Here is a 61021-nt window from a genome sequence, read left to right as displayed (position 1 = left end):
TGCAGGATGAGTTGGTTGAGCAATAGAAAATCGGGGTGTTACATAGGCAAGATGAGTTGGTTGTGCAACAGACTCAAGGAACATTTGTTGGCCAAGGTAGGGAGACATTCTAGCAACGACCATTGGAAAGCCCGAGCACCCAAGACGTGTACGTGGAGTTGGTGCGACGATTGGTATTTGTGACTACTTTGAGCACTTAATCCATTAATAAGGAGGCATTGAAGAAGATGGATATTTAGTGGGAGGAAAGGCTCAACCAATGCATGAGATCTATGGAGCAATGATTCATAAAGCAGCTACAAGAACAAAAAGAAATCCAAAGAGCGTTTGAAGAGAAACTGCATTCCATGACCCAAGGCATCATGGGGTTGCCCACTGAAGCTCCAACAGCACCTCGGGTAAGCACAAGAGGATCATGCTCTGCTGTAGACCCTACTGAGTATAGTAGTTTGTATGAGTTATTGTTTAATGGGGATCCCACGCATTGTGGCTGTCAGACGAGTACTTGAGGGAGGGCAGACTATTCATGGTGCTCCCTTATTATCCCACCACATGCATGTGACGATTGACGAAGTTCGGGATCTCCAAGCTCAGGTGCCTATACCCACTTCAGAAATTCATTTTGTGGGAGAGGCCATAGAAACATTTATAGATTGGCCTAAAGCATTGATCATGTCACACATTGCTACACCACAGGTATAATATTTCTATTATTAGTTTTTATATGTTAAACTTATAAATATTGATTGATAATTTTGAAAAATTTAATTTAAGTTCATACGTCCTCAGAAGCAACTGATGCATGAGTAGGGATGGCAAAAAAATCCGTGCCCGCGGATATCCACGGATAAAATCCGCGACGGATAGTTGATACCCGCGGATATTTACTACCCGCAACCCGCGGGTAGCGGATATTTTAATACCCGCTTATAAACGGGTCGGGTGCGGGTATTATACTATCCGTACCCGCGAATACCCGCTACCCGCAAAAAATAAAAAAAAATTTAATTTATATTTTATTAAGTTAAATTTAATTAAAATTAACATTAATTTATATTTTAAAATATTCAATTTAATTAAAATTAAATTTAAATTTATATTTAATTTAATTTATATTATATTTTATATATTTTTTTGTAATTCTATTTAAATTTTATTTTAATAATTTATTAAAATATATTTTTTTTAATATTTGCGGGTCCGCGGATATCCACGGGTATCCGCGGGTTTTAAAATGTCCGCGGATATTTTTTAAACGGGTATCCGTGCGGGTAACGGGTGGATTTTTTTTTGTCGGGTCGGGTTGCGGGTAGGCACTATCCGTGCCCGACCCGACCCGTTGCCATCCCTATGCATGAGTAAGTCATAGATGAAGATGATGACATGGCTGAAGCGGAGGATGATCCTTTAACAAAGTTCATGACAAAATTACCCAAGTTGTCCAAAGGACCAATATAATTGTACTGGGATATGAGAGTATTTGGCCTCTAGTGTCATGTTCCAGTATATATCACATTAAATGATGCACTAGAGGTCATTGAGGGATACATGATGTTGAATATTTTCATCCTTCAACTATAGTGCATGTAAGATAGTCAATTTTATCTTCCATATTAGTTATATTTAGATTCTTAGTTTCTAACAACTTAACTTTGTTGTTTTAGGTACATGGACACAGCCATTGTGGACCAAGGTCAGTCTTCCATGTACAAATTTGTTGAATCTCAAACCATTCAACCTTCTGGTAACACAATTGAGACCAAACAAAATTATTTGCAAACATGGATGGCTAAGTCAAATAGTGCACTGACAGACGTCAGATGGCTTCTAGTGACCACTCTAGGGTTTTTCGCGCTCAGTGCGAGCCAGAGGCACTCATTGCCCGTAGACGTTTGATCCCTTATATCTGACGTCTCATATGCGTTTGATGTGCGCAGATCCGATGTCTAATATGACGTCTGTGGGGTAACGTCTGACGTCTATTGATGTCCCTTGCAGGAACCGACGTCCCATTAACGTCACCCAATATAACATCGGGAAGGGATCGAACGCCAAAAACTCAAAATAACATACGTTAAAAGCCCAACATATTAGATAAACCTCAATGTTCTAAGAAATGTTATGTTTATGATATCACCTATTAATAAATCCAGTTAGTTTTTCTTAAACTTATACACCAAATTGTCTAATCCGGTAAGTACACCCTTAAAAAACATTAACCAGCAAGTGGTTTAGATAACTCCCAAATTAGGTAATCTAGTTTTTGCTCCAAGAAGTGAGGCTACATACCGAAGTGCCCATTCCGGTGCACAAATCATTTACATGGATTACGTAATACGACTCCTCTACCAAAATTCCAACACTAGTGCAGAAAGGGCTTTAGACGTTTGTTATTTTGGCCTTTTGACGTCCGACATGCACCCGACGTCTTTGTGGGTGACGTTAACCAGACGTTTGTTGTGCCAGGTCGGACGTCTATATAGACGTCTGTTATGGCACAAACAGACGTTTATATAGACGTCCGTTCCGACACAACAGACGTCTATATAGACGTCCATTAGACGTCTATATGGCTGAACGGGTTATTTAGGGATATGAGGTTTGGACGTCTATTTGTGCACTGTCAAAAGTCTAAGGGTCACTCAATGAAAATTATAATAACACGTCAAAAACATGCATACATAAAACCCTATCAAAAAATTATTAATGAAGAAACTAACCTTAAGAGCAGATTCGAAATGAAAATGGAGGGAAATGGAGGAGTGCACGACCTAAAACGTAGGCCAAAAAACGTCGTCCAAGAACACGCAACAAACTACACCAAAACGCACCGAAAACGATTTTTAATCGGTCCAAATGAAAGATATTTCATCACTGAACAATTTAATCGGAATAAAAGTAAGATTAAATGGTCCAAAACAGATAAAAACCAACCTGGAAATGCAAGGCGCAGAGGGAACTCTCATGGGTTCGCGTAACTCCTCGTGGGTTCGCGTTTTGGTATATATGTCCTTCTTTTAAACGTCTTTTAAACGTAGTTTAAACGTCCGTTCTGGAGGGGGCCGGACATGTATAATATTATAGATGTCCAGCCCCCTCCAGAATGGACGTTCAAAAGGCTGAAGCAATCAACTCTTCAACTCCCCTTGTCAGCCTTTTGAACGTCCGTTCTGGAGGGGGCCGAACGTCTACAATATTATAGACGTCCGACCCCTCCAGAACGGATGTTCAAAAGGCTGACGCAATCAACTCTTCAACTCCCCCGTCAGCCTTTTGAACGTCCGTTAGAGGGGGTGGGACGTCTATAATATTGTAGATGTCCGGCTCCCTCCAGAACGAACGTTCAAAAGGCTGAAGCAATGACCGACATCTATTGGGTGACGTTAAAGGCCAATTCTGCACTAGTGCAAAAAGACTTCCGGATTGGTGGTCTTTTTGAAATATAAAAAATGCGCACACCCATCTCCATCCAAAACCACCACATCAAAAAACCTACATGACTATTGTTTTCTGCTTACAAAAAAATATTATCTCGATTTAGTCAATGAAATTAATTATAAGTGTTTGTTGAAGTAATCCACAAGCAAAACAACTGAGAATGACAATAATTATATGCTTGATTTTCTAATATGAAAGCAAAGAAGGTTTTGAGTGTATGAAGAACGGTTTGGGTCGGAAGAAAGAAGATGAAAGTTATATTCAATTATTTAATATATAATTAAGAGGGCAAAAATGGAAAGAAATGAAAAGTTTAGAACTATAGAAAGAAAATAATGGGATGCAGGAATAAACCTATGAATTTAGAAAGATGATTATAGAAGGTGTATACAGTGGAAAAAAGTATGTGGTTTTAAAAGTATGGTTGATGGACGTAATTCCATTGATCTCAAAGGGAGGTTACATGGTGGTGCCCTATATTATTGGACATAATTCCATGATCTTCAAGGAGAAGATTCATCGTGGTGCCCTTAGTGTTTAGAATGATTTGCATGGTAGCTCAATCTTGAGGGTTATCTTGAAACTACAATAGTCAATCATTCTCAAGTAGAGAGGATTGAATCATGTCGTGAGTAGTAGCAAGAGGTCATAGTCTTGGGTGCTTCCAGTATGGCCCAAGGTGAGTGATAACAGACTAACCCCGTGAGTGTGGTAGGGTGAAACTCATTGGCAATGGCTTTGCAAAGTAGTAGAGGCCACCACGAGTGCATGACCCGTCATAGCTCAACAATCATTCTAAGTCTAGACGAGTCAAGTTTAAAGTGTAACAAGTCATGTTTGTGTAGTGTAGTGTATCTGTCCTTACTTGCATGTTGCCTGTGATTGTTATAACATGATTTTTGTATATCTAACTCACCCTTACTTTTGTGGTTGTCATTTGTTTGTGTTGTATTTCCTGTTGCAATGATCATCCACTTGGATGTGAGCAGAGATGGATGAGGTACCCCTAGAGCAGGTCCTGGATGGTGATGATGTTGCAGCTTAGTTTGTTTAGGAGTCTTTTAATTAAGTTCTATTGTTTTGAAATACTCTGTTAAGTAGGAAGTTTTTAAATTATGACTTATTTTGGGATGACTGTAACTTTAATACTTTACTTAGAGTCTACTTCTAACTGTTCTCTTATATTAAAATGTGGACTTACTATATTATATGTTTCTATATATGATCATAGTAGTTTGTAAATAAATTGAATGAAAAGTATAAAAGTATATATAAAACTTTCCAAAATTACTACTATTATTATTTATCATATAATTTCTTAAAAATAATTTAAAACATAAAGTAAAAAATAAAAAATGAGAAGAAATATAAAATAAAATCATAAAATTTATATTAAATAAAAACATTTAAACATTTGTAAGTATTTCCTATGACAAACTCACTTTAATCATTTTAATTTTACATTTTAAATTTTCAATTTTAAACCAAGAATTATTATTAATCATTTTTTATCGTAAAATTTATAATATAAAATATACTTTTAATTATCATTTCAAATAATCTTACTTTTCCAATATGACATTAAACGTGCTTAAAGAAATCTTTTAGGCTTTGTTCTTTTGGGTGTATTTGGGAGAGATGATTTGAATGGATTTGAGTGGATTTGAGGGTAATTTTTTAGTTGTTTTTTTGAGTGGATTTGTGGGTAATTGAGAGTGGATTTGAAAGTAAAGTTTGTGAGAATTAGTGTAGGATTTTATTGATGTGATAGATTTTAAAAATTAGTTTAATTGGTAGAAATTAAAGATTACCAAAATGCCCCTAGTCATGCAGCTGTAACCGGTTACACCACTCTTGTAACCGATTACTCCTCTACTTTATATTTGTTCATGTAGCTATAACTGGTTACACCAATCTTGTAACCGATTACTCCTCTACTTTATATTTGTTTATGCAGTTGTAACCGGTTACAGCACTCTTGTAACAGATTACGGCTTCTCCAGATCAATTGTGGGTGTATTCAATTGTAATAAAATTATTAGAACATGAGCAATTCAGACTATTTCATCATCATCCCTCCAAATCTCTTCATATGTGCGGGTGAATGAACAATGGATGAATCTCGCAAATCACTTCATTTTCATCCGAGCTAATCAACTGAAGCGAACACAAAATTTTTTTTTATCCATCGCTCGCAAATTGGCTCAAACAGTGTAATCCACGGAAACGAACACAGCCTTAAACTTTTTTAACATTCAAACATTTTATTATTATCACAACATAAAAATAGTTTTTTAAATTAATAAATACTTTTTACAAAATCCAAAATAATATTTATTTAATTTAAACCATTATTTTTTTCTTAATGGAAAAGTCCAAAATTAAAATTATATTTTTTATTATAATATTTTTATTTTCCAATATACCAATAATAACAAATTTACTTTCAAATTATATTGCAAAACTAAAATTTATTCATTCTTAAATTATTTCTTATTTTATTTCTTCTCTTAAAAAAATTAAATCTTAAACCTAGGAAGGAATTATTTCTTATTTTAAATTTAGTTTTCCATAAATTTCTTTTAATTTCTTTTTTTCTTATTTAAAAAAATCAGAAAACTTATGAAGGAATATTGCTACCAAATATTAAAAAATTAATTGAAAATTTTGATTTTCCATAAGTTTAATTTTGAACTACTATAGTAAAAAGGTTAATGTAGAAAAATAATGTTCTAATAAGTATATTTGGAAAAAAAAAGTTTAAAAGTATATTATTTTATGAAAAAAAAATGGACATTTACATTTGAAAATTTCATTGGAATTGATAAATAATAATTTAACACAATTCGAATTATAAAAGTTAGATGTGACAACAGTGGATTATTGCTTCTCTACAAATCAAGTAGCAACGTGGATTATTGCTTCTCTACAAATCAAGTAACAATAATGGAGGATAACATTCCACTCTTACTTTTCTTCCACCTTCCTCCTTATAAAATACTTTTTCTTTTTCTTTTTCATCTACTAAAGCAACCACGACCCAACATCATTTTCTAGAAGCTCAAATACATGCCACCCTCAGGTTAAGGTAGGACACAATCCCTTATAAAAGATATGTATCCGTGGGATTTTTACAAAAATTATTGATATTACCAATGGATTTTTACTGATAGATATATATCCGTCGATATATTTTAATTTTTGACAAATTTATCAACGACTTTTTTATTTTTATCAATTATTAAAAGTTTTCGGTGAATCCGTCAGTAAGTGATATGTAGATTATTGACGAATTTGTCGAAGTCATTTGACCGTCGTTAATAAAAGTGAGAATTTTTGCGTCCATTATTTCACTTAACGACGTTAGCGACAAATTTACCGAAGGCTATTGTCCTTCGGTAAAAAGAACGGAAATATTCCCGCCAATTATTTCACTTAACGGCGTTACCGATAGATTTACCGAATGCTCCGTCGGTAAAAAAAACGGGAATTTTCCAGCCCGAATTTCGTCTCCAGTGCCAATATATGTAGCAAACATCACGCTCATTTCTCCTTCTCATTTCTCTCCATCTCAATGTACAACTTCTTCTCACCGATAGTGCCACCTTCCAATGTTTGGTCACCGAAACTTCTTACCACCACTACTTATTTCTCCTTCTAATTTTTCCTTACCGTCTCATAGTCTCATCACCGTTGCTCTCCACCGTCACGGGCTCGCCACTGTTGCAACCCATCATTGTCCACTTTTCAGCCTTTCCGACAAACTCTTCTGGCGAGCTCAACTTTTCCGGCGAGCCATTGCAAAGTTGATCTGTGCGATTAGGAACATCATGGTCCTAATAACATCTTCTTTCTCTTACAAATCTGAGAATTGCAGAGAAACTCTCCATGATTCCCTATGATTTTAACTATTAAAAATAAATTGGTTGTTTGATTGTTTGGAAATGACACAGAGGGAGGAAGGAAGACGAAGAAGATGAACTAGATCGCTGTAATTACCGACGGATTTATCGAAGGCCAAAAGCCTTCGGTAAAGGTTACCGACAACGTTTTTACCGATGACATTTTGACAGTTGGTAAGCCGTCAGTAATATTAATTATACATTACCGATGAGTTATGTTAAATGACAATTACCAACGAATTTTGTACATTACCGACGAGTAACGGCCGTCGGTAATATTAATTATGCATGTAGCACTTAAACCAAATAAGGTATTTTTGTCCCACAAATAAACAACAACCTTAATTTCTTATGACAACAAGATGCAATATCCCAGCTGAAAGAAGGCACTAATTTCATTGATTATAGCTTGTTCCTATATTAAAAGGACAAAATTATATTTATTTTTTGTATTTTATACAGTGAATATAAAATTTATTTTACATTCTCATCATGAAATATATCCAAATATTTTTTATTACGCTTTTAATATTAAAATCGCGTACATTCAGAAATTTTTACAACAATATTAGGTGTATGCCAAGCACGACTTAAGAAATAGTAAAACACCATTATTTAATATCTCAACATGTTGCTAATACTATAAACACCAACAAAGATAACACCACGCAGCAATCACATAAAAGAGAATAGTCTAAACTCTGGAAATTTTCAAATCAAACAATTTTCCGAACAAATCTTATTAAAATACAAACAATTTTCCTAACAAATCTTATTAAAATAAATAAAAATAAAACCAGAAATATGAAACCTTTAACTTTTTTGTTTATTTCTAGAAATTCTATACAATAATAATCTATAATGTCAAAAAAAAATTCTCTCTATTTTCTTATAAAAAGATAGATTGTTCACTAATAATTACAAAAGAAAGAACGAGGACCAAGTGTGACATCCCAAAATATCATATACACATATAATATAATAGGATTCAACTATTATAATATGTAAAAGCAGTTGAGAGATAGAGATAATAGTATTTAAATATGTATACAGTCATCCAAAAGATAGAGAGAATTAAAACGAAATCAAACTTGAGTACAAGTTTCCAAAGTTCTCCAAAATACAAGGCTATTGAAATTTTAAAGAGACCTAAAAAGTTTTCCAAAAGTGTCGAACTATATAAAATAAAAGCTAAGAGTTTTTTAAAATAATAAGCTAATCAACTAAGAGCTAGTAGAAGGCCTAAGTACTAGGGACTGGGTTTCCTTCAACCTCCAAAGTTTGCTCCAATGGTACATCATCACCTACTGCTCACATCCAAAGGATTGGATGATCATCGCAAGGGAGAAGACAAACACATGCAACACATACAATGCAAGGGTGAGCTAGGTCTCAAACAAACATACAGATAATTTCAATTCAATCTAGCATTTCCAAGAACGTCCCTACACACATAAACATGTAAGTCATCATAAACATAAATATTTATTTCACAAAACTCATTAAAGCAAACATCCTATCATGTTAAGACTCCTAGACACGTCCGAACATAGAATGTATGTAGAGCTGGGGCGGGTTATGCACTTGTGATGGCCCCTACTGCTTTGCAAAGCCCTTGCCGAGGGGTTCCACCCGACCATACACAAGGCTAGTCCGTTACCGCAGAATAGACCTTCAGTGATAGCGCCTACCCTATGACCTCCCACTACTCCCACCACACGCGTCAATCCTCTCTAAGTGAGAATGAAAGACCGTTGGACTGTTAGGGATAACCCCCCATATGGAAGCCTCTCACATTCATTCAATACACTAATTGATCCCACCGAGAGATCTTAATTTCATATTCAATCCGACCACTTTAAATCACATGATATTCCTCTTGGATCAATAATGTACCTCATAAACCACTTTGATTCATCAAACATAAAATTTCATAGTCATTAAAGTGCATTCTTACTATATTGTCTCATACCAAACCCATACACCATAATACAACATCAACCATGTCATAAAACAACTCATACATTACATACTTTCACAAAACCATCACTTATCAACATGAATTTCTTTAGGACTTTTAATTACCAATACTTAAGTAATTCAAACAGCTTGGAGACCCTCACCAATGGCTCCGGAAGGGTCAAAAACCCCCAGAACGAACTAAAGAACGTCCGAAACGGACGTCCGGAACTCCCAAAACATCAAAAACACTGAAAACACTCAATCTGCCACGCATAATTCGCTCAGCGCACTCCCCTCCTGTGCGCTATGCGAATTTTGCTGCAGAGGAAGCTAAATTCTGCAGATTTTTCTGCATAATTGAGCAACTCTAACTCCCTTTTACCAATTCTAATCATTTTGGTGAACTTCTACCACTCATAAATCAACTTTCATGCTAAATTAAACTTACCTAAACAATTCTAATCCTTTCTAACATTATTATAAAGTGTTTATGCATTGATTTAGGTTCTACAACTTCAATTTTATCAACCTAGAGGTCTAAATTCAATTCTACAACTTGGAGTTGGTTTTTAACCATTTAAACATGCCTACTAAGTCACACATGACCTACTTAAGTTACCTAAACTGACTAGGATCACCAAGAATGCCTAACTTTAAATTTGACCACCACACTTCCTTTCTAACTCTAAAACACCGATTTTTCCCAACTTAGAGACCCAAAACCCGATCTTACCTCTTTTCACTAATTTTGACCAATTTAGTGACTCAAACAAGTCACAATACAGTGGATAAAACTGTCCCAACAGTCCAATAACGCTGCAGACCTCATTTGCTCAAAATCACTATCTCACTTCCTCTAAAATGGCCTAAAATTGACCCTAAAGACACTTGATTTCCTTTCTAACAGCATTACCGCAAAATTTTCATGGCAAAACAGTTCCAACATACACAATTTCATCATTTTAAGTCATTCCAAACAGTTTATAACCATCAATCACCAAATTCACATAACACACACTTCCATACATGTATTTTAAGTTTAACTAGAACCAAGTTCATGCTTCCACAACATACCACTACAAATTTTATCATGCATTCACTCCACACAGTAAAATCAAGAGTAGAATTAGCTCCCCTTACCTTGGTAGTTATAAGCACAACACTTTAGAAGAAGCCCCAAAACAGTAACCCTCGCACAGAAACAAGTTCAACAGGACCTACAAACCACCAAATTGGGTAGAGTACAACTCTTAGAGCTAGAATGAACAAGGAACTAAAGGGAAAAGCTACCAGCTGCATGCAACCAGTAAAGTGGCATGCCCTAGATTCAAAGACAGTGGAGGAGAAGGGGCAAAATGACTTACCAGTAGGAATGAAGAAAACGTTCGGTTCAAAATGGAGCTCCCGACTATAGGAACGCAGGGACGACACCTAAATGACAATGTAATGACTAGTGCAGTATGGAGATTAGAGAGAAGGTAGAGGAAGAAGAAGAAGCTTTCTAGAGAGAGGAAAACTTTTAAGAAAATGAGTTCAGCTTCTTTTTCTAAAAGTTTAGCAGAAACTATAAAACTGTTTTCTTTTTAATAAAAAGCCCCTCCCCTTTTTCTTAATAATGTTTTCACCCCATCCTCTTTTAATATATACATATATATTTTTAGGTTCTTACACCAAGCACGAAGCGCAAATGAAAACCATAATCTCATATATGCGCAGTTACTAGGGTTTCAATAAAACGCAAACCATCAAATTTTGGAGCGAACTTCTCCGTTAGAGTGGATTTCTACGACGAAGCGTTCTCACGGATTCTCGTCCCATCCTTCAATAAACAAAACAACAAAACTCAGAAAATTACATTTATTCACAAAATAATTGTTTTCATTTTGAGCATTGAAAGTGCTAAAACATTTCCGAAACCTGGTGAGAGGAGAGGAAGGGCAGCGGCGGCGGTGAAGAGGTTGGGCTTCTTCATGGAGAGTTTTGGCTGTGGACTGTGGAAGGGAGAAGAAGGAAAGAAATTTTGGAGTTTTTTTGGTTTCTCAAGAGGATTTAACGACATCTATATGTATATAATGGTTGCAGTAGTCTAATTACAGTTTAACAGCCTCTTTGTTCTTCACTTTCCTTAGACAATGTCAATAGGGTCCCTATTTTTAAAAGTATTTGGAATATGTCCATAGTTAGTAAAATATACGTCAAATTTGTCCCTTCTGACCAAACAGAGTTAATGCATTGATGATATGGCACCAGTTATTGACAATGTGTCAATATATCAGTTTGTGCATGTTGACGTGTTAATTTTTAAGTTAGGATATTTAAATTTGGGGTTTTATTAAGATTAAGATAGGGTTTTTAATTTGGGGAAAATATGATTTAGGGCTGATTTATGCGAGATTAGGGCAATTAGAATTGTGCGAGAGAAGATAGAATCGTTGTCGCACTTCACCTACATTGCGAACACACAGATCTTGTCGCACTTCTACGTTGGATTTGGATGCACATTTCCAAAAATCGTGTTCATGGGTATTACAGTGCGTTTATGGTAGCTTTGATATGTGTTTGATTCAAAAAGCGTGTTTTGTGTTTGGTTGTTGTCGCTGTGGTACCCCCGTTAGTTTTGATTTGTTGTTGCTTTGTCTATTTATTGTCCCCCATTATTTGTGTGCATGTGCTTTGAATAATGTTGCGCCATTATGGTTGTGGTCCCTTCCTGATGGTTCGTGGACAACATTTTTTTATTCTCATAATTGTGCTTTTGCTTTGTTTTACTTATTTTTTAGGTAGATAACATTTGGGTTAAGCATAAATTAACTATGAACAATTTTTATATTAGTTTAGATGGACAACTCAAACGTTGAAATTGTGTTTCACCATGCGGGGAAATTTGAGAATAATGGGACATTTAGATACCACTATGGTCAAACCACAACTTTGAAAATTGATCCAGATCGATGGTGTTATTTTGAAAATTGATTCAGGTAGAGGGAGTGACTAAGGTAGAGGGTGAGGTAGAGGGTAATGGTACGGAGGGACAGGGTCAGGCTAATGTACAAGTTGATGAGTATGATGTTAGAAGTTAGGATGGGTCTAAAGAGGGTGTCTTCATTGACGATGGGGATGAAGTGAAATGTGATATATTTGAAGCTACTAACCAAGTAGAAATTGGTGGACCTAGGGGTTTATCAGAAAGTGATTGAGAATTTGAGAGATTGAACAATGTTGTTGAAAGTGACAACACAGATGATGATAGAGATGGGTATGGGGATTTTGGGATTTTTTCAATGCCCTAAAGTGTGGAACAATATAAATGGGAAGTGGGCACGTATTTCCTTTGTTCTGGGGCAAAAGGAAAATGTCCATGGTATCCATATTGTGCATATAAGGCAGCTGAAGATACATGTCAGCTAAGGAAGATTATAGACAAGCACACATGAAGTAGGGAATTTAACATCCGTTTAATGACTTCAAAATGGTTGAGTGGGAGGTTAGAGAAGAGCATAAAGAAGAATCCCAATATTAATCTGTATAACTGTTAAGATTTTGGCAAGTGTACCAAATCGTTTCAAGTAATAAACCGGTAAGACCAGATATTGTTTCCTAAGAGACTCGTGTCACCAAACAATCATGTAATTTCCAACTAACTTAGACTAAAAAATGATTCCATAATTTGGGGTTTTTGTGCAATTAAAGTAAACATGCAACATAAATGATAAAAGTGATCTTAGATACTCAAACACTTGGAAATGGAAAAATTAGAAATTATATGGAATGATATCGTTGGGGGTAGAGCTGTCAAATGAGCCCCTTTAATAAGATTTGGCCCTAGTCCATGTGGGTTGGGGCCAAAAAAGCCCACAGGGCCAAAAAAACTCTTTATTAAAAAAGTCCACAGGGCTAAAAACCCCTAAAGCCCTATAGGCCAGGGCCAGCCCATGGGCTTTCCTTTTTACAAAATTTAACGTCTAGAAACATAATATCATCATACAAGTAATCACAAATCATATGTATTTTTTATCCAGCTTTCATTTTATCTTTGTTAGTAATAACTTATAACCATAATTGATTCATGTATAATTATATTTTTTTACCAATAAAATTAATTTCCTACTTCATAATTGTTTCTATATTAATTAGTTTAATAATAATGCTTTTATACAATTATTTCTTAATTTTCAAATTTTGTTTTGATAATTTTTTCATCTTAATTTTGGTTTCTTAATTTTGGTTTGTAAATTTGACGGTTCAGAGATATCTACATAAAATAGGTTTAAAAGTTAAAAAATTTAATTTAATATGTAAAATTTTGATGGACTAACGAATTTATTTATAGATGGTAATCTATTTTGTCACTAGTTTAAATCAATATCATTCGATTAAGATTTGTGATCAAAATTACATTATTTTTAATTGGTGTGAACATGTTAAAATTTTTACTTAATAACTTTTTAACTTTTTTAATTTTCCAAATTTAATAAAATTAATATTTATTATTTACAAAGTTATATAATTCTTTTAAAAAAAATTTATGAAACATATTATTTAGTCATTTACATCAATTTATATATTTTTATGTCTTTTTCATATATTTTATATTATATTCATTTGTCTTTTTTATTAGTTTCTTATTAAGAGACATTGATGCAATTTATTTATTATTATAATTATTATAATTTTTATTTATTTTATATGTTAATAATTAAATACAATAATAATTTTAATTTTAGTATTATAAATTATAACATTATATTTATTTAAAAATATTGTATCTATTATTTAATTATTTTTTATTACAATCGGCTCAATTATGATAAATAATTCAATAAAAACGATCTTTGTTGGGTAAAGATAAGTATGATTTTAAAATATTAATTTAATCTAAAAGGTTAGAAAAAAATATGATTTTATAACACTATGATTACATCTAGATCTTGTATACTAACATATATGATATTTATAAGAATTTTGCCTAACAAGGATTTTCACTAAAAAGTTAGTTCTTTTATTACGTGAAATTAATTTTAAACTTTACAAAGTTTGTGGTTTAATTTTTTAATGTATATATATCTATACAAAACATTCAACAAAATAATTTTATATGACAAACTATAAAAAATAAAAATTTTACACCGATATTAAAAATTTATCCAATCAGTAGATTTGAATTTAAAATCTATCCATAATTAATATTTCAAATATTTATATAGATATCAGAATTCGATTATTGAAAAATCGAATTTTCAACTGTGTTACTTTTATAGTTTATTTTTTGAAATTTTTTTCATTTTCTTTTAAATAAAAATAATAATAAAAATTTTCTTTTTTAACTTTCCAAAATAATAAAATTATATATTTAAAATATACTTATAATTAAAAAATTATTTTAAATAAGTTTTTATAAAATTAATATTTATACATTTATATTCAATTAAAAAGATATTAAATATCATGTAAATTTTGAAAATTATTGAACTTGTAAAGTAAATAAAAGAAATAACTAAAAAACATTAAAAGTAAATTAATTTAGTTTGGGGGCTAGCCCCATCCTAACCCTACCCCAGCCCACTTTATGTGGAGCTTTAGGGGTTGGGGCTTTTAAAAAGCCCCCTATTAAGGGGGCTAGAAAATTGGGGCTTGATTTTAGAAGGGGTTAGGGTCAACCCATGGGCCAGGGGCTGAAATGACACCTCTAGTTGGGGGTATGATTTCACCTACTTCACTCTTATGTATGGTAAATCACTTCCTCTTCATTAATATGTTAATGTCAATCTACTAATTTACTCAAACTCAATCCATTGGTAGAGAGCCTAGACTTCCTTATTAGGCTACAATCCCTTGGAAAACTTAACAATTATTTCCGCATTAAGAATTGAGATTTAAGACAACCAAAGGTCCTACTTCTATCCCTAGATACTATTTCCTCTAGGTGTTTAATCCATTTCCAGATTTACCCAACATTTCCCAATATCAAGCAAACCCTAAAATCATGCCATAGGTAGCAACTTCACAGCAAGCATTAAGAGAAGGTATTAAACACTAACAATCAATGAAAGAAGCATATATTCATTCTAAACACAGTAGTTTACATAAGAGTTCAGTGACTACATCAATCCCCCAACAACAATGAAACTAGCTCTCCATGAATGGAGAGCTTGAGCTTACAAAAATGGTGGAAATGGAAGAAGGAAGAGAACCCAAGGAAGAAGGGTTGTTCCCACAACTCCTAGCTCGCCTCTAGACGCTCTAGCAAGAGGAATCGCGTTTGTATGCCAAAAGATGCCAAGCCCTTCGCGTTTGAGATCTAAATACATCATATTTGCCACATCAGCGTCGTTACCGCTCAAGCAGTATCCCAGCGCTAGCATTACAAAGAGCAAATCGCTCAAGCGGTAGCCCAGCGGCAGATCAACGACAACGTTTCAGAATTCTCCCTTTTTGCTATTTTTCTTGCTTTCCTTGGGTTCTAATGCCTTCATTTGATGCATAGACTTCTTCCACCTACTTTGGGCACATAAAAGCAGGAATTAATGATCAAATTATCTCATTAAAGCTTAAGATGCAACCACTTAAGAAACTACAAGAAAACTAGGATTTACAAGGCAAAAAGCTAAGAAAGAGTTAACATTTTCTCTCAAATTAATAGTGAGATCATAATAAAATATGTCATTATCAATAACCTCCAAAACAAAGTTTCTAAGAAGTGGAACATTGGTGTTTCTTAGTCTACAACGTGTAGGCAAAAGCAATGGCTTTTAAACAAATAGAAGGTGATTTTAAAGAACAATATAAAAGACTCTATGACTATGCAAATGAGTTGATGCGGTCTAATCTAGTTCAACTGTTAAAGTTAAGGTTGAATCTAATGAGGATAATCCAATATTCAAGAGAATGTATGTGTGTTTCAAGGCCTGTAAGGACAAATTAGTGTCTTGTAGGCCTATTATAGGTTTAAATGGTTCTTTCTTAAAAGGAAAATATGGAGGTGAGTTGTTAACTACAGTTGCAAGAGATGGAATGAGCAAATGTGTCCTTTGGCATATGTTGTTGTTGAGGTGGAGAATAAGGACAGTTGGCTTTGATTTTTACAATTACTCATTGATGATCTTGGTGGTGTGGAGCTTTCTTAAACAATCACATATATGTCAGATCAATAAAAAGTGAGTAACATAGCCCATTGCTATTTTTTATCTTTGAAACCTTCATGTCTTGTATTATAATTTGTATAGCTTCATGTTTTTACTTTGATAGGGACTTTTTCCAGCATTACAAGAACTTCTATCTGGTGTTGAGTAAAGATTTTGTGTGCGTCACATTTATGCTAATTTTAGGAAGAGATTTCCTGGCCAAATTCTAAAATGTCTATTACGGAAGGCAGCATCATCAACACACCCTCTAGCATGGGAGGCAGTGATGATGAGAAATTAAATATGTCAGTCCATATGCCTTCAAATACTTGCTAGCAATTCCACCTAGGTATGTCATATTTAAATCCATTCTTCATATTTACTTTGTTTGTTTTCCTACCTGATATATTTCACTTGTTTTTGTTTAATTAGATTTTGGTCACGTTCAAGGTTTACAGGTAAAGCTGTTTGTGACACCTTAGTCAATAATATGTCTGAAGCTTTCAACAGTGTCATATTACATGCAAGAGGTAAGCCCATCATCACAATGATGGAAGACATTCGTATGTACCTCATGAAGAGATGGACAAAAAATAGACAGAAAATAACTACATTTGAAGGTTGTATTTGCCCAAAGATTAAAAGAAGATTTGAAAAGGAATTGCACATGACTAAATTTTGGATACCTAGGTATGTGCACATCACTACATCAGAATCTGGACTTCATTATGATGTTTTAAATTTTTTTAATTTTAAATATTGATTTTAATTGCTTATCCTTGTAGTTCGTCAAGACAAAAAATTTTTGAGGTGAGACACACTTCAATGATTGGAGAGAAGTATGTTGTTGACATAGATAAAGTCGAATGCAGTTGCAGAAAGTGGACTTTAATAGGAATCCCATGTTGTCATGCACTAGCTGCCATGAATTTTTTGAACATCAATGGAGAAGACTATGTCCCAAATTGGTTTAGAAGGTCAACATACCAAGAAACATATATTCCAATGATATACCCTGTCAATGGTCATCACCTATGGGAAATGACTTCTCAGCCTGATGTCTTGCCTCCACCTAAAAGGATGTTACTTGGTAAACCAAAAAAAGAAGAGAAGGCTAGAGGCTTGAGAGCTAAAGAAGGATGACACACAACTAAAGCAAAATGAAACTCGTAAGAGATGTTCCATACGTAGACAACTTGGTCATAAAAGAAATACTTACCCACAACGTCCTCCAACAAACCAATCTCAATCAAGTTAGCAACCTGAAATCGAGCCAACTATCGGACCAAGTCAACAACCTGAAACCCAGCCAACTATAGGACCAACTCAGCAACCTGAAACTCAGGCAACTACAGGACCAAGCCAACTTACTCAATGCGGATTTGAACAAACACAACCATCTACAACAGGACTTTAGAAGTTATTTAGAACATTCACATGTATTTTGAACATTGACATCACAATATTGACAAGTTTAGATTAAGCATGTTACAACCCATTATTGGCTTCTTTGTAAACATAGTCATGTAGTTTGAACTTCATTTTTAATTGGGTATTTTGTAAGTTGTGATATGTATTTGGATAATTATACTGTGATTATAATTCAACGACAGTTTGTCTTTTGGATGTGCATTTGATTTTCCATTTGTTGATTATAATGTCATTATCATTGATGCACATTCCATGTGCATGTCCAATATAAATTAGTTGTAATGTATATTGTGATGACATGAATATGCTTCTTTGTTGTGATATATACTCATGTTACAGGTACTCATCTTTGACAGTCCAGGGGACACTTACATCATGTGACTACAATAATCTTATGTGGTCAAAATGTATAAATGCAATTCTTACAAATTTACTACACATAATTTACCTCTCTGCTTTTCAAATCTCATTTCAGTTACAATAATTATGCTTAAACCACTTGCTCAATTTTTTTTGTCAATTACAATGAGAATGACACACCACTTTCTCATTTTATTATCATTTCAATCTAAAGTTCAATTAGCTTATGTTGTATAAATCAGACAAAATGTATATTCAAACAACAATACCAGATACACAAATTCACATTTCTCATTGATTTCAAAACACCATATTACAATAAGGCCAAAGTGCTTTTCACAACAACTAACTACTAGAACATATCATGGACTTTTAAACAAAATACAAAGAAGGATGATGTTAATCAACCCCATAAACGATAGCGTCCAAATGGACATTTTCTCCCTTTTCTGAAAATCCATAACAGATTTCTCCAAGCTATTAATCTTTCTCCTTTTCCTAGCAATAGTACTACCTGTGACACCCAGGAACTGACGAGGGCGGGAAGTGATCATCGGTGCAAGAGGCAAGAAGTGCAAGGGGCACAAACAAAGAGCGACTCTTGGCAGGCTTCTAGTGGAAGTGACACATGGATGAATCAAACATACACCGGAATGAGAGGGATCTAGAGACTGTATAGGTATGGGACTATACAGTTAGAGGATAGCTTAAAGGGATTGATTTGATTACTCATATCACCAAAATGCATTTGCTTTTCGATAGCCTAACCCACAAGAACCCATGGTTAAGCGTGCTTAGCCTGGAGTAATTTAGGGATGGGTGACCTTTTGGGAAGTTTTCCCGGAAAGTGTGCGAGTGAAAACAAAACACATTGGAAAGCCTCGTGTTGATGCGTGGGGGCAGTCAATATTCCCTGTAAGTTGTCGGGACGTTAGCCCCAGAATTGCTTCCCCTCATTCTTAACTGTTTTTTCCACGAGGGAACACCAACTCGCCAAAGACGAACCACCACCCTACTACCAATAGACAACACTAACATCCAACCCATAAAGAACAACAAAAGAAACGAGAATAAGACAAATTTGAAGAAGACCCACCATTGTACCGTGTGTGATGGCGAAAACCTTACAAAGCTTCAATAATGAATCATTGAGAGTGAATGAAGATTGAAGAAAGCAAAAGATGAAGAAAGGATTTCAGAGCAGCGATTGAACGAATAAGAGGATAAAATGTTAGCTTTTCATATTTTTATTATAAATTTACAAGGGAAAAATGGGAATATGTTAATTAAGGGGGAAGAGGGTGGGGGTGACCAACATGGTGGTCCTTGTGGATACAAAGTTGAGGAGAATTTCTTCTTGCTTCTTGCACCTTTATGTTTTCTTCCTGTATCCTCGTATTTTTAAAATTCCAATTATACTTTGTTTTAATTATAGACTCAGATTGTGACGTCCATATATATTTCGGATGGTATAATTTATAATATAAATTTACATTTTAGATTGTGCAATCCAAAATGTAGATTTGGAAAACAATCCAACATGCAAGAAGATGAGATCACACATTAAATCAAGTAAGAATAAGGTAAAAATTCTAAGAAGAATTTAGGAAGGTAGAGGTGGAAGAAAACGATGGGATAGAGGTAAGGATTGAGGAAAAAGATGGGATGGATGTAGAGATGAAGGCGGAGGAAGATGGGCTAGAGGTGGAGGTGGATGAAAGTATAAAAATGTTATGGGGAAGGAAGAGGAAAAAGATAAGGACAAATTTAACTTTTCGCATGGAGGTGTAAGAAGAAATACCTGAAGTTAAGACATGACTTTGGTTCTCTTTGAATTTTTGGACACATTAATGTCAAACTCTTGTTGATCCTCCTATCCATCAATGTCCTCAATGCATGTCTAATTTATCTTCTTTTTCTTTTATATTTTAATCCTTTCTTCTTCTTGTGTTCTTCCAAGTTATGCAAATATCAACATATAGAACAATAATTGTGAATAAATATTAAAGAATAGTGTTTAATCACGCTTCAAAAAGGTGTCTTATTAATGAGAGTTGTCAAAATGGGTAACACGACTCGATCCAGCTCGATCCACCACGAGTTGGTCATTTAGTGAGTCAATCCAACCCGACTTGATTATTAGCAAGCTGAAAAAATTTGAACCCTGGCTCGACCTACCACGGGTTGGTGGGTTAAACGGGTTGGATCACTTAATTATAACTTTTTTTTAGGTTTAATAGCCAATTTTGTCGTCAATTTCGTTGATAAATCTTAATTTAGCCCCTCGTTTTAAAAGTGTTTAAAATGGATCCTGACTTTTAAAATTTTGAATCAAATTAGTCCCTTATGTTAAATATAATCAAACAACGTTAATGAGGTGATGATCTGACATCAATTAATGGTAGCGTGTCACAATTTATTTGTGTGCGTGCTGACGTGTTCCTTAATTAAAGAAGGTAGGGTTTTATTAACAAATTGGGTGTTGGAAATTGGGGAAAAATTGCCAGCAGTTAGGGTTTCTTCTTCTTGGGGAAAAATTGAGTTAGGAAACTACCACCGCCAAACCCATACGCTGATCGAAACCAAGCACTCATAGTGCGAGCTCTCGCCTTTGTATTGACTACAGGCAGTTAAACAAGCTGACCATCAAGAACAAGTACCCCTTACCAAGAATTGATGACCTACTGGATCAACTACATGGAGCCATAGTATTTTCGAAGATTGATTTGAGGTCCAGTTATCATCAAATTCGGGTTAAGGAAGGGGACGTCCAGAAGACAGCTTTCCGGTCTCGTTACGGACACTACGAGTATGTAGTGATGCCGTTCGGTGTAACGAACGCACTAGCGATCTTCATGGACAACATGAATCGCATTTTTCGGCCGTACCTGGACAGATTCGTGGTCGTTTTCATCGACGACATTCTCATCTACTCCAAGAGTTATGAAGAGCATGAGGAACACTTGAGGGTCGTACTTGGCGTATTAAGGGAGAAGGAGTTATATGCCAAGTTATCCAAGTGTGAGTTTTGGATGAAGGACGTGCAGTTTTTGGGGCACGTAGTTTCTGCAGAAGGCATCTCAGTAGATCCGACCAAGGTGCGAGCAGTGTTGGATTGGGAGAGTCCGCGTTCGGTCACTGAAGTTCGAAGTTTCGTAGGGCTCGCGGGCTACTATAGGCGCTTTATTGAGGGATTTTCTAAGATAGTAGCACCGTTGACGCAGCTTACGCGAAAAGATCACCCGTTCGCTTGGACCGATTAATATGAAGCGAGTTTCCAGGAATTGAAGAAAAAGTTAACGAGCACCCCAATCTTGCTTATTCCGGACACGGCCAAACCATTTGAAGTATACTGTGATGCATCTCATCAAGGTTTGGGCTGTGTACTTATGCAAGAAAGACGGGCGGTTGCGTACGCTTCTCGGCAGCTGAAAGTACACAAGAAGAATTACCCAACGCACGACCTGGAACTAGCAGCGGTCGTCTTCGCGCTGAAGATTTGGAGGCACTACTTGTATGGATCAACTTTTCCAAGTCTTCAGTGATCACAAGAGTCTCAAGTACCTCTTTGATCAGAAGGAGTTGAATATGAGGCAGAGGAGGTGGCTTGAGTTCTTGAAGGACTACGACTTCGAACTGCTTTACCATCCAAGAAAAGCGAACATTGTAGCGGACGCTCTGAGCAAAAAAGTGGTTCATGTCTCATCCATGATGGTTCGAGAATTAAGTTTTGTGGAGAGCTTTAGAGATCTAAGGTTACAGTTCGACTTGGAACCGAACAGTATCAGATGTTGTAACCTTAGAATATCCAGTAACGTATTCAACCGAATCAGAGAGAAGCAATCAGCGGATGAAGATCTGGTGAAGATCTTGAGCACGCTCGGTACGGATCAAGCCAAGCACTTTAACACTGGAACGGACGGTCTCTTACGCTACATGGGTAGGACGTGCGTTCCTAACGATAGCGAGTTGAAGAGGATCATTCTTGAAGAAGGGCATCAGAGTCGTCTTAGCATGCATCCTGGCATGACTAAGATGTATCAAGATCTCAGAAAGTCTTTCTGGTGGCCGGGAATGAAGAGTGATGTCACTCGGTTCGTGTCGTCATGTTTAACTTGTCAACTAGCCAAGGCAGAGCATTAGAGGTCGGGCGGCCTACTGCAGCAGCTTGAGATTCCTGAATGGAAGTGGGACAACATTTCGATGGACTTCGTGACCCACTTACCACGCACGCTGAAGAATCACGATTCCATCTGGGTAATAGTAGATCGACTGACGAAGAGCGCTCACTTCTTGGCTGTCAATCTGAAGATGTCTATGACGAACCTGGCAAAACTCTATATCAAGGAGATCATGCGGTTGCATGGAGTGCCTTCAAGCATCATCTCTGACTGAGACACGAGATTCACATCTCAGTTTTGGCAATCCTTACAAAGCGAACTGCGCAACAAACTTTAAATGAGCTCGGCGTATCACCCTCAGACGGACGACCAATCTGAGAGAACCATCTAGACGCTTGAAGACTTACTGAGGACGTGCGTCCTAGATCACATGGGCGTTTGGGATGAAGTCTTGCCTTTGGTTGAATTCACCTACAACAACAGTTTTCAGTCCAGCATTGGAATGACTCCCTTTGAAGCTCTCTACGGAAGGAAGTGTCCGCACGCCACTATGTTGGTTTCAAGAAGGAGAGAAGGTGTGGACTGGACCTGAGCTCATTCAGCAGACGACCGAGAAGGTGAAGTTAATCCAAGAAAGGTTGAAGACGTCGAGGAGCAGATAGAAGTCCTACGCTGACAAGAGGAGAAGACCTTTGGATTTCGCTGCGGGAGATCATGTCTTTCTTAGACTGAACCCGACCACTGGAGTAGGCAGAACCGTTCGTCCAAAGAAGCTATCCCCCAAGTTTGTCGGACCTTATCAAGTCTTGAGGAAGATCGGACCAGTGGCGTACGAGTTGACCTTGCCACCTCAACTGTCCAACCTTCATCCAGTTTTCCACGTTTCCCAACTCCGTAAGTACATAGCTGACCCCTCTCACATACTGGAGTTGGAAGGCGTTCGTCTCCGTCGAGACCGCACGCTGGAAATGCAACCAGTTTGAGTTGAAGACAGCCGCATCAAGTACTACAAGAGGAAAGCCATCAGATTGGTGAAAGTGGTATGGGACGAGAAGACGGGCGACTCTACATGGGAAGTGGAGGATGCCATGAGGGACTTGTATCCTCACCTATTTTCGGGTAAGTCTTAATTTTCGAGGGCGAAAATTTTTGTAGTTGGAGGGAATGTCAGACCTCATTTAAAACGCACCCAAAATCCCTCTGCGCAGATGCCAGGTGTCAAGCATTTAGGATTCTGAAATCAGATAGTGGAAGGCAGGTGTCGGCAGGAGAGCGGACACTTGTTTGGACGTGGGAAGAAAATGATTTTCTGAAACTTCCATCCCACTCTTCTCTGCATGCACCCTTCTTCTAACTACTCTGATCTTTCATTTTCTCCTTCTTCTCACTAGAAAATCTATCTTCTCTCTAAGAAAACTCACCCTTTCCCTGCTCCAATCATCATTCAGAGACCGTAGAAGCGTTCCCGACGTCCCAAGCTTCATCTTGAACCGAACAGTTTCGAGTTCTGAAACTGGTAAGTTTCCTTCCCCTTAGCCGTTCGCTCTTGTGAACATGCAAACCAAGTTCTGGTTGCATAAGTCCTTAGTTTAATTCTGAACCCTTTTGATCTGTTGTTTGATTTTGGTTCGAAGAGTAGTTGAGCGTTGAGGGTAGAAGGAATCTTAGTTTGGCAAAACCGAGTTGCGATCTGTAGAACGTCCGTTCACACTAGAGGTAAGGGAAGCTTATTTAATTTAATGTGGATGTTACTGTGTTGTATGAACGTTCGTTAATTTGATGACTGGAAATGAAATATGTTTGTGTCATGTTTTGATGCACGAAATATATGAAATCTCTATGTTTGGATGTTATGAAATATGAAAGAAATTATGATATGAATGTGGAAAGTTATGAAGTTATATGTTAAGAAATGAGTTTGAATGTATATGAATTTTAACATGAAATTTCCCTAAGAAAGAGTACGTACGTTACTGAATGGTCCTTAACCGTTCGGTTTTCTAGTGAATTTGAATTTGTAGTGGATTCTTCCATTTGGGAAGAATCCTATTTGAGGACGAGCGTCTTCACTTCGAAAGACTGTGCTTGAGCGTTCGACCAAGCATAGTTCTGTCCTGATATCCTGTTAGTAACACCTGGTTTTATATCAAGTGTTCGTCCTAATAAAATGTTTGGTCTTATACCAGGCACTCGTTCCATTTCCGTAAGCTAAATTTTATATACGAGCGTTCGTTTAAGCCCTCTAGGGTTCGCTCTCTATAGCGTTCAGTCTTTGACTAACATTTTGGATTCCTTGATAATAAACTCAATTAAACCCCAATGTTCGGTTTTCTTCATGTGAAACACTCTGAGTACTAGTTCTGAATACCTAGAAATATCCTTATTCATTGTTTGCACACTAGAGTCCACGCCCTTGGTTCAGTTTTCTTTTAATGTTCTGAGTGAGTTCTCAAGAGTCAGTTCATCTAATTGACTAAAGGTTAAAATTGACGTTCGTCCCATTCGTCCTTTGAATATAATATTGTACTCATTATCTCTCATTTTTATTCCACGTGTTCGATCTTATTCTCAGTTCGGGTTGAACGTTCGTCATTTTAGAGTTTATTGGAATCTTTGTTCGAGATAGTTCACTGAGATATTTATTAATGAAAGATGAAGAAAATGTGATTTAGAAATGTTGTGGATTATGGACGAGCGTTCCGGGGAGGAACGACTCATGTATGAATGTTGAAATTGGTAAAGTATGACTGTGGTAATGCTAAGCTGTCGATTCATCCTGATGTTCCGTGAGTACTCGTCCTCACGTAGATGGGAGTAGGTCATGTGTGGGAACGGCAGGAGGTCCTAGTCCTTAGGGGTACTTTGGACAGATAGGGCTAACCTCGGGTGGCAGCTGTTGAGTGTATCCCAGTTACTACACCACCCGGGTGCACGAACGTCGTAGCTACACAGATGTCGTACAGTCCGGACGGTCAGTCTAGTGATAGGCCTTATATGATAAGAATGTTGAGATTCTCTTGTGTGTTGGATTGTTTAACATATATGTTGATGTATGAATTAAATTATATAAGCTTACCCTGTGTTTTCCTTGTGTTGTCTCGTTTTGTACGTCCGTCCTTGTCGTTACAATGATCATCCGTGTGGATGTGAGCAGGAAGAGATGAGCTACTTGAAGAAACGCTGGAAGAGGAAAATTTGATAGAAGTGGAAGTGAAGACCGAACAGTAGGAACGTTCGGCGAGTAGTTTGGTTATTGGGTAAGGTCGGTCACCTTATCCTTTAGTTTTGTATGACCGTTCGGTAGTTGGCTTTTGAAAACCGTTCGGTCAATCTTGTGTCTATATTTTGTTTATATGTTGTAACTTTATGTAAGGCCGTTCGGTCATGCTCGTACGTTTTATTAGGGTAAGACTGAACTGAGATATTATTAAATGTAATTAATCTATTATATGGTTTATTACTGTATTTTTGAGATGTTACAACATTCTTTATACAAATTATCAAATTTATATAAATAATGTTAAGCATCAGATTTTTTGAAAAAAAAATTGTTAAGTTCAACCACCTTAATAATTCAATAGGACCTTCGTTGTTTTCATGTTTCATGGTGTTGTTGTGTCTGGTTTATTGAGCAGAGAAAAAATTGAGTTTTCTTTTGCTCTGCTGCATAGCGTATTCATAGACTGGCCCACGTTGGATCGGGTTTTACATTTTTCATTATTAGATGTAGGTCAAACATAATTTAATTTAATGGTTAGATTGTATTTTTATTTTTATAATCCAATCCAATCTAATTAATTGAATTAGATAAATTTAAGTCACTGAATTGAGTGCCTTAAAAACTAATTATTTATAATATTTTTTAATAATTACAAACTAACACATTATTCAACAACTCATATTTTTTATTCTAATAAAATATAGGACTTTATAAAACATATCTTAATTAAACATCAAAATATCTCATGCAGGTTAACAATTTAATGGAGTGAATCGCATTTTCAGAAAGAAAAAAAGAACAGAACGGACAAGGACGACCAACCTGAGACTTATTCAACCGAGATAACATCCATAGATAATATTTACATGATAAAATATATTATTTTATACTAAAATTATTATTATTATATTATATGTATAATAAAACTTTAATTTTAATGGGTAAAGACACAAATAATCTCTATTTACAGATTTACGCGTAAATTTTGTGTGCAATTTAACAAGTCCGAAGAAGAAATACAGGAAAAAAGGAGAGAGAAAATATAATATAGAGAATAAAGAGTAAATAAATAAAGAAATATATGTAAGGATAATTTCTTGTCATAATTAGCTCGAGGTAGTTATTGTTTTTTCAAAAGTTTGTTTCTTCTTTAAAGTCTTTCCCTTTAATAGATCTAATCACGGCAACGACAACTTCGGACAATGCAAATGAGTTGCCGACAGTATAGGATGTTGCTAATTTTTTCAGAAAATATTTACGAAATAAAAAATATAAAATAAATGTATAAGTAAAATTTCAGAGTTCTGTTATTTATTTAACATATTTCATCTATCGCCCGTAATAAACTTTTAAGCTATAATAATGCTTTGTTCTCATTCAGTTTGGTCAGATTTCAGAGCTGTTGATATATATATATATATATATATATATATATATATATATATATATATATATATATATATATGTATATATATGTATATATATGTATTTATTTATGTATATGAATGTATATGTATAAGCATGGAAGCAGATTGTTCTACTTCAACTATGGAAGATTTCACTTTCAACAACCCTCATGACATGTGCAGAGCGCAGACAAGTTGTGACAGCATGTGACTCGTGGCAACTATTTTTTATTTTATTTTTATTTAATGTCTTCCCACGTCGTAGACTATAAATAAATAAAACAATATCATCTTTAAATCGTGCTCACAATTAGAATTATAATAAGGCATATACTTCATCCCAATCTAAAACTTTAATACACTATCTAAAAACTCTAATTAGTGAAATTAATTTTAATTATAAATTATATTGAATTACAAATTATGAAATCCATTACTAAATCCATTTCCAGTGATGAAACTCGAATTTAACTTTCCAAGTGTCATCTAATGATACGTTTGGGACAGGTGTCTCCATTCAGCCATTAACACTCAACAGGTGACTCCAGACATTATGATAACGAAAGACAGAGACAGTTTCATTTTAAAATTAAATAACGTGTGAACTTTCATTGTGAAAACTAAAGAAATTTATTTCTATTTCTATGTAACAAAAGAATGAGGAATAACCAAAATTCAAACATGCTAGTAAATGGCCGATACAAAAGGACAGAGAAGGTGTGAATGAATTGAAGTTCTTTGACTTTGAATGGTACGTTATCCAGTGTTGATGTTGGCACGCGAGAATACCTTGGATCTGAATCATGGATGTAGTAACACTCCAATGATATGATCACATATTCAAATACAAAAACTAGAAATCTACTCTTCAATTTGGTCGTTATTTCGTTGGGACCATTCTTTCCGTGTGACAAGAGTGTGATCCATAAAGCATTCTTCAACTGTGTATATAATAAAAGATGAAACGGTTGTAATACTGTTTTCAGCGCGCATCACTCATCCTTTCCCTGTTCTCTCTCTCTTCGTTGTTCTCTTCTCTCCAGAAGATGGACCAGTCTCTGCTGAGAGGCGAAAGCAGTGGCCTCAGCTCCCGCCGGCGAGGACTGTTCCGGCGTTCCGACGCTATAACCTACGGTTCCAACTACGAGAAAGCCGCTGCGCTCATTGATCTGGTTCGTTTAACTCTTTTCTCGTTTCGTTTATTCGTTGTTCGGAAATCTATTTCAGTCAACTCAGTGATGTTCGTCTTCGGTTCTATTTTACGTTTACTGCGGACTGTGGATTTTTATGCATTGATTCAGCTTTAACCGTTGTGCTTTGCAATAGCGAGCGAGTTAGTGTCGCGCATTGTGTTGGAGTTAATTATTGAACATATGTAGGTAGATCTTGTCATCGATGGCTTGTTACGAACTCTTAAGAATAGTCGATTGAATCTGTTCTAGCGGCAATGTGAATTTTGTTATTATGTTTGAAGTTGCATTGTCTCTTGAGCTGTTCAACATCGTTCAAATTTTGAAAGTCTTAATTGTAGGGGGAATTGTTCTGTATGTTGTGGGAAAGTTGTCACTGATGTGCGGTTTTGGTAAAGCGAGAATTACAGAATTGCGAAGTGCAGAGACAAATAGTTGTACATATAAAAAACAAACACGGAGAGGATGATGAAATATTGCGAAGTAAATAATTTTTTTTTAAAAAAGGTGCTTTTGTGTGGTACTTAAGCCTTGATGTTCTCCCTGCTGATAGAATTGTCTCTTTGGGTTGAACTCTTTGTTGTGTTTAAGTTCTATCAGTTGGTGCTTTCATTAAGTGTTGAGTTATGGAAAAGATTATCTATAAGATGTATAGAGGAGCAAGTTGAATTTTGAAAAATGAGTGAAACTGTCTTAAAGAGAAAAGGATTGCTACCAGGTCAATATAAATAGAGTGGAAGTCATTGTGATGGTTGGTTCTTAAAAGAAGTGACAATGTTAAGAGTCCCACATTGTTAGGAACTACTTGATGTGGTACTTAAACCTTGAAACTCTTTTACCTAATGGGTTAATCTTTTGGATTAGAGTCTTCTCTTGTGCTGATATTAAGATTTTGATTAGTATTTCGGTATAAAACAATCAGGACCACCAATTCTCTTTCTAGGTCTCTAACTTCAAGTTTGTTCGGTGAGTCAAGTCAGTAGGTTAAGACTGCTAGGTGTGTCATGTTAATATATTAAGGGAGGAAAATGTTTATAAACTACTCTTTATCTTGATTTTCTACATGAAATCGGATTTTTTACCATACCAGAACGGTGGTCTTCTGTCAAAGCTAAGGACTAGAGGGCCTTACTACCAACCTGTGTAGTAGCCTTGACTCGTTTTAGGAGCAGTATTCTAATACTCAATGGCCTTGACTCTCCTTCTACGACCAATAATTTTTTTTTTAAAATATATTTCTACTAACCTCCCCTTTGCATTGATATGTATTTATTGATGGACTTTCTTTCGGGTCATTAATTGCTTGTTATTCTTGTTGGAAATTCTTTATGCAGGCTGAAGATGGTGTTGGTCTCCCTGAACAAATTCTTGATTCATCAAACTTCCAAAATTATGCAAGATTTTATTTTGTATTCATTAAATGCAATCTCATATGGTCTCTTAGTTATTTTGCTTTGATAGTCCTGAATTTCCTGGAGGTAAGCAGTGACAAGCTCCTTATGAACTCTAGTTCCAGTTATATGTATTTGAGGCTTTCATACCAAAGAAAATATGATGGAAAGAAGATATTTCATTATGTACTTTACTTGGTACAGAAACCTCTGTGGTGTAAAAAACTCGCCACACATTCCTGCAACGATAGAGAGTATTTCTATTTGGGTCAATTGCCGTATCTAACTGATGCAGAATGTCTTATTTATGAGGTAAGAGTTCAGTACTTCAGACACTGTTACTTTTATTGGGCAAATCAGCGAGCCTTTTAGTTGTTGTCACTTTGAAAATGGTGATTACCTTAGGTAATATTTGTCATTCCCACGTTGAAGTTAAGTTATTTATTCAGCTACACTTCGAAACTAAAGTGAAACAACTAATACTACCTGTCTATGTGATTCTATTATTTCCTTAATGTCTCTTAGGAATGTGTTACTGTTAAGCTATCAATTTAGATTGATAAAGCAAGTGCGGGCTCCAAACTATCCCTTCACTGTATACCTACATCACTTTGTTGCTTTTTTGTTTTTCTTTTGTTATTTATGCATATCTGCTGAGAGTCGCCTTTTCCTTTGGTAGTGCTTATTTCCATAGGATTTTTATTAGTGGGTTACAAAAAAGTTTTGACATCTTTTATCCAATTTGGTTTGACATGCATTTTTCCCTTCCTTTTAAAGTTTCTTATCCTCCAAGAGTACATGCTATATTTTCTTTCTAATATTTTTTCTTCTCTTATTGAAAAAAATGGGAGTGTCTTATACTGTAAGATGCTATGGAGATATTAGTTTATTTGTGGAGCTGTTGAAGTGTCCTTGTATTTATTTCTCAACTATATGTACAGTTTTTTTTCTTACACAGCCTTTTCTATGTAATACAGGCAATAACTCTTCTTGTGCTAATCATACATACTTTCTTCCCATTGTCATACGAAGGATCTCGTATATATTGGAAAAGTACTTTTAATCAATTGAAGGTATGTTGCTTCAAGATCCTACTAAAGAATATAATATGGTAGAAGACAACAAAACTTTATCAGCTATAATGTTGCTTTAGAGGACCAACTTCTGAACAAAGGACTCCACCTTTGGGAGGTAGAGTTGCTAACGACCTAACCAGTTCTAGTCAAAACCTATCTGGGCAAGTTTTGCACTCTGAAAATTAGACCTAATGTAGTTTTCTGCTGGGATCAGCTCATACTCTGGGTTGACTTGGCACGACCAAATGCTACATATTAGTTGGGGAGATAATATCTTTTGTAAATTAATGATAAATTGTAAAACTTACCTTAAATTAATATTTTATGCATGACATGATAGTTTTTTACTTATGATGTATTTTTGTGAACATATATATTGTCTACAATCATGTTTTATTATTCCATATTTAATAGATTACGATTAAAGTGTACAATGTAAATATCTGTGAATCATAGGGAACTAATTGTGTCCAAAATAGTAGGGAGCTGATTATATCCTTGAAGAATAGGGACTTGATTATAACCTTGAATCATAGGGATCTTATTACATTAAGTGTTATTATATTTCCAAAATTAATTTCACACACACACTCACACACACACTCACACACACACACACATATATATATATATATATATATATATATATATGTATATATATGTATATATGTATATGTATATATGATGTACTTTTAGCCATAAAATTATTCAACTCTACCTTAATATTTGAGATGGTATCAGAGTGTTCAAATCTTGAGAGCCACATATGACTCTGCATCCAAGCATCTTAGGTCACAACCTTCATTGCTCCATGTCAAATTCAATTGACACAAGGATTACAATAGGGGAAAATGAATCCCAGACTCTTGGAAAGTCACCTAGCAGATATTGGGCTCCCCAAAACCATGGCAAGGAGTGAGGAGAAAAAGGAGACAACATAAGAAAGGGAGGACAGACCCACATAGCATATGAAACTAAGGAGGAAAATATAGGAGAATTGATTCAACTCAATCAAGATGAAACAGAGAAAAAGAGATTGTTTCTAAAAAAATTTTATATGCTTGTAAGCAAGGAAGAAACAGAGAAAAGAGAAGAGAGAAATCTATATTGAATGCCAATAATCTGTATTACAAAAGATAAGGAAAAATGTAATTATATAGGAAAACCCAGAGAAAGAAGAATAACTAATAAAACAGAGTCGATTAATCTTGTGATGTGTTATCTTCCCCCCTTAAAAACTTAAGGTGGGATTTTTGGACACCTTAAGTTTATATCTAAATTTAGTGAAGGAAGTGGTAGAGATAGGCTTGATCAATATGTATACTACTTGAAAATGCTCAAGAAGATAAATGAGAAAAATTTGCTTATTATGAACTTGATCATGGACAAAATGTAGATCAATTTCAAAATGCTTGTTCTGATAATGAATGGCAGAAATTTGTGAGAGGAGGACAACGCCTAAGTTGTCAAAAGTGTTAAGAAGTGTGGGATTTTTGGACACCTTAAGTTTATATCTAAATTTAGTGAAGGAAGTGGTAGAGATAGGCTTGATCAATATGTATACTACTTGAAAATGCTCAAGAAGATAAATGAGACAAATTTGCTTATGATGAACTCGATCATGGACATAATGTAGATCAATTTCAAAATGCTTGTTCTGATAATGAATGGCAAAATTTGTTGAGAGGAGAACAACGCCTAAGTTGTCAAAAGTGTTAAGAAGTGGACTTTATGCCTAACTCAACGCCACAAAACCGGCTTGTAGGGTGAGGTTTGCACCTACTTATATACTCTAAATTGGCTTTATCTCTAATCGATGTGGGACTTCCAACACACTCCCTCATGCCGAGGTATATACATCTCAAGCATGAGACTAGACATTAATGAGTGGTCCGATAGCAGTTCCATCCTGATAGTGGGTGGAACAATATGCCCAACAAACAACAAATATTGCTAGGATAGACTTTAACCTAACTCTGATATCATGTTAATAAGTGAACTTTAAGCCAAACTCAACCCCACAAAATTGGCTTCTAAGGTGAGGTTTGACACTCACTTATATACTCTAAATTGGCCTTATCTCTAATCGATGTTGGACTTCCAACAAGCCTCTTCATCCACATAAGGAGTCATGGACTTGTTAGAGAAGGACCCATATGTCAACGTAAACTAATTCTGAAAGACTACAATAAAGCGAAGCAAAGTTTGAAAAAGGAAGTTGATGCATTTTAGTTCTAACACAAACATCACAAATTAAAAATAGTATTTTTCTTGCCAATTTTGAATATTACAATTGTTTAAAGCTCTCTGGACGGTTTGATATGAGGAAGGTCCGATATGAGAAGGCCATAGAGGAAGAGCATAATGAAGAGAAGTATTATTAATGTTGAAGACAGTTGAATGATGTAAGGGATGAAAAACATATAATCCATCCTTAAGGGTGCCTTTAAGAATGATCTGCTTTGGGTCTTGATTTTTAACATAACAAAAATTAGAATGGAACTCAAAATATACATTGTTGTCTTTAGCAAATTGTAAAACACTAATTAGATTTTTGGATATTCTTGGAGCGAAAATGATATCTTAAGAATGGTTGTGTTCTTGTGTGTGGGCTGTGAAAAACAGTAGACCCAATATGTGAAATGTACATACCTATGCCGATTACCTAGCTTGATAGAGTCATTCCAAGTGCAAGAATGCTTGGTTGTGAAATTGTTAGAGTCATGTGTAATATGATTAGTGGCCCCACTATCACGTTACCACAAGGGTTTTCTATGTGTGTGTGTGTGCTTGTTTGTTTACACATGCTCATTTTAAAACAATTTCTAAATTTGTAGATTTCATATCTTGGGTCAGCCCTATCCTGACCAGATCACCAGTTGTTTTGGGCCAACATTAAACCAGTGCAAACCCAGCCAATGGCACTTTAGTTGGTGTCTGGACTCCAAAACTTCAAATTGTTTCTCAATATGATGTTTTCTTTCTCAATTTAAAGAATGGGTTGGTTATTGGTGTTAAATTTACCATATGCATTAGTCAAGGAATCCTGATCCTCTAACGAAATTTGGTTTGCAAGACAAACTAGTTGAATCAAACATAAATAAAATATTTTAGTTGAGAGTTTTTTCTATCATTAAGGTTCCTAGGTGGAAGTTTCAGACAACTTTAAAACCTTAAGTACAGTTGAAATATGTTAACAGAAGGTAGATGATATGGGGTAAGAAGGCCTTTGAAAAGGTTGACATTGCTCTCCCTAATTCTTCATAAAATCTAATCCAAAGCCTGGTTCTATAGTTTACTGATAAATTTTTTGTTGGCATTTCCAGGTTTTCTGTCTATTAGTTCTTGTTGTTGATACGCTGCTCTATGCCTTTTACTTGTCTCCACTGGCTTTTGATTTTCTACCTTTCAGAATTGCACCTTATATCAGAGTGGTTCTTTTTGTTCTGAACATTAGGTATTGCCTGACCTATCTCAACTTGTTTGTGTTCCTTTGGAGTAAATATACTGTTGTAGATTATAACTTTGGACTCGTGTTTGATCTTTTCAATATTCGTTGTTTTACTATTTCAAATTCAGTAACTATGTTTATTATTATTTGAGCAAGACTAGAAGGGAAGATAATTGAAGGGACAGAGAAGAACTGAGTAGAATTTAGCATATCTCTCATCTCCTTTGTCAACCTTTTTTTTCTCTAATATCAATTGGATTCCTGTGCCGGAAAAATTAATTTTCTAAAATGGAGGGGCATTTTTTACATGAACAACACAAAAACTTCAGCTGTTTCGTGGAGGCTTATTCAAGAGCTGATATCTCTATTTCATGGAGACCAAAAACAGTTTGATCGTTACCACTTTTTTTTAAACTACACTTTTAGGTCAAATTGAGTTTGTCTTATGCTCTGTACATGCTTTGTGTGAGGTGGCAAGTTAAGCTTAGGTTATTTAATTATTTATGACATGAGGTTACTTGCCATCGTTCACATGCCTTACAATGTGAATTCTTTTTTGTTCATTATTCAGCAAAAAGCAAAAAGCCTTTATAACCTATTTTTGACAGTCAAATTCTGCATTTGAATTTGATGTTAGGGAGCTACGAGAAACCATCACTATCTTGTTTGGGATGCTTGACACATACTTAAATGTTTTGGTTAGTTCACTTTCATATTTCTCCTTGCCTTGTTCTTTGCCGTTCCTGTATGCAATTCTGACAACAATACGCATGTCATTTTACATTCAAAATCTATTGAGTTACACATGAATGCTACGTTTGGATTATTTCAATTTGTCATAATCAACACTCTTACTCGAGAGTGCCTTGTCAAATTTGCATGCATTGCAGGCTCTGGGACTTCTGTTTCTTCTTTTTGCTAGTTGGGTGGCATATGTGTTTTTTGAGGATACAATACAGGGGAAAACAGTATTCACTTCATATGGTGCTACGTTGTATCAAATGTTTCTTTTATTTACCACATCCAATAATCCAGATGTTTGGGTTCCTGCATACAAGTAAGAGTTTTGAATTTTATAGTTTTAATTTGCCTGGCTAGATGACTTTGGTCCTTTCAATTTGAGAAATCATCAATCATCAGCACTCATAATTTTTATTTTTGGTTTTTAAGGTCTTCTCGTTGGTACTGCCTCTTTTTTGTACTGTTTGTGCTGGTGGGGGTTTACTTTGTTACAAACCTTATCCTTGCCGTTGTCTATGATAGTTTCAAGAGTGAGGTAATGTGTTCATATACTCTCTTTATCTAGATTTAATGATAAAGTTACTTGAAAGGATTGGAGCTCTGTGGATCCTGTTCCTTTTAATTGCCCAACCTGGAATATATTATAAGAATTTTGATGTTAATCACGTACTCTAGGATGGATGTTCATACAAATAATTAGAATGCTCAAATATTCTTTTTCTGCAGCTTGTGAAACAAGTCTTTGAAAAGGATCTTCTGAGAAGAACTATGCTGGATAAAGCTTTTAATCTCTTAGATACACTTGTAAGTGTAATTTTCATGTCTTTGTTTAATTTTTCACACTTGTATATCTTGATTCAACTACCTTGGATAAAATTCTAATTTCTCTACCATTAAATTGATCAAGTATGCCTGCATGCTTACACTAAAAAGTAGTGTTAAATTAGACTGTCTCATCCAACTACTAAAGTCTTAGGAAAGAACGTTGTTTTTGTTGGAGATCCTACATTAAATAGATAAATAACCAAACTATAGTATATATGTGGAAACATTTTTCACAGTATAAGTCAGTTTTGTGGGATTGAGTTTTGGCCTAAAACTTACTTTCTAATATGGTATTAGGGTATGTTCTTGCAAGGTTTGTTGGTCCTATAAATATTTATTTGTATGGTCAAAATGTCTAGTCCTCAACATGAGAGGGTATATTGGAGATCCCATACCAAATATATATATGATTAAATTATAACATATAAATGGAGACAATTCACAAGTTAGTTTTATGAGGTTTAGTTAAGCTTAAAACTCACTTTCTAAGAGTATTAAGTAAACACTTCACTCACAAGTTATCTTTATGTTGATTCTTATTCTTCTATATAGGTTTCTGTTATGACTTTGCTACATATTTTTATTGATTCTAACGGTGTTTGAGATGGTGTTGTGGTTGCAGAATATTGGAGCTCTCAACAAAAATCAATGCATAAGGCTCTTTGAGGAGCTGAACAAGTACAGGTATTATTTTATTCCCCTATGTGCATTATGCTTTCAATTTATCATATTATTTGTTCTCTGCTGGCCTTATTTTCATGTCATCCATATATTTTATAAAATAATGGCACCCATTATACCATTTCTCATCTATTTCTCCTCATCTCTTCTTCAGTTCTCTTCAATGAAACACCTTTAATCTCCACTTTATTTCCCATCTACTTACACTTTATCCACTTATTTTCATCCAACCAATTTCTTTCATCTTTATTAGGCAAAGAATTTAAAATCTTACATTGACCAAGGCTGGATAAACTCCAAGAGTAATTGAATTATGTTTAGTAACATATACGTGGCAAAGACCCATATATCTAACATTTTAAGGTTTTTGGTTGGATGTAGTTAACGCTTGACTCATTGATAGAGATCTTCCCTATGTTTTACCCAACTATTTCCTAATATTGATATTTATTTCCCTTTCCCTATTCTTCTCTCTCTTGGATGAAACACATTCACACAACACTTCATATCAATCAAAGAAAATTGTTGGAAGATAGAAATTGTTAAGGATCTCTCCCCAATGTTGTTTGTTTGGAGTGATGTATTATAGCGGAGGAAAGAAAAGTGGGTGCAAAGTTGTTTGGATGGAGTGATTTGCACAAACAGATTAGAAGGATTGAGTTCCCTTGAGTCCTCAAGTGAGTGAAGAGAATAGAAGAGAAAGTCACGTCAATTTATGTTAAATTACAGAAATAAGCCTCTCTTTTGCAGTGTGCCTTTTTGCTTTTAAACAATTACATCTCAATTTAAAATAATTTCACCAATTCAAATTGTTACTTAATTCTTTTTAAAGTAATGAGCAACATTTTATTTCAACTTAATTTATACAAAATCTATTTTAATTTAATATAATTTTTTCAATTTTAATTTTCTTGTTTTAAATGATAACTCACATTTCTTAATAATAAGAAAAATAATAATAATAATAGTAACATTTTTATTTAACAATTTATTTGAACTTAATTTCTACCAATCTTATTTTATTTCAATGTAACTTTATCATTTTTAAATTTTTTTAATTTTAAGTTAAGAACTCTGATAGGATATAATGTGAGGAAACAAATTAAGTAGTTATGAGTTAGGTTGTTAGGGTGAGTGAGGTTTCCTTTATATAGTTGGGGGTCCTTGTATGCAGGGGACTTTTAGGGATAATTTTGTAGATTGAGCTTTAGCTCGTGAAGGGGAAATCCTTGGAGAAGAGAGTCCTATTATATTTTGTGTTATTTTTCGTCTATACAATAAAGAATATACTCTTCCTTTTCTTTTCAATTCTGGGTTCGTAACAAAATTGGTCCGATCTGTCAGATCATTGAAGGGAGAAAGAAATGGAAGGAAGAGTCAGCAAGTTAGGAAGAGCAGTGGAGGAGCTAAGGGAGGAAACCAGGGAAATTCATCAAGAACTCAAAGAAATGACTAAAGCTCTAGGGCGGAGAGCCAGAACCAGTATAGGAGTTCTGAAGGAAGTCAGGGGTTGGTTAATGGAGACAGATTGGGAAAGAAAGAGGTAAAGATGGGGGATTCTGAGAAAAATAGTCTACAAGACATTAAGAAAGCAAAGAAACCCTTAGATGGAGGAGAGAATTCAATCAATTGGTCGGAGAAAAGAGAAGAGGATACCATTGACAATAATGGAACTAGGAATGGTGAGGAAGAACCACTTTTCCCGTAGGTTGAAGGAGTGTAGTTGTCCATATTTGAAGGGAATGACACCCAAGGTCAAACAACAAGGGCAACAGATGGTTTTGAAGTTTAGAACATCAAAGGATCAATAAAGGTACACCCAACAGTAAATAACATGGAAGAAAATGCAGTCCAAGGGTTCAAGACCTGGCAACAAAAATCCAAGAACCTTTCGTGGGAAGATATTTCTAAATCCCTCTGTAGGAGTTTCAGGGGCAGAGAATGTAGCACGATTTTTGAAAAGTGTGGAGGTAGAAAACAGAGCGCCATTGTTGGAAAATGGGCAACAATTAAACAAGAAAGGCTGGAAGATTACATTCAAGAATTTGAAGTGGGAAACAACAATAGGAGTGATTTTTGTTATGCTATTGATGTGCCGCCTAGTAATAGTATGCAACATGATGGTTTATGGGACATGGATATTCTTTATATCTGTCAGAAACCGTGATTGACGTGATAGAGATTGGCATGGTGTATTTTAGGAAGATTTATATTTGATGTGCTGTATTTATGTGCTGCCTTTATTAGGTTCATTTATGTTTGATTGATCCCGTAATCACAGGGATCTATCCCTTAGAATTAGCAGTCCATATTTCCTAAAATATGCTCCAGACTCATGTATTTATATAGGGGTTAATAACCTCTTAAAAGTATATAACAAAGAATTCTATTCCTTCTAAATCTAAGAATATCCATAAAGATATTGGCATTCTTGAGAAGGGTGAGTTTGATTTCTTGGCACCTACGGCTTGTGGAAATGCTCAGAGAGTTTTACTTGAGAGTTTGGCAGCAGTAATATGGATTGCGAGTGGGGAAAAATTTATCCAAGAATTCAAGATATTGGTGTCATAGGCAAATAAAACACTAGAAGATCAATTGCAGAGACATTTCTTTGTAGGGCTACAATCTAACCTTCACAATCGGTTGCCACAACAGGATCTAAAAGACTTGATCAAAGATTTGCAAATTGCTCTAATTGTGGGAGAAAGGCCAACAGTGAAGAATCACACCCTCTAAAGGGAAAAGAAAACCAAATAAGAAGGAAAATTTGTAACAGAAAAATATAGTATGGTGGAGGATGAAGGGGATGCAACAATAAAGAGAGTGGAAGGTGAACATACAGCCAAGCAACAATTTTTCCCAAAATCAGATTTACGTAATATGAATAAGAATTCATGGTTGAACTTAGTTGTAATAATGATTGGAACATCAATGACATCGGAATCTTGGGATTCCAAATTACTGGGTTCAAAATATGGTATACAAAACCACTCTCATATCTACCAACACCCAAGTCTCCATATCTGAAATTGCAGGCAGTAGCCAATGGGTTCCCTTCCGATGATAAGACAATATCACATTGCCATGGGATCAAGCTTCACTGTTCCAACCTTGAGGATAAGGTTGTTCTGTAGCGGTATGTAATGATAGGACATAATGTGAGGAAACAAATCAAAAAGTAGTTGTGAGTTAGGTTGTTAGGGTGAGTGAGATTTCCTTTATATAGTTGGGGAGTCCTGGTATGCAAGGGACTTTTGGGGATAATTTTGTAGATTGAGCTTTAACTCTTTGTGAAGGAGAAACCCTTGGAGGAGAGAGTGCTCTCCTATTTTTTTGTGTTCTTTTCCGTCTATACAATAAAGAATATTACTCTTCTTTCTCTTTTCAATTCTCGGTTCCTAACAAACTTACATTTCATTTTAACGTAATTTACACTTATTATATTTTATTTTAACTTACTTTTACAACCAAGGTTAAAATGGTAATCTTCTAATATTAACAATTAAAACATTTTTTTTAATCTATCAAATTTATCACATTATTCACAAACCTTCATGAACTGTCCTCTCAAATCCACCGCTACAAATTCTTCTTTAGAAACAAACACACCCTAAGTGATGTATTGCTTGCTATGCTTCAATTTGAAGCTTCACAATATTGCTCATGAAATGTAAGGAGTTACTAAGTAAGCCACTTGTTTGGCTTTCTGTACATTTGTTCATATTATTGTTGCTCATGGATTTTCACTAAGGCTTCTATTTTGTTTTCTCGATAAACTGGCACTACATTATTTTGACACAAGAAGGACTTTTTAAATTGGCTTAAATGCTTACTTCGTCCTCGTGTTAAGAGGTGAATTTCTGTTTAGTACCCGGTTTTAAAAATGAAGACATTGAGTCCCTATGTTATGAAAAGTGTATGAATAAGGTCCTGTCCGTTAAGTTGACAGCAACGACGTTAAGTCCATACTGATGTGGCCGTACTTTTTCTATTCTCTCTTCTGCTGTCCTGCTTTTTCTCTCTCTTGTTCAGCTTTTTTTTTGATGATTTGTTGAACTTGTTCTTTCTTTGTGGACCTTATTCATATACTTTTCATAACATAGGGACCCAATGTCTTCATTTTTAAAACCGGATACTAAACAAAAATTCACCTTTTAACATGGGGACGAAGTAAGCATTTAAGCCTTTTAAATTCTAAACTTGTAGTTTTCCGTAGTCTTTCTTTTGCTTTATGAAGGTTGAAGCATAAATTTTGTTTTCATTAGGACTTTGCCAAAAATCTCCAGTGAAGAATTTGAGCTGATATTTGATGAGCTGGATGATAGTCATGATATAAAGGTAAAATTTGTTGTTTTGCGTTTGGTTATCTTCTATGCACATTTGTGTAGATGCATGTTTTGATGTAAATGCGTTTTTTACTTTCAGATCAACAAGGATGAATTTGCTGATATTTGCAATGCAATTGCTTTAAAATTTCAGAAGGAAGATGTTGTAAGTTCTAAGACTCCAAATTTAAAACATCTTGAAGTTTAAGTATACTTGTTGTAACACCTATGATACTTTGCAATATGGTTGCAGATGTCTTACTTTGAGTATTTAGCATTCTACGATTGGCCCAGCTCAAAGACATTGAAAGAATTTGTAAAGAGTGCTATGTTTGGATACATAGTGTCCTTCATTCTTATAGTAAATCTGGTTGCAGTTATCATTGAGACAACGGTATGGCATATTTTTCAATGAAAATATTTATTAGCAGATTTCCGTGCTAAGTAATTTATTAATTCATGCTAACCACAGCCTGTAATTTCATTTTATGTGATGTGACATTCTAGATATACTTGCATTTTTCAATAATGTTGTTTGTAGGTGCTATTTTTATTAAAAAACATGTAAGAATGAGGTTTAATGAATTCGTTATGCACTCATGAGATTTTGGGTTTTAGAGTCTGAGATGTTAGTTCCTAACATTTATGCCATCCTCGTTTCAAAAACTACACTCAATTTGACTTCAGAGTAGTTATAGATACAAAAGAGGGTGTAATAAAGATTAAACACTCTGCAATTGATAAAAACTTGATGTGATATTGGTTTGCAAAGTACTAAGTCTTGTTTTATTTATATTAGATCATAATCCTAAATAATTAGTAATTGGTATTATGAAAACTAAATCATAAGCAACTATTAGGTTTCTGGGAAAAGAAACCTCTAGAACACTCTCACAAACACAATCGCAAGAAACAAAACAGAAAGAATATGAGTTTGTATTAACCAAAGAATCAATGTACAGGAGCTCTATTTATAGCGGTTCTGACCCTCTGCCCCTTATAACAGAAACCTTCCCAAACCGAGACACAACATTTCCATTGTTCAACCGATCAACTCCTTCTTCCACTCCCTTAACCGTTTGGTCCTTCACCATTCGGTACTTTAACGGTTAATACCGTTCAACCTCACTTCCCCCTGCCTTTCTCCTCCTCTCCTACACTTTTCAACCCTTATCATTACCCCCTACCTTACATCCTATCATTACTCCCCGCCGCAAAACAACCTTGTCCTCAAGGTTGGAACCATGAAACGTGATCTCCAGGCTCCTCTTCATCATCGTGTTATCATATGAAGGGTACCCATTGGCTGCTGTCCTCCAATTTAGGTTGGGAGGTTTGGATGGTGGCAAATCCTCCTCCCATGTCTTCCATTCTTCCTGGATTCTATCCAAACTCTGTGGCCAAAATGATAGTCCATCTGCTTCTGATCAATCTCGGCCATTTCCCCTCCAACGTCTTCCTCCTCGTCCTCCACCAATAGCACCACCCTCAAACTCCTCTCCGGACAGTGGTGTCCTGGACCGAACGGGTTGTCGCATCTAAAGCATCGTCCTTCTTCTCTCCGTTTCAAGAACTCGGCGTACGGCAGATACCGCGCGTTCCTCGCCCTATTTTCACTTTCCACCGTGTTTCCACCCTTCGACGCCTCGCTACCATTGTTCCCTTCCTTCCTCACCGAGCCCACACTCTCTGAAACTCCCGCACAGTTCTGGTTATTTCGATTTGGTTCGGTTCTCGTCACAGTTCCTCCTCCTCCTATCGGGCATTCCCACAACGATTGATTCTTGGTCGTAGTCCAACTTCTCGCCTTTGCACCGTGTTGCGCCTCTTCCATATCTTTTGCTATCCTTATGGCGCCATTAATTCTTGAGGATCATGTGGTCTTACTTGGCACCTGAGATCCTCCTGTTACCCCGCAAGGAAGTAACCCAACAATTGTTCATCTGAAATTCCCTTGGTCTGTCCCACCAATACTTCAAAGTCGTGCACATAGTCTTCCATAGTACCCACTTGTTTTATCGCCACCAGCCTCTCGAAAATGCCACTCCTATTCTTGCCTCCAAACCTGTAGATCAACGCTTCTTTCAGGCCTTCCCAAGAATGATTCTTGGCCTTTTCTTTCCAAAATTTGAACCAATAACTGGCGCTACCCTCCATACTAATGTATGCCAACTGCACTTTCTCTGGTTTCGTCACCCCTTGGATTTCAAAGAATTTCTCGGCCTGATTTATCTAGTTCAGCGGATCAAGCCCTTCGAAAAGGGTAAATCTACTCTCCTCTTCCAGCTGGGTTGCACTTCATGGCATTCATCCCCTCTCGCACCTTCCTCTTCCTCTCACCGGTCCTCCCCTCTTCCGTTGACAGATCCCTGGCTTCCATCCGAATTTCCAACTATTTGTCTGGCTCGCGTTCCCAACATCCTCATCAATTCTTGTAAATCTTTATGCGCCGCCGCCAGTTTCCCTTCCACTGCATTCATTCTTCCCTCCATGACATTCAATTTGCCCAATTGGATCCCGTAGCGCTCCTTGATCCGGCAGGTCGGACCAATTGTTAGGTTTATGGGAAAAGAAACCTCTAGAACACTCTCACAAACACAATCGCAAGAAACAAAACAAAAAGAATTTGGGTTTGTATTAACCAATGAATCAATGTACAAGTATATCGTTCTACGAGAGCTTAACCTCCCTCCTTAGACCAAAGCCTGTCTTTACAAAGAATTCACTCAATATCCAAAATAGAGTTACAGGAGATCTATTTATAGCGGCTCTAACCCTCTCCCCCTTATAACAGAAACCTTCCCAAACCGAGACACAACATTTCCATTGTTCAACCGATCAGCTCCTTCCCCCACTTCCTTAACCGTTCGGTCCTTCACTATTCGGTACTTTAACGGTTAATACCGTTCGGCCTCAGTTCCCCCTACCTTTCTTCTCCTCTCCTACACTTTTCAACCCTTATCATTACCCCTACCTTACATCCTATCAGCAACACTTTAAGATATCCTAAATTACTCTATTAGAAATAATGAAGATATTATTCGACATCTTCTTATATTAAGAATTTAAGGTTATGCAAAGATCAATAAGACAGTCTCACAAACTTTTCATGCTAAAAATAAATGTTATGTTCTTTTATAAATTATCCAACACCATCATATTAAATGCGTGATTTAAATGTTAATGTCACATTGGAAGGACCAACCTGTATTGCTAAAAAACACCTTTCCCCTGTACTTTCAAGCACAAAAAGGGGAGGTCACATGTTTTTTTTTTTTAAAAAGTGAGTCTCAACTCTTTTGGTAAAAGTAAATTGTAAGGTGAGTAGGTCCTATCTATTCTATATTATTAGACAATCTTCCTCATAATAGTTGCATCATCCGCGAAACAAGATCTGGAATGAGAAGTTCAAGCCGTTTAGTGATGGTAGATGATATGGACTCTGCAACCTAGATAATTGATTGTTTCAGTAAACTTAGTAAATGTTGTCTGGGTATGTTTATCAAAGATAATTACAATCTAAACAGGTGAACAAAAATGCACCTTGTTCTTTGTGATTTAGAAGTATGATATTATATTATATTATATTATATTCCAGAGTTTTCTTTGGTGATATGTATTTGAACATGTGCCATGTCTGTAAGGTCCTCAACTTGTTACTCCTAGCTTATGTATTGTCATAATCCCTTCATTTACACCACAAAACAGACTTGTAGATGAGAATTACATTCCACTTATATATTATAATCTAACCTTATTCTTAGTCGATATGAGATTTTTAACGCACCTCCTCGCATTGAGGAATACCCCAAATTGATACCATCTTAGTAAGTGAGTTCACACATAATTTAACCTCACAAAACTAGCTTCTAGAATGAGATTGCATTCCACTTATATGTTGTATTCTAACCTTATTCATAGAAGACGTAGGATCTCCAACAAATTTTAATTACAGAATTAGGAGATTTAATTACATTCTATAATTAGGAGGGTTAATAGGCTGCAAGTATACTTTAATTTATTGTACAACATCATGATCTTGAATTATAGGGATAGATTGTGTCTATCATACATTAGGATCTTCCGTTACTAAGGTTTTTGTATTCTATTTAAGAGCAATTGCTCTTCTATAAATATTATCAGAAACAGTTTTTCTGATGTGTATGTTGTTACTTATTCAAATTTTGTATTAATTCACATTGCAGCTTGATATAGAAAACAATTCTGGTCAAAAGGTGTGGCAAGTGGTTGAGTTCATTTTTGGTAAGGACATCTAAACTGTGTATTTAGTTGTCATTTCTTTGATCTTGCAGTGAAGTCCTTCTTTGTACGATACAAGATGCTGCTGATTTTTTAAAGCAAAAAAATATCATTTTAGATAGCTTGAATTGAGTAGTTAAGCTCCCCCGACTCAAATCCTCTGCTTCAAATGTAAAAGAATATACTATATTATTTTGAATGTTTAAGTAAGATTTATATATTATGGCCAGGAGATGTTTTAGAGCCAGGATATTCAGTATAGTTTACATTAATTTTTCAATATTGCAGGGTTAAAAACAGACAAGAGAAAATAAAGAATTCCAAATTTCTTTGATTGATAGAAATTGTAATTTCTGATATAGATTGGTTGATTTTGATATTATTTATTTTGAAAAAATACGAGACAATGTGAGAAAAAAAAGAGTCAGGAATAGTCGTAAAGGTGTTTTTTTGGGTTCTAAGTAAACTAAAACTTTTTATTCAGGAAGCATGTTTTTAAGAAAAAAGAACTGAGTGAATCTCACTTATAAATGCATCTCATAGGGATTAGCTTTTGCTGAGATTTTTATTTTCTTCTATTTTATTCAGTTTTACATGACATGCTTTTGTGCTTGCATGAACAAATAATTGTAGCACAGAATTTTAGGCTATAGCTTGATTTTATATATTTATCTGTGCTCAGTGCACGAGAAATAAAATCAGTTATGGGAATGTGGTATCCCTTTTATTATTGTTGGTTCAAATACTGTTGACAACTTTGGGGATTCTTTATTTTGCTTTGGTGCATTTTATTTTATTGTAATGCACAAAATGTTATGCTTTTGCTTTCTCATATGATCATTCCTTGCTTTCTTTCAGGGTGGATATATGTAGTAGAAATGCTTTTAAAGGTTTATGCATATGGATTTGAGAACTACTGGCGGGATGGTCAAAATCGCTTTGATTTTGTTATCACGGTGATAATTGGTAACTTATTATGGTGCTTGAATACTTTTTGCTCTTTAAACATGTGGTTGAATGCATAGAATTTGTTCTTTTTCCTTACCATGAGAAGGAGATATTCCAGTTTAATTTGGTTCTGTTGAAATACAAAACCAAATTCAATCCAATTCAATCAGATTAAAAGTAGTTTGGATTAGATTGAGGGGTCTGTTTGAACAAATTTATCCATAAGCTCCTTCTAAAAGAAAAATTGAAATTAGCTTCTCCAAAAATCAAAAATCAAAAATTTTCTAGCATCCTTAGCATTATTGTAATTATAGTCACTCATATGGTTGCTTTCATTTCAATAACTATAAGGGATGTTTACTTGGTTTTATGTGCTAGTGAAAAAGGAAATGTGTAGTAACATAGTTCAGTTTTTTAAAATCCGTACCATGAAATAGTGTCAGAGAAAAACTGTTTCTAATATTGTTCATAGAGGACCAATTGCTCTTAAACAGAATGCAAAGACATTAGAACTGAAAATCCTAATTTATGATTGAATTAATCTATCCCGACATTCAAGATCAATGATCCTATACAATAATTATAAAATATACTGTCAGTCTATTAATCCTCCTAATTATCCTCTTAAATATGAAATGCAATTAAATCTTCTAATTATGTAATTAAAACTGTACAGGAAAATATTAACTGCAGCATAAATCATGGGATTCTGAGAAATAGTAGTGGTAGTCTGGGATGTATGGAAATAGAGGAAACTGTAAACAGTAGGATTTAGTTGGGCTAAATTACATACAGTAGTTTGAGTATTATATTTCCCAGAAAAGTATTGTACAAGCTTAAGGAAAAGTATTGTACAAGACCTCTGAATTTCATTTTGGTGAATTTTAAAACCTCTGGTACTGTATGATATTGAGTGTTGGGCAATAAAAAGTCAACTGGCGAATAAAAAATGAGAATCTTTGTTGAGTCAACAGATAAAATAAATAAAAGTAAAATATTAGGAATGAAGGCATAAGAGTCAGTTGGTGTAGCACCTAGTATAGAATAAAGTTTGCCTTAGATGGTTTGAGTATGTGGAGAGAAATTGGAAACCCTAGATAAGAGAGAGGAAAGAGAAATAGGCCAAAACCACGCAGAAGGAATTTAAGGTCAATAGTTTTTTAATAGAGATGATTTACTACAGAATATTATGATGTCATTTGATCTATGTAGCCGACCTCACCTAGTGAGAAAAGGTTTGATTTGATGTTGTGTAATGTTAGGTGTCTAGAATCTGCTATTCTTGTTCATAATATGTTGCATTAATTTTAGGCCTTGGATTTGTATTTTTATTGGAAACTCTAGTTTATAATCACTTGCTATGCTGTACTGACTGATAATTCTAAATTTTGCAGTCATTGGAGAAACTGTAACTTTTGCTATACCTGATGATGCTCTTCCTTTTATCGCAAATGGAGAATGGTATGAACTATTGTGTATAATCCAAAAACTCTGTTATGTTAGCTGTTTTTGTTATACTTTTGTACAAGCCTATATAAGGCAACACTGCTTCTAATGAGAATTGCTCAGTTCTCTTATTTTGCACTCTCACTGCTATTCTTAATTCTGCATATCTCATTCTCTTTCTGCCACTCTAAAACTCTCACATCACCATCCTGCTGTTTGTCATCCTATCTCACGCTATCAATGGTATCAAGAGCAAGGTTCGATCACCTGGTGTAGCATCGAAAAATCAAGAAACTCATTGACTGAAGAAGGGTTCTGTTGAGAAGTAATGGCAGGGATAATCCAGAGCAGCTTGTCGGTGTTCGATGGTAAGAACTATGATGATTGGTGTGTGAAGATGGATGTCATCCTGGGATTCCAAGAAGTTGACGAAGTTGTAAAGAAAGGTTTTAAAGAACCCGCAAAGGGGGACTCGGAAGAAGCTAAGAAAACCTATAAAGAAAACAAGAAACTGGATTGCAAGGCACGCATGCTGCTGCACCAGTGTGTTTCTGCGACAATTTTTCAGAAAGTGTCAAAAGCATTAATAGCCAAGGAAACTTGGGACATATTACAAGATGGATATGGGAATTCAGGGAAGGTGAAGAAGGTTAGACTACAGTCGCTGCAGAGGCAATACGAGCTCTTGAGTATGGGAGAGCAAGAAACCATTGAAGAATATGTTGGCAGAATTCAAGTCGTTGTTAACGCAATGCGGGCGTGTGATAAGGTTGTAAAAGATAAGAAGATCGTTGAGAAAATCTTGAGAACGTTGACACCCAAGTACGATCACATTGTTGTGGCGATAGAAGAAAGCAAAGATTTGGAAATGATGAGAGTGGAAGAGTTACAGAACTCTCTTGAAGCACATGAACAGTGCCTGATCGAGAGAAGGACGACAGAAAAGAGTGCAATACAAAGTACGAATCAAGCACTGCAAGCTAAGAGCAGTCAAAATTTCAAGAATCGTGGTACTGAGAGAGGTAGAGGAAGATCGTGTGGTGGTAGAACTTCATTCTACTGAGCAGCTCAAAGACGAAAGCGGCAACAAACAAAGAGAAGGAAATAGTAGAGGTGGAAGAAAGTCCAGAGGAAGAGGTAGAAAGAATTACGATAAGAGAAATATACAGTGTTTTACATGCAATAAATACGGACACTACTCATCTGAATGTTGGCACAATGAGACTGCTAAGAAAAGTAAGAATGATGAGGCAAATCTAGCGAAGGAAGATTGCGAATCGAATTCAGACCATGTGTTACTGATGAGCGTTGTAAGGCATGATAAAACAGAGAAAGCTGGAGACCCCACAGGCGGTGTGTGTTCAAAAGACGAAGGAGGTGACGGACAAATGTCAGAGAAAGAAAAGGCAGGTAGATTATGTGTCGCTTGCTGGAAAAACATGCCATGCAAATGATGAAATTTCGTGGTACTTGGACACAGGCTGCTCTAATCACATGACAGGCAAAAGGGATTGGTTACTCGACTTGGATACGAGCATAAAAAGAACGGTACGCTTCGCGGATGACAGCATTATCAAGGCTGAAGGTTCTGGCAAGGTGGTGATTACGCGAAAAGATGGAAGAGTTGCGTATATGCACAATGTGTTATACGTCCCATCTATGAAAAGCAATCTTTTGAGTCTTGGACAGCTTCTGGAGAAGGGGTACACTATGACAATGCAACAAAAACACATTGAAGTGTTTGATGAAAAACAGAGGCTGGTGCTCAAGGCCCCCCTTTCTCGAAACCGAACCTTCAAGGTAAATTTAAATGCAACAGAGGTTCAGTGTTTGGCTGGAACAGGTGCTGGAGAAGAAGAGTGGCTATGGCATTATCGCTATGGGCATTTAAATTTCAGGAGTTTAAGTCAATTGAAGGATAAAGATTTGGTGAAAGGCGTTCCCACGATTGTTACACTGAACAAGATCTGCGAAGGATGTGCTGTAGGGAAACAACCCAGAAAAGAATTCAGGAAAGTTGTGAATAAAAGGGCCAAGCAGCCTCTAGAAGTGGTCTGTTCTGATGTGTGTGGACCGATTGATGTGCAAACACTTGGAGGTAACAAATATTTCCTTCTCTTTGTCGATGAATACATTAGAAAAATGTGGGTTTACTTGCTTAAAGAAAAGAAGGAAGTTTACTCATATTTCCTTAAATTTTGTGCCATGGTGGAGAGACAAATGACACTGAAGATCAAGACATTCAGAACAGATGGTGGTGGAGAATTCAACTCGAGGGAGATGAATGAATTCTGTCAGGACAAGGGAATTGTGCACGAAGTGATAGCTCCATATACACCTCAGCATAGTGGTCTTGCTGAGAGGAGAAACAAAACTTTGTTGGATATGACGAGATGCATGATCAAAGGGAAGAATCTGTCACGTTTTCTATGGGGAGAAGTTGTCTCCACTGCAGCTTATCTACTCAACAGGAGTCCAACAAGAGCTCTGGAAGGCACAACACTTGAAGAAGCTTGGACAGGATTCAAACCATCGGCAAGTCACCTGAGGGTCTTCGGATCAGTTTGCTACAAGCACGTGCCAAATGAAAAGAGGAAGAAATTGGACGATAAAAGTGAAGTTTTGATTCTGGTTGGCTACCATCCAACTGGTGGGTACAGATTGTATGATCCTGAGAAGAATCACATAGTTATTAGCAGAGATGTGCTGGTTGATGAAACTGCCACGTTTGACTGGAATAAAACAGAAGTTGTGGTGAAGCCAAGTTTTGTGGTGTCTAGCTATGTGGATGAGAAGAAGTCTGATGAAGTCGAACAAGCTGATGCAAGGTCAGAGAACAACAGCAGAAGATCTCAACGAGTAAGGTTTCCCTCCTCAAGGCTTGTAGATCATGAGATCTTCGCTGACAGTGAAGTTGTAGACTCAGGTGAACTTATTCACTTCGCCTATCTTGTTGATGCTGAGTCTCTCTCTTGGGAACAAGCTATCAACGTGAAAGAGTGGAAGGAGGCCATGATGGAGGAATTGAAAGCTATAGAAAAAAATCGGACTTGGGAAATGGTAGAACTTCCATAGAATAAACGGGCCATTGAAGTCAAGTGGGTGTTCAAGACTAAGTATAAACCCGATGGAAGCATTGCAAAGTTGAAGGCTAGGTTGGTGGCAAAGGGTTTCTTGTAGAAACCGGGAATAGACTTTACTGATGTCTTTGCACCGATTGCTCGTCTGGAAACTGTAAGACTGGTTGTTGCAGTGGCAAACTTGAGAAGCTGGAAGATCCACCAAATGGATGTCAAATCAGCTTTCTTGAATGGACCATTGGAGGAAGAAGTTTTTGTCAGACAGCCACCTGGTTTTGTGAAGAAAGGTGAAGAACAGAAAGTGTATAGGCTATACAAGGCCTTGTATGGACTCAGGCAGGCACCCCGGGCATGGAACAATCACATAAATGCATTGCTTCTCAGAATGGGATTTCGGAAGTGTCTAGTTGAATTTGGGGTATATGTAAAATCACCCAAACAGCAAGGCACCTTACTGATATGCTTATATGTTGACGACCTCCTTGTAACTGGAGATTTTGAGGAGGAAATCGCAAAATTCAAGAAACGAATGAAAGAGGAATACGATATGACAAATCTTGGCTATTTGACTTATTTCCTCGGTCTGGAATTTGTTTAGAATGAAGTCGGAATCCTGATTCATCAAAAGAGATATATCAATGAGATTTTGAAGAGATTTAACATGCTAAACTGCAACGGAACCTCAGTTCCTATTATGGAAAACTTGAAGTTGTCCAAGTTGGAAGAAGAAGAGAAGGTAGACGCAACTCTATTCAAACAAATTGTAGGATCACTCAGATTCTTATGTAATAGCAGACCAGACATAAAATTTGCAGTTGGGTTGGTGAGTAGATTCATGAGTGATCCCAGACACACACCTCACCACTGCCAAGCACATCCTGCGATACTTGAAAACAACAACAGATTTTGGATTGTTTTTTCCTAAAGGATCTGGTAGCATGGAGAAAGTCTTAGAGGCCTGGAGTGACTCGGACTGGTGTGGTGATCAAGTGGAGAGAAAAAGCACGCATGGCTATCTGTTTAAGTATGGAGGAGCATCAATATCCTGGTGTTCAAGAAAGTAGAGCGTTGTTGCCCTCTCCTCGTGTGAAGCAGAGTATATTGCCTCAGCTGAAATTGTGTGCCAGAGTGCTTGGCTGGAGGCTATCCTCTATGAGTTGTAGATTGAATACAAGAAACCAGTACAACTTCTTGTGGACAACAAATCGGCTATCAATCTCTCAAAGAATTCAGTCTCTCATGGCAAAAGCAAGCACATAGAGACCAAATTTCATTACTTAAGAGATCATGTTAGCAAAGGTAAATTGGAATTGAAGTATTGCCCCACTGAAGAGCAAATTGCAGATATCTTCACCAAGGCTTTGAGACAAAGCAGATTTGAAAGTTTGAGAAGCCTTGTTGGTGTTAGAAGTTTGAAAAGTTTGGATTAAGGAGGAGTATTGTGTATAATCCAAAAACTTTGTTATGTTAGTTGTTTTTGTTATACTTCTGTACAAGCCTATATAAGGCAACACTGCTTCTAATGAGAATTGCTCAGTTCTCTTATTTTGCACTCTCACTGCTATTCTTAATTCTGCATATCTCATTCCTTTTCTGCCACTCTAAAACTCTCACATCACCATCCTACTGTTTGTCATCCTATCTCACGCTATCACTTTGACTATGAATATTCAAATGTTTTAGATTTCTGTTTTTGGTTCATAATTCCAAAATTACTGTATGAAACATAATGCTTAATGTTGCACTTTTTGGGATTTATTTCACCGAGCAGTCCTTCAGCCATAGTAATGGTGTATTGTCTTCTCATCTATGATATTCAAAATATTAGAGTTATTGACAAATGTTGGAGAGATATTATACATGGAGCTTTGCGTTTACTAAGTTGATGCTTTAAACCTCTCTGTTAGTTGTTTAAAACCATACAAAACGTATAAAGCTGAATTTTGTGCATTATCTAATATCCACTGGCCAAATAGTGTGAACATTATGTTTAAACATTTAATCTTGGAGGAATTATCTTTTTGAAAAATTTCTATTTTTTATTTTTATCATGGTTGTATTTTGAGCTATTATGAATTTATGGTTTTCCATTTAATCATACTTATTTGATTTGCAACCATATTTTCTTATTTGGAGATATACTTAAGATATATAGATTTATTCCAACAGATTGGCTGTATTGTGGGAAATTAATTATAAGGCTTAGTTGGTTTGCAAGAAGGTATTGAACTTGATCCCTTAAACAAGGTTTTAGGTTTGAGTCTTGTAGATGTGAAAAAACGTGATTGGGAAGGGAAATGCCATTAAAGGTGGCAGTGCGCTTGTCTGACCGTATTCATTACCAAAGCCATTGAATATTCTATAATAGTAACGTGATTATTGAAAAAATTACAACAGACTATCCAAAAATAAGATTCTAGATTTTTCCTTTGAACTTGGTATAGAGATCTTCTAATTTGGGGGTCTCTTCAGCTTTTTCTGCGTCAGCCTTCATTTCTTAGTAATTCTTGGTGCCCAACCTCTCCGGTGAGCATGTCAGGGATTCATTTTCCAGGTCTTATTTCGTCCTTTGACTTACCTTCATTGTGCACCCCTACTCCATTGAAGCCATCCCACCTGAACCAAGCCACCAGCCACTGCAGAAACCACTGATAACAATCTATTAGATACGTAACACTGGATGACTACATGCCAGTTAGTGCAATCGATTAATGAAAAAGTGGCACTTGGATTTACTGTTTTCCTAACAGCAACCAACATTTGCAATAATAATGCCCTGGAATTATAAGTGGTACTTTCCCAATATATCCTATTCCTAATGCTGGGCCATCCAGAGATTTATTGTTTTCAAACTTCACATTCAAAATCTCCAGTGTGGAGTCTTATTAGGATTCCACATCTGCTGCACATTTATTTAGACAAAGTAGCCCTTATATAAGTTGAGCAGTAAACTTGTGGGTTTGAGTTAAGCTGCATAATCTATTCTCAATTCTAATTATGTTGGTGTTTACGTTACCTTCATTATCATAGTCACAGAAACTCTCTCCCTAAAACTTAAACCCTGTCATTATTAATTATTTTCCCTTGGGAAAGATGCAGTACTTTTAGGTTCTATTTAGTTATCCAATTTTACTTTCGATTTCTCACTGGATTATTATTATTTGTGCTTATCTAAAAGAACGAAAGGTTATCTATGGTTAATATGTAATAGGTGCCAACGTTAATGTACGTATTATGGTGTGGTAGATCTAATTTCATTTTATTCAAAAAGGGATGTAGCATTCTTGGTTAAAAATAGAATTAAAGAAAAATGAAGTTTGATACAACAACCATTTTCGTTACTACCATGTCTAAAAAATAGTATATTCATTTGAAGATGGGAAGTTGTGCCAATAATATTTGTCCATTGGTTTTGTAGCGTTTATTTGAAGATGCTATTACCCATTGCTTTGCCCGTTCCTTTACAGGATTCGTTACCTTCTTCTTGCAAGAATGTTGAGATTAATAAGACTCCTAATGCATGTCAAGAGATACCGAGCCTTTGTAGCAACTTTCTTGACTCTCATACCAAGTTTGATGCCATACCTAGGGATCATATTTTGTGTCTTATGCATTTATTGTTCGCTTGGTGTTCAGGTGAGTAAAATGCTAGTAGTGATTGATAATTTTCTACATATATTTACATGTTAAATTAAGGATTTATTTTGCTTTTCTGTACTAATGTAATTCATTTTTTTTCTAATAAAATTACTCCTGTTCTATCTTTGTTTCTGCAGATTTTTGGTGGAATTGTTAATGCTGGAAACCCGGAATTGGAATCAACAGCTCTTGCTGAAAATGAGTATCCTTTTATCATCTATAAAATTGTTTCCTGTAGCTTTTAATGGTTGATCGGATCTGGTAATAATAATATCTTTCTTCGCACCCACACAAATTTTAAGCCCGTGTAGCTTCATTGTGCTCACTAAATATGACATTTTTCCTTTGGGGGGAATGGTTGCATTTGGTCAACATCCAGGGCTGAATTTAACACTAGTATTTATGTTGCTTCTTAAATGGAATAATCGCTTGCTGTGAACAAATGGAATAACTGCTAGGTTAAATGAATGTTCTTGGAGTGTCATTCTTGACAGAAAATAGCTATTTGGTTTTCAATTTCAATGATTACCCTAATGGAATAGTGACACTTTTCAATTTTCTTGTCACGGCAACCTGGGATGAAGTGATGACGGTATGTATGCTGTCACGTATATGCTTTTTGACTTACACTGTGATCTGTTGGTTCTTGATTATGTAATTAGACTAATAGTTATTGCAGGCTAGCCAACGTTGGCAAGTGACATATATTTATTTGTTTTATAACGATTTGCCTTGATTAAATTTCTGGTCCCAGTAGTATTTTACTAAAAATACAAGAACAAAGTCTTTACGACTTGATTAAATTTGAAATAATACATCACCCTTTATTTATATATATAGACCTCTAGCCCTATAGAAATAATTTCAGAAAAATCTCTATAATGTTCTAACAGCTTCTATCAGTAAACTTAATATCCTACTAACATTATCCAATGTAAGCTGGCTATATGAGAGAAACTTGATATGCTAACTATAGTACTTGTGAACACACACATACATTTATATATTCCAGTTTACGACATATCTTAGACCACTCTGTACATAGTATTAAGGGTGACTCTCACAAATCAATCCATCCATAGGTAAATGCATATAATTCATTGATTACCATAAAAAATTAGATTGAATCCATCTATCTATTCAACTTTACCTATAGTTAATGATTTGTTTATTAATTCAAAATTCTAATGGATGATTTGATCAATACTTAATGGATGAAACGAACTCAATCTAATTTTTTCATATTTAAATCTTGATTTATTTGTAAAATTTCCAAAAAATATATTTTAAAACATTGTTTCAATTATTTTACAAAATAAATTTAAAAAGACATGATTAATTTCAAATGCATTAATTGTTAATTTCATTTTATGCCCTTACATTATTGTGAAATTATATCAATGAGATATCAACTCATTAATCATTAAAGTGGCTGCGTTTATTTTTCATTAATGTAATGGCATTCCTATCGATTGATAAATAATTAATTGAATTGTCATTAAATATGACCATCCCTTGAGCCATTTAATTCTACGTGCATTTTTGAAATAAAATTTAAATTTAAGAAATTATTAATAAAACCAACCAATTTAACTACTTTTTTCTAGTGATGATGAATTAGGTATTTGTTTCTTATATATAGAACCAAAGGTAGTATTATTTTTGGGGATCCACTGGTTATCATCCTTGAAAAAATTCTAAATGTATAGATTTATATCAAATAGGTCATGGTAGATTCAATTTTTCAATTGAATTTTTAATATTTCAAAATGGATAAATGGATTATTTCAATCTATAATGTTATAACCTGAATTAAAATTATTTATCCATTTTCTATCCCTAGGGACTATAATCGGGTATCTGGGTAAATGCTGTCAGTTCCCTCCCGTTGTATATATTTTTTGAAGTTGTGGTGTTTTACAAATTTATGGATTCATTTATCTTTCATGCTAACATGGTAATAAAAGGCGTTGTCTAGGAATTCCAGACTTGTCCTTTTGTTAGACAGTAGGTCCCTTTGTAGACTTCAGTCAACGGCCATATCCCATCTTTGTTGAAGAAACCTAATGATCAAGTAAAGATTAATTGAATAATATTATAAGTAGCAAGCATTTTGTGCATAATTCGTTTCAATTCTTGGTTGTTTGTAGAACACTTATTGTAATGAACAATAATCCAAAATATGCACAGATTACTTCCTGCATGAGTTATGTCATATCTGTTGGTTTTGTTAATCAATTATTGTGTGATATCTTCATCTTTGGTATTCTGAAATTATAATTTCCATATTTTCCTAACGGATAGGTTCTTTGGTTTTCTATTTCAGAGTTACACGGAACTAACTGGGACTGCGTGGACTTATTTGTACTTCATTAGCTTCTACTTAGTTACTGTTTTGCTGCTTTTGAACTTGGTATGGTTTACTCTGTCCTTATCTGATACCTTGTCAGTTTTATGGAATACGAATTATATCCAGGAATGAGAACATTGAGAAGTTACAATGTTTCTCGTATGGACATGCACAATTGAAATTCTTTACAATAGTTTATTTAACAGAAAGCATTAACAAGGAGTCATTTTTTGTTGAGATCACAGATTAACTATAAATTTGACCAATGAGGCTTTAGACAACCCTTATTGCATGAGATAGTCTTTAGAATTGAGTTAGGCTGAGGATGACATATCATAGATCTTATGTTAGGCCATCTCATCATTTCAAAAATCAACCATGACTTTCTTGGTATTGATCTAGGCACTCCTCATCACAAGAGTTTACCTTTAGAATTGAGTTAGGTCTTAACTCTTATGTGGTTATACTTCAATTAGTGTAATGTATCCATATCCGTCTCCAATATATATGTGACGATACTCTAGGATACTTACGTTTTTATGAAGTATCCAAAGTTATGAAGCTCAAATATTTTTATAGTAACGAAGATTTATAATTTTTATTTTGGCAATATCTAAGAATTGTGATTTAATTTGGATCTCAGGATTGAAATTATATATTTATCATGTTTGAAGATTTTATTTATTTTTAAATATGTATTTGTCACATCTTATTTTTAAAATAAGTGTATATGACGTGTATCGTATCCATCATAGAGTCTAAGTCAAACTAAAAACTGTTAATATTATTATGATTAATTAAAGGAAATACCATTGCTTAAATTGTAGCATATTAACACATTATTTATGCTTAATAAGTTGGAAATGATTTTTCCTTCCCTGCATTTCAGGTTATTGCTTTTGTCTTGGAGGCATTCTTTGCTGAAATGGATCTTGAGTCTTCGGAAAGTTCTGAAGGAACGGACAAGGTTTGTATTTAACAGTGAACTCTTACCAATAAGGAATTATAAATGGCTAAGTCTTTTAAGCAGTTGTGTTTAAGTGTTGACTAATAAATGATAAGTATTTCAGTTAAACGATAAATTGTAAACAGCTGCACCAAATTTTGTAGAGTGATTCATATCAAATGCAATGATTGCAAACAAATAATGCAACTTTTGCCATTCTGTTATTTTAAATCAGTGGTTGGCTACTACTTATTAGTTACTGCTTCTGGAAAATGGCAAACAAACTTATTTGGCATTGTTATTTCTGATCACAAATAATTCCAATGCTAATAAGTAATGGTACTCACTCGATCACAGACTCCTCTGTCTGCCACATGAAAACAAAGTCTCCCTGCAACTTTTTTTTTTAATAGCCGTAATTATCCACACGCCCTACTGTATGCGACAATCATTATCCTAATTTTATCAATGCATCTGTGTAGTAGATGTTTTACTAATTTTAGTGCGTAATGGGTATCATTGAAACTTGATATGAACCTAACACATTTTTATGAGTGATAATAATAAAAAATACATAGACCCCTCATTTTATCAAAGCACCCCAGCAATACTCACTTTAAGTTTTTATATTTATTATTTTTTCAGGTTTTTGTTTCTTAGTGTTTTTAGTCACTTAAAAAATAATAAAATTGGAGGGTTAGATGGATGTTGAAACTATGTTGGGTATTTATCCATCTTTTTCCAGTTTTTATTTACCCTCACTTTGGGAGTTGCTTATTACTTGATTCTGAAGTAAACGTCCGCATTACAAACTTTCACAGCTCCATAGATAACTTTGTAACGTCTCTTATTGAATGTAAAAGTGGCTTTCGATTTCTACATGATTTTGTTCTCTTTCTGATGGGATTTGAGAACCAAAGTTTAGTAACGATCCACTGATTGATTGATATAATTATTATTTTGAGTATGACAGGAAATAACTCATTTTGTATTGGTGATTCTGTATTCTCTTAGAAACTAAATGATGGTAGTTATTGGGAGAAAATAACCGATGGCTATTATTCACTAGGATTGTATCTTAATAATAAAAGTATGTTGTTATTTGCTGTTTGTGGGTGAGGCACTATTTGCAGGAGACTTTTGTCTTTAAGACAGCAAGTATACTGCTGTATTGTATGTGATTTCTGTGTTTAGTATTATATTTTATCGAATTACTAATTGGTGTTTTTCATCAGTTACTGATTGTTGTATATTTTTCATCTATATACAGGATGTTGAAGGAGATAAATACCGAAAACGGTCTATTGGGTATGTATAGCTTTCAATTTTTTTGTGGATTCAAAGCACAAAATAAGATGCTCTTTTATATTAATAAGAATTCTGGGAGAACGACACCACAAAAGCTAGTTATTGTAGTTGGAGAATCCAAGGTCTTATAAAGCCCATACTAGAATCCTATAATTCCATGCGACTCTATGTCCCATACGTTGTAATTGGATCCTAACTACCCACCAGACTACACTTCCCTGATCCCGAGGCAGGCTAGCAGTGCGCTTGACCTTTGACTAGCCCTGAGTGAACCCTGCTAATCCGATGTCATCATTTGTGCCTCTTGTTTTTAGCTCTGAGACGTGATGAAAGATTTTGATACCAATTGATAAAAACCTTGGAATAACTACAAAACAAAAGCTACCTTTTGTAGTTTGAGAGCTCAGGGCCTTATACCCCACTAGAATTCCATACTTCCAATGTGGGAATCCTAGACCTCGAAATTAGATCTTTACGTGTATTGAACCAACTCATCCTAAACGCTCTAAGTTGTAAGATGAAGGCATGAGAATAGTTTCATATTCAAAACATGCTTCCTGAAACAAAATCCCTTTGGCTTGAAATGTATATATACACAGGCTCATTATACCTTATGCTTAAATTTAGTTAATTTTGAGGAATGAAACGATAATGATTGAATTTCTTACCACTTAATCACGATCTAATACCTTGTAAAAGACTAATTGAACTTAGAAGCAGATGTTATTTGAAGGTATATTGATGGTGATCTTATACTCTTAACATTATTGCTGCAGCACTAAAACACGAAGCCAGAGGGTTGATACTCTTCTTCATCATATGTTGAGTGCCGAGTTGTGCCAAAATCAGCCTTCCAATACAGCAACTTGATAAAATCTGTCACTGGTAAAAAAATTAAACTTCACAAAATACTTTGAGATTTCAGTATTTCATTTGCTTGGAATAGTTCATTATTAGCCTCTAGTAGATTATCCTCCAATTGAGTGTACGTATTTTTGTTCTTTTTGGAGCATTCCTTTATGTTTTCTGGTTCTTCTATGCAATTTTATATTGTATTTTGCCTCTCCGTAATACTAAATTATCCTCTCTTGGTTTCTCTTTTTTATTAAAACAAACTTTTAAAATGTTTTCCAAGCTGAACTGCTGAAGTATATACTGCAACATGCATGGAGTTTACAAAACGTATGATTTTAGGTGAAGCAAGAAAGCTGCCACGTGTGCTATTTGTGAGTGTGATCATGTTTACGGATTTAGATGTTGACGGTGTCCTTCACGGTTGGGGTAAAACAATAGAGTAAAATAAAGGAAAGAACAAAGATTGAAAAAACATCTGTGTTTAAGATTGCAAGACGCACAACACGCCTTTGTTATTGATTAAATATAGTAATTAGTCCTTCATATATATACAACATCTACCATAGTCACGGAAAATGTTGTCATAACATCAAAACCAATCTCAAGTTATACGTCCAAATAGTTGCTCATTTTATGCGGAGAATCCTATGATTTTGTTGATACTCCCAATATCAACTCAATTGTTGATAACTACAGTAGCTTACATAAATGTGAATCTGTAATCTTTAACTTTTACTTTTGGTACTAAAATATTCAGGTGAATTTGATCTTTGGACTCATGTGATATTTATTGATACAGAATATACAAAGAAGCGCACCTCATTCTGATCTTTCATGTGTTTTATATCATTGCTGTACTCTACGATAGAACCAGAAAGCACGGACGAAGATAGAAAGAATTGCAAACGTGCAGTAATTTGTAGGTAAGGTAGAACTTGATTTTCCCTGATTGGTGGAAAAGGTACTTGAACAATTTGTTAATGAGCATGTGCTAAAGTGTGCTGAATAGGACTAAATCATAATGTAGCCAGATGCTATGTTCCAACGGGCTAGATATCTGTCTTATATGGCAACCTTTTATTTTTTAATTTAATCTACCTGCCTTTGATTTTTGTATTTGTAATATTAATACAGGTTTAGTAGGATTGCAAACTTGTATTTAACCGTTCAAGAAAATAGTACAGCGTGTGCTTGGATTAGATTTGACCTTTTTAGAGTGAGAAAGTAAGTGCTTGTTTATTTCAATGTTCGTTGAAATTTTAAAATGCAGACATTTTTCCCTTTTTCATCACCTTACGCGTTTGCGCACATGCAAAAGTTAATCCGTGTGTTCTCAGAAGAAAAAAAACAGCACAGGATTTGAGTCTTAGAATGCTTGTTTGCGAATGAAAACTCCTTCAGCTACATGTCAAACCTTATCTCAAGTTTCATGCAATACAATGTATGTGTAATTAATTAAAATGGAATATTTAAGTTTTTCTATAATATTTCATATTATTGACATTCATTTTTTTATTGTTAAAGTACCAAAATGGAGTACTTTACTAA

General features: G+C 35.3%; 1 protein-coding gene across 2 annotated transcripts; it reads left to right on the top strand.

The window, feature by feature from the left end:
- Window positions 1–27641: 27641 nt before the first annotated feature.
- On the top strand, window positions 27642–60672 carry LOC148199641 (two pore calcium channel protein 1B-like). 2 transcript variants are annotated; one of them, XM_088113825.1, is made up of 25 exons: window positions 27642–27712; window positions 28005–28133; window positions 29486–29629; window positions 29747–29854; window positions 30520–30615; window positions 33945–34075; window positions 34707–34767; window positions 34960–35126; window positions 35240–35345; window positions 35537–35614; window positions 36258–36319; window positions 40582–40654; window positions 40742–40807; window positions 40895–41035; window positions 44847–44904; window positions 45760–45867; window positions 47244–47310; window positions 53843–54011; window positions 54152–54216; window positions 54516–54606; window positions 56341–56427; window positions 57254–57331; window positions 58581–58618; window positions 59395–59503; window positions 60273–60672. In XM_088113825.1, exons 1-24 carry the CDS (start codon window positions 27710–27712, stop codon window positions 59486–59488), a joined length of 2220 nt encoding a protein of 739 aa, XP_087969951.1. In that variant the 5' UTR covers window positions 27642–27709; the 3' UTR covers window positions 59489–59503; window positions 60273–60672. The 2 variants fall into 2 exon arrangements, with proteins under 2 accessions (XP_087969951.1, XP_087969952.1); XM_088113826.1 differs by lacking the exon at window positions 27642–27712 and having other exon boundaries at window positions 27720–28133.
- The last annotated feature ends 349 nt before the right edge of the window (window positions 60673–61021 follow it).

This window comes from Vigna umbellata, chromosome 4 (genome assembly GCF_029865625.1).
Source record: "Vigna umbellata cultivar VRB3 chromosome 4, Vumbellata_1.0, whole genome shotgun sequence".
In the NCBI taxonomy this organism is placed as follows: domain Eukaryota; kingdom Viridiplantae; phylum Streptophyta; class Magnoliopsida; order Fabales; family Fabaceae; genus Vigna; species Vigna umbellata.
The sequence above is the reverse complement of the archived record's forward strand: the minus strand, read 5'-3'. Positions and strand labels throughout refer to the sequence as shown.

Excerpts from the sequence above, each read along its gene's own strand:
- LOC148199641 (XM_088113825.1), top strand. Across the intron at positions 36,320-40,581 it reads GAGGAGCTGAACAAGTACAG|GACTTTGCCAAAAATCTCCA; the intron begins GTATTATTTTAT and ends TGTTTTCATTAG. Across the intron at positions 40,655-40,741 it reads ATGATAGTCATGATATAAAG|ATCAACAAGGATGAATTTGC; the intron begins GTAAAATTTGTT and ends TTTTACTTTCAG.